The sequence below is a fragment of the Zea mays genome, chromosome 1 (genome assembly GCF_902167145.1).
Source record: "Zea mays cultivar B73 chromosome 1, Zm-B73-REFERENCE-NAM-5.0, whole genome shotgun sequence".
NCBI lineage: Eukaryota > Viridiplantae > Streptophyta > Magnoliopsida > Poales > Poaceae > Zea > Zea mays.
Genome location: NC_050096.1, coordinates 15,048,657 through 15,120,389, shown reverse-complemented (window position 1 = coordinate 15,120,389; position 71,733 = coordinate 15,048,657). Strand labels below are relative to the sequence as shown.

Genomic DNA, 71,733 nt, shown 5'->3' with positions numbered 1-71,733 from the left:
GCAGCTTCTTCTGCAGCCATGTCTTCTAAAATTTTGTCGATATTCTCAATGGTAGTCTCTAAGTTCACATCTTCGGCTGTAGCGGCTTCGGTAGCCGCGACCTCCGAAGGTGCGACTTCGACGTTTGTTGTGTCTTCAGCAGCTGCTGTTTTCTGAATTGATGCTCTCGGTGGCGTCTTGTCAATAACTTCTGTTACGGCAATAATTCTTTGCCTTTTTGCTTTGGTTATCTTCGTTTTTTCCGGCTCCGCCACCTTTTGAAAAAGCTTCGTCAGTCGAGGCCCTAATGGACTTAGCTTCGTGGGCATGGGTTCAGTCATTACCTTTAGAATTTCTTCCACGTCGCTGGTAGAAGGTGGTGTGGGGGTCCCCTCTCCTTCGGATAGTTTTCGCTTTGGAGTTGATATTTTTCTCTTGACAATTTTCTTCTTTTTTGGTGGTTGTTCTTCATCCTTGTTTAAAGCTTCAGCCTCTCTTTTTCTTCTCTGGCCCTCAGCATCCTTGTTCAGCTGCGCATAGTCAGGATATTCGAAGCCCAGTGCATCAAGCACTCGGTTCAGCCTTCGCTTCGGACGGGTACCGAAGGCTGCTGTCATCAGTTGATCTTCTTTTTTCGAATAATTTCCAAGAATTTCATTACACATCACCTCAACTGTGTCCAGCCACTCTTGGCAGGGCTTCTTAAAATATTTCTTGAATTTGAAGTGGTAAGGAAGCCGGACAAGATCCCCTTCTTTCTTCTCCCCCTTTAACTTTGGCATTTCCCATTTTTTCAGAGTAGGGAAAACTTTGAATGCTAAGAATTCTTGAACCAGATCCCTGGTACCAATATGCTCTGCAATGATTCTGAATTCATCCATTGCCCGTTGAGTTTGACCCTCTGGTGTCATGTTGCAGTGGGGTCGGGTTTCTCCGAAAGTTAGCTCGAGTGGACTTTGCACAAGCTTCTCCTTGTCCTCATCAACCTTGACATAGAACCATTCTGATTTCCAGCCTGCCGGCCATTTGCTTCGGTAGCTAATTACAGGAAACTTTGCGGTTTTCCGGTAGGCAAAATTGTAGCAACCGAAGTTTTCATGAAGCCCATCTTTTCTGGCCTTTGTTTGATAATGCAATTCATGAACTCGACAGAAACTGTCAGCAAAAGGCTCCACTGCTTGGCTTCGGAGGGCCCAAATATAAACGCTAAGCCTAACGATAGCGTTAGGAGTTAACTGATGAAGGTAGATGCCAAACCTCTTCAATATCTCCGCAACAATCTCGTGAACAGGGAATCTTAGCCCAGCCTTTAAAAAGCTTTTGAAGATGACAACCTCGTCCTTCTCTGGCTTCGGGGTGGTCTCTTCTCCCCCGAAGCGAAGTAGCTTCTTCTGATCTTCACTGAAAAAACCTGCTTTCACCATCTTGGCGAGATCAACCTTTGAAACAGTCGATTTTCCGAAGTCTAGGTGGCTGGGTTTGCTGGGCATGGCAATACGGTAGTCATCTTCGGAGTCGGTTTCTTCAATGTTCCCTTCTCCTTCGGCAGCTGTCGGGTTTGCTCCGGCAGCAGCCATTTCTTCCGTAGTCACCAGTCCGGAGCGCTGCATCGCTTCGGAGATGGGCACAGTCTCCGAAGCTTCAGTTTCGTCCCCCTCACGCTCAACCCTAGCTGTAGAGCGAACTCTGGCCATTTAATTATGAACTTGTGAAACTTTAATACTTTTTTCTCCGAAGCAGGCTTCAAGATGGAGCTTCGTTCAAACCTGACAAACAAGCTTCGGTGATGGTTAAAAATTTTGGCAGCAAAACAGTGCAAATAGCAGTAAATGCTGTGGTAACTTCACACCTACTCGTCTGTTTATATAGTGCTGCAGGTAAGAAGGCGAAGCGGCAGGGTTTTTACACCAGGCGGGCAGTAACTTGTACTCGCTGCGCAGTGGACCGCAAAGACCAAACAGTGACTCTGCAAGGTGGGACCGACACGATCTCGGGAAATGAATCGTTTCTCGCCAACGAGCTCAGGGAAGGTGTTTTTTGGACCTTCGGCTTCCCGAAGCTTGAGAGGATTTTTTCACGGTTCAAGCTCGTTACGAAAAACGATCTAGCGCCGCGAAAGGGGCTACTGTTGGGCCCATGCTTCGTTGCGCCGAAGGTCTTGCGTGAAGAAGCAGCTTCGGCTGAAATCGTCCCCAGGAAATGGCCGAAGGTTCCTTTTTATAGAGCTTCGGCGTTGCAAACCGACATAAAGATAGAATGACCTTTTTATCCATAGAGGTCTAAGATAATGTTGTAAACTTTTGTAAAGGGCATAATTGTAATTCGTCACAGGCTGCGTCCTGTGTCTATAAATAGATGAACAGTACCCCCGTACTGGACACACGAACCTGTCATTTGCCTTCACATCACACTTGTATTCTTCAAGACCGAAGGTACATTTGTAATTTGGAGTCATTTACATTCGTTTATAATAATAAAAATGGAGATGATTTTATGATAACATTTAAGTATTTTCATATCTCATGGTTTATATGAATGCTTCGTTCCTCATTGTCACGCTTACGAAGCTACGTCCTTCGTAACCTTCGTCCGAGATGCTTTATATTCCAAAGGGATATAATGTTATGGAGGACGAAGGACTTTTACACTTAACATTTTCTATGTTGCCTTGTTCTTAATTCTTAGCATTTGAGAACAAGTCCCCAACACGTTTCATCTCACGTCTCGGCGAAAGAGGTCTACCTCTGTACCGCCTCTTAAGGAAGGCCGAGTGCTTCACTTGGACCCCCGAGGCCGAGGAAGCTCTCGAGAACTTGAAGGCGCTCCTCACAAAGGCGCCTATCTTGGTGCCTCCAGCTGCCGGAGAAGCCCTCTTGGTCTACGTCGCCGCAACCACTTAGGTGGTTAGCGCCGCGATTGTGGTCGAGAGGCAAGAAGAGGGGCATGCATTGCCCGTTCAGAGGCCAGTTAACTTCGTCAGCGAGGTATTGTCTGAAACCAAGGCCCGCTACCCACAAGTTCAGAAGCTGCTGTATGCAGTGATTCTGACACGGCGGAAGTTGCGACACTACTTCGAGTCTCATCCGGTAACTGTGGTGTCATCCTTCCCCCTGGGGGAGATCATCCAGTGCCGAGAGGCCTCGGGTAGGATTGCAAAGTGGGCGGTGGAAATCATGGGCGAGACAATCTCGTTCGCCCCTCGGAAGGCCATCAAGTCCCAGGTGTTGGCGGACTTCGTGGCCGAATGGGTCGACACCCAATTACCGACGGCTCCGATCCAACCGGAGCTCTAGACCATGTTTTTCGACGGGTCGTTGATGAAGACGGGGGCCGACGCAGGCCTGCTCTTCATCTCGCCCCTCGGGAAACACCTACGCTATGCGCTACGCCTCCATTTCCCGGCGTCCAACAATGTGGCTGAGTACGAGGCTCTGGTCAACGGGTTGCGGATCGCCATCGAGCTAGGGGTCCGGCGCCTCGACGCCTGCGGTGACTCGCAGCTCGTCATCGACCAAGTCATGAAGAACTCCCACTGCCGCGACCCGAAGATGGAGGCCTACTGCGATGAGGTTCGGCGCTTGGAGGACAAGTTCTACGGGCTCGAGCTCAACCACATCGCTCGGCGCTACAACGAGACTGCGGATGAACTGGCTAAAATAGCCTCGGGGCGAACAACGGTTCCCCTGGACGTCTTCTCCCGGGATCTGCACCAACCTTCCGTCAAGCTCGACGACACGCCCGAGCCTGAGGTGCCCTCGGACCAGTCCGAGGTACCCTCGGCCCGGCCCGAGGCACCCTCAGCTCGGCCCGAGGCGACCTCGGTTCAGTCTGAGGTACCCTCGGCCCCCGAGGGTGAGGCACTGCACATCGAGGAGGAGCGAAGCGGGGCCACGCCTGATCGAAACTGGCAGACCCCGTACCTGCAATATCTCCACCAAGGAGAGCTACCCCTCGACCGAGCCGAGGCTCGACGGGTGGCGCGGCGCGCCAAGTCGTTCGTCTTGCTGGGCGATGAGAAGGAGCTCTACCACCGCAGCCCCTCAGGCATCCTCCAGCGATGCATCTCCGTCACCGAGGGTCAGGAACTCCTGCGAGAGATACACTCAGGGGCTTGCGGCCATCACGCAGCGCCTCGAGCCCTTGTCGGGAATGCTTTCCGATAAGGCTTCTACTGGCCGACGGCGGTGGCCGACGCCACTAGAATTGTCTGCACCTGCGAAGGGTGTCAATTCTATGCGAAGCAGACCCACCTGCCCGCTCAGGCTCTTCAGACGATACCCATCACCTGTCCCTTTGCTGTGTGGGTCTGGACCTCGTCGGCCCCTTGCAGAAGGCACCCGGAGGCTACACGCACCTGTTGGTCGCCATCGACAAATTCTCCAAGTGGATCGAGGTCCGACCTCTGAACAGCATCAGGTCCGAGCAGGCGGTGGCGTTCTTCACCAACATCATCCATCGCTTCGGGGTCCCGAACTCCATCATCACCGACAACGGCACCCAGTTCACCGGCAGAAAGTTCTTGGACTTCTGCGAGGATCACCACATCCGGGTGGACTGGGCCGTCGTGGCTCATCCCATGTCAAATGGGCAAGTAGAGCGTGCCAACGGCATGATTCTACAAGGGCTCAAGCCTCGGATTTACAACGACCTCAACAAGTTCGGCAAGCGATGGATGAAGGAACTCCCCTAGGTGGTCTGGAGCCTGAGGACAACGCCGAGCCGAGCCACGGGTTTCACGCCGTTCTTCCTAGTCTACGGGGTCGAGGCTGTCTTGCCCACAGACCTGGAATACGGCTCCCCGAGGACGAGGGCCTACAGCGATCAAAGCAACCAAGCTAGCCGAGAAGACTCGCTGGACCAGCTGGAAGAGGCTCGGGACAAGGCCTTACTACACTCGGCGCGGTACCAGCAGTCCCTGCGACGCTACCACGCCCGAGGGGTCCGGTCTCGAGACCTCCAGGTGGGCGACCTGGTGCTTCGGCTACGACAAGACGCCCGAGGGAGGCACAAGCTCATGCCCCCCTGGGAGGGACCGTTCGTCATCGCCAAGATTCTGAAGCCCGGAACGTACAAGCTGGCCAACAGTCAAGGCGAGGTCTACAGCAACGCTTGGAACTGAGAGCACCTAGAGGGGGGGGGGTGAATAGGTGATCCTGTAAAACTTCAAAACTTAAGCCACAAAAACTTGTTAATTGTTAGCACAAGTATGGCCAAGTGGCTAGAGAGAAGTCAAAACACAATAACCACAAGAATCCAATCACAGAGATGACACAGTGGTTATCCCGTGGTTCGGCCAAGTACAAAACTTGCCTACTCCATGTTGTGGCGTCCCAACGGACGAGAGTTGCACTCAACTCCTCTCAAGTGATCCAATGATCAACTTGAATACCACGGTGTTCTTGCTTTTCTTTTCTCAATCCCGTTTGCGAGGAATCTCCACAACTTGGAGCCTCTCGCCCTTACAAAAGATGTTCACAGAGAATCACAGAGCAAGGGAGGGATTAGCAACTCACACACAACACAAAGATCACAGCGAATACGCACACACAAGACCCAGACTTGAGCTCAAAAGACTAGCACACTAGAACGGAGCTCAAATCACTAGAATGTCGAACAAGTGCGCGAGATTGATGTGTGAGTGATCAAGAGTGCTCAAGGAATGCTTGGTATCCTCCTCCATGCGCCTAGGGGTCCCTTTTATAGCCCCAAGGCAGCTAGGAGCCGTTGAGAGCACATCTGGAAGGCTATCCTTGCCTTCTGTCGTCGGGCGCACCGGACAGTCCGGTGCACACCGGACACTGTCCGGTGCCCGATTCCTTTCCTTAAATAGCGAAGCCGACCGTTGCCGACCGTTGCAGATCTGGCGCACCGGACAGTCCGGTGCACACCGGACAGTCCGGTGCTTCCTTCCGACCGTTGGCTCGGCCACGTGTCGCGCGCCGATCGCGCGGCCGACCGTTGGCCCGGCCGACCGTTGGCTCACCGGACAGTCCGGTGCACACCGGACAGTCCGGTGAATTTTAGCCGAAGTCGCCGGAGAAAAACCCGAGAGCAGCCTCTTCGGCCGAGGCAGCCTGGCGCACCGGACACTGTCCGGTGCACCACCGGACAGTCCGGTGCCCCAGACCGAAACAGCCTGTTGGCTGTACACAGCCAACTTTCTTCTCTTCTTCTTCTTCCTGTTTCTAACACTTAGACAAGATGTTAGTACACAAAACTAATGTACTAAGGCTTAGAAACATACCTTTACTTGTGATTTGCACATTGTTCATCTATGGGCATATTTTCACATTTAAGCACTTGTGTTGACACTCAATCACCAAAATACTTAGAAATGGCCCAAGGGCACATTTCCCTTTCAATCTCCCCCTTTTTGGTGATTTATGCCAACACAACATAAAGCAACTAGAACAAGTGCAAAATCACTTCAAGTAAAAACTCAAATTGGTTTTGATTCAATTTTGGCATATATGGATCATCCTTTGCCACCACTTGGTTTGTTTTTGCAAATCAAACTCAAATCTCTATCTCTAAGTCAAACACACATGTTGAAGCATAAAGAGAGTCATTCCAAAAGAGATTGATCAAAGATTTCAAAAACTCCCCCTATTTCCCATAATCAACACTTCTCCCCACAAGAAACCAACTTTTGACAAGAGACAAGAAGCCAACTTTTGACAAGAGACACAATAAAAGAGTTTTGCTAAAACAAAAAGCTCTATTTTACTGTTTTCAAAATCTCTCAAGTGGTAGCTGATCCATTTATCGCTTTGGCCTTTATTTTCTCCCCCTTTGGCATCAAGCACCAAAACGGGATCAATCTTGGCCCTTTAACCCCATTGCCGCACAAAAATCTTCAATTAAGATCAAATGGCAATAAGAGTTCACGAGATGAACTTGGAATTAGTTACCCTCTCATCGGAGTGCAGTGGAAGTCTTTCATGCTCCAAGTCCACCTTTTCCCTTTCAATTCTCCTTCGAGACTAAGTCAAACAAACTCAAGCATATGGTTAGTCTCAAAGGGTCAAGTTGTAACACATCTCCCCCTAAAACTGTGCATCACTTTGCACCGGACTTATGAGGTCCAGGGAGTGTTTGTACAACTTGAGCACCACAATAAACAACAAAATGCAGAATGAACATGATCAAAGGCATAAACACATGTATGCTACAATTCAATCCAAGTTCCGCGAATCTAAGACATTTAGCTCACTACGCAGCCTGCAAAAGGTCTTCTCATCTAGAGGCTTGGTAAAGATATCGGCTAGCTGGTTCTCGGTGCTAACATGAAACACTTCGATATCCCCCTTTTGCTGGTGGTCTCTCAGAAAGTGATGCCGGATGTCTATGTGCTTTGTGCGGCTGTGCTCAACAGGATTCTCCGCCATGCGGATAGCACTCTCATTGTCACATAGGAGTGGGACTTTGCTCAGATTGTAGCCAAAGTCCCGGAGGGTTTGCCTCATCCAAAGTAGTTGCGCGCAACACTGTCCTGCGGCAACATACTCGGCCTCAGCGGTGGATAGGGCAACGGATGTTTGTTTCTTAGAGTTCCATGACACCAGGGACCTTCCTAAGAATTGGCACGTCCCCGATGTACTCTTCCTATCGACCTTACATCCAGCATAGTCGGAGTCTGAGTATCCAACTAAGTCAAAGGTAGACCCCTTTGGATACCAGAGCCCGAAGCAAGGCGTAACAACCAAATATCTAAGAATTCGCTTCACCGCCACTAAGTGACATTCCTTAGGATCGGATTGAAATCTAGCACACATGCATACGCTAAGCATAATATCCGGTCTACTAGCACATAAGTAAAGCAAAGAACCTATCATTGACCGGTATGCTTTTTGATCAACAGACTTACCTCCTTTGTTGAGGTCGGTGTGTCCGTCGGTCCCCATCGGAGTCTTTGCGGGCTTGGCGTCCTTCATCCCAAACCGCTTTAGCAGATCTTGCGTGTACTTCGTTTGGGAGATGAAGGTGCCGTCCTTGAGTTGCTTCACTTGGAACCCAAGGAAGTAGTGCAACTCGCCCATCATCGACATCTCGAATTTTTGCGTCATCACCCTGCTAAACTCTTCACAAGACTTTTGGTTAGTAGAACCAAATATTATGTCATCGACATAAATTTGGCACACAAACAAATCACCATCACATGTCTTGGTAAAAAGAGTTGGATCGGCTTTCCCAACCTTGAAAGCATTAGCAAGTAAAAAGTCTCTAAGGCATTCATACCATGCTCTTGGGGCTTGCTTAAGTCCATAGAGCGCCTTAGAGAGCTTACACACATGGTCGGGGTACCGTTCATCCTCGAAGCCAGGGGGTTGCTCCACGTACACCTCCTCCTTGATTGGCCCGTTGAGGAAAGCGCTCTTCACATCCATTTGGTACAACCTGAAAGAATGGTGAGCGGCATATGCTAGCAAGATTCGAATTGACTCTAGCCTAGCCACAGGAGCAAAGGTCTCCTCGAAATCCAAACCTGCGACTTGGGCATAACCTTTTGCCACAAGTCGAGCCTTGTTCCTCGTCACCACCCCGTGCTCGTCCTGTTTGTTGCGGAACACCCACTTGGTTCCCACAACATTTTGCTTGGGACGAGGCACCAGTGTCCAAACTTCATTGCGCTTGAAGTTGTTTAACTCCTCTTGCATGGCCAACACCCAGTCCGGATCTAGCAAGGCCTCTTCTACCCTGAAAGGCTCAATAGAAGAGGCAAAGGAGTAATGCTCACAAAAATTAACTAATCGAGATCGAGTAGTTACTCCCTTGCTAATGTCACCCAGAATTTGATCAACGGGATGATCCCTTTGAATCATCGCTCGAACTTGGGTTGGAGGTGCCGGTTGTGCTTCTTCCTCCACCACAAGATCATCTTGTGCTCCCCCTTGATCACACGCCTCCTGTTGATGAACCTGTTCATCGTCTTGAGTTGGGGGATTCACCATAGTTGAGGAAGAAGGTTGATCTTGCTCTTCTTGTTCCTGTGGTCGCACATCACCAATCGCCATGGTTCGTATAGCGGCCGTCGGAACATCTTCTTCATCTACATCATCAAGATCAACAACTTGCTCTCTTGGAGAGCCATTAGTCTCATCAAATACAACATCGCTAGAGACTTCAACCAAACCCGATGATTTGTTGAAGACTCTATACGCCTTTGTATTTGAGTCATAACCTAACAAAAACCCTTCTACAGCTTTGGGAGCAAATTTAGAATTTCTACCCTTCTTCACTAGAATGTAGCACTTGCTCCCAAATACACGAAAGTAAGATACATTGGGTTTGTTACCGGTTAGTAGCTCATACGACGTCTTCTTGAGGAGGCGATGAAGGTAGACCCTGTTGATGGCGTGGCAAGCCGTGTTCACGGCTTCCGTCCAAAAGCACTCGGGGGTCTTGAACTCTCCTAGCATCGTCCTCGCCATGTCGATGAGCGTCCTGTTCTTCCTCTCTACCACACCATTTTGCTGTGGTGTGTAGGGAGCGGAGAACTCGTGCTTGATCCCTTCTTCTTCAAGGAACTCCTCCACTTGAAGGTTCTTGAACTCGGATCCGTTGTCGCTCCTTATCTTCTTCACTTTGAGCTCAAACTCGTTTTGAGCCCTCCTGAGGAAGCGCTTGAGGGTCCCTTGGGTTTCAGACTTATCCTGCAAAAAGAACACCCAAGTGAAGCGGGAAAAGTCATCAACAATAACTAAACCATACTTACTTCCTCCTATGCTCAGATAGGCGACGGGTCCAAAAAGGTCCATATGCAGCATCTCCAAGGGTCTTGATGTCGTCATCACATTTTTTGTGTGATGAGAGCCTCCCACCTGTTTCCCTGCTTGACAAGCTGCACAAGGTCTATCTTTTTCGAATTGAACATTAGTTAGTCCTATCACGTGTTCTCCCTTTAGAAGCTTGTGAAGGTTCTTCATCCCCACATGTGCTAAGCGGCGATGCCACAGCCAGCCCATGCTAGTCTTAGCTATTAAGCATGCATCTAGATCGGCCTCTTCTTTTGCAAAATCTACTAAATAAAGTTTGCCGTCTAATACACCCTTAAAAGCTAGTGAACCATCACTTCTTCTAAAGACAGACACATCTACATTAGTGAATAGACAGTTATACCCCATGCTGCACAATTGACTAACAGATAGTAAATTGTAACCAAGAGACTCTACTAAAAACACATTGGAAATAGAATGCTCATTGGAAATTGCAATTTTACCTAACCCTTTTACCTTGCCTTGATTCCCATCACCGAATATGATTGAATCTTGGGAATCTTTATTCTTGACGTAGGAGGTGAACATTTTCTTCTCCCCCGTCATATGGTTTGTGCATCCGCTGTCGATAATCCAGCTTGAACCCCCGGATGCATAAACCTGCAAGGCAAATTTAGGCTTGGGTCTTAGGTACCCAACTCATGTTGGGTCCTACAAGGTTAGCACAAATCTTCTTAGGGACCCAAATGCAAGTTTTATCACCTTTGCATTTAGCCCCTAACTTCCTAGCAATTATCTTTCTATTCTTTCTACAAATTGCAAAGGAAGCATTCAAAGCATGATATATTGTAGAAAATTCATTTACTACTTTCCTAGGAGCATTATGAACTACATTTTTCCTAGGTATTTGGTGAACAACATTTCTTCTATCATGCATAACATGAGAACTAGAAGCAGTCATAGCATAAGAGTCATAAGCATGTGAATCAAAAACATCATTTCTAGTATGTCTTCTTTCATGATACAAAAAGGCATGGTTCCTCTTAGCACTAGTAGCCATAGGGGCCTTCCCTTTCTCCTTGGCGGGAATGGGAGCCTTATGGCTTGTTAAGTTCTTGGCTTCCCTCTTGAAGCCAAGTCCATCCTTAATTGAGGGGTGTCTACCAACCGTGTAGGCATCCCTAGCAAATTTTAGTTTTTCAAAATCACTTTTGCTAGTCTTAAGTTGAGCATTAAGACTAGCTACTTCATCACTTAATTTTGAAATGGAAACTAAGTGTTCACTACAAGCATTAACATCAAAATCCTTACACCTAGTGCAAATTGTAATATTTTCAACATACGAGTTACTTGCTACTTCTAGTTTAGTAGTTAAATCTTTAATTTCACCTTTTAAAGAAGAAATGGTTTCATTACAAGTAGAAAGTTCACAAGAAAGTATTCCATTTCTTTTAACTTCTAGAGCAAGTGAATTTTGAGCACTAACAAATTTATCATGTTCTTCATATAAGAGATCTTCTTGTTTCTCTAAGGTTCTATCCTTTTCATTTAAGGCATCAATCAACTTATTAATCTTAGCTATCTTAGTTCTATCCAATCCCTTGAATAAGCTAGAGTAATCAATTTCATCCTCACTAGATTCATCATCACTAGAAGAATCATAAGTATTAGCATTACGAGTGATTACCTTCTTTTCCCTTGCCATGAGGCAAGTGTGATGCTTGTTGGGGAAGAGAGCCGATTTGTTGAAGGCAGTGGCGGCGAGTCCTTCATTGTCGGAGTCGGACGAGGAGCAATCCGAGTCCCACTCCTTGCCTAGATGCGCCTCGCCCTTTGCCTTCTTGTAATGCTTCTTCTTTTCCCTCTTGTTTCCCTTTTCCTGGTCACTATCATTATCGGGACAGTTAGCAATAAAATGACCAAGCTTACCGCATTTGAAGCATGATCGCTTCCCCTTGGTCTTAGTCTTGCTCGGCTGTCCATTGCGACCCTTTAGCACCGTCTTGAATCTCTTGATAATGAGGGCCATTTCTTCTTCATTAAGACCGGCCGCCTCAATTTGCGCCACCTTGCTAGGAAGCGACTCCTTGCTCCTCGTTGCCTTTAGAGCAATGGGTTGAGGCTCGTGGAGTGGACCGTTCAATGCGTCGTCAACGTATCTTACCTCCTTGATCATCATCCGCCCACTCACGAATTTTCCAAGCACTTCCTCGGGCGTCATCATCGTGTACCTGGGATTCTCACGAATATTGTTCACGAGATGAGGATCAAGAACGGTAAAGGACCTGAGCATTAGGCGGACGACGTCGTGATCCGTCCAACGCGTGCTTCCGTAGCTCCTTATTTTGTTGATAAGGGTCTTGAGCCGGTTGTAGGTTTGAGTTGGCTCCTCTCCCCTTATCATGGCAAATCGTCCAAGCTCGCCCTCCACCAACTCCATCTTGGTGAGCATGGTGATGTCGTTCCCCTCGTGAGAGATCTTGAGGGTGTCCCATATCTGCTTGGCATTGTCCAAGCCACTCACCTTATTGTATTCTTCCCTGCACAAAGATGCTAAGAGAACAGTAGTAGCTTGTGCATTTTTATGAATTTGTTCATTTATAAGCATAGGGCTATCCGAGCTATCAAATTTCATTCCATTCTCCACAATCTCCCATATGCTTGGATGGAGAGAGAATAAGTGACTACGCATTTTGTGACTCCAAAATCCGTAGTCCTCCCCATCAAAGTGTGGGGGTTTGCCAAGAGGAATGGAAAGCAAATGCGAATTCGAACTATGTTGAATACGAGAATAATCAAATGAAAAGTTCGAATTAACCGTCTTTTTGTAGTCGTGGTCGTCGTCCTTTTGGGAAGAAGAGGACTCATCGCTGTCGTAGTAGACGATCTCCTTGATGCGTCTTGTCTTCTTCTTCTTCCCATCTTTTCGCTTGTGGCCCGAGCCCGAGTCATTGGACTTGTCATCCCTTGGCTCGTTGACGAAGGACTCCTTCTCCTTGTCGTTGATCACAATTCCCTTCCCCTTAGGATCCATCTCTTCGGGCGGTTAGTCCCTTTCTTGAAGAGAACGGCTCCGATACCAATTGAGAGCACCTAGAGGGGGGGGGTGAATAGGTGATCCTGTAAAACTTCAAACCTTAAGCCACAAAAACTTGTTAATTGTTAGCACAAGTATGGCCAAGTGGCTAGAGAGAAGTCAAAACACAATAACCACAAGAATCCAATCACAGAGATGACACAGTGGTTATCCCGTGGTTCGGCCAAGTACAAAACTTGCCTACTCCACGTTGTGGCGTCCCAACGGACGAGAGTTGCACTCAACTCCTCTCAAGTGATCCAATGATCAACTTGAATACCACGGTGTTCTTGCTTTTCTTTTCTCAATCCCGTTTGCGAGGAATCTCCACAACTTGGAGCCTCTCGCCCTTACAAAAGATGTTCACAGAGAATCACAGAGCAAGGGAGGGATTAGCAACTCACACACAACACAAAGATCACAGCGAATACGCACACACAAGACCCAGACTTGAGCTCAAAAGACTAGCACACTAGAACGGAGCTCAAATCACTAGAATGTCGAACAAGTGCGCGAGATTGATGTGTGAGTGATCAAGAGTGCTCAAGGAATGCTTGGTATCCTCCTCCATGCGCCTAGGGGTCCCTTTTATAGCCCCAAGGCAGCTAGGAGCCGTTGAGAGCACATCTGGAAGGCTATCCTTGCCTTCTGTCGTCGGGCGCACCGGACAGTCCGGTGCACACCGGACACTGTCCGGTGCCCGATTCCTTTCCTTAAATAGCGAAGCCGACCGTTGCCGACCGTTGCAGATCTGGCGCACCGGACAGTCCGGTGCACACCGGACAGTCCGGTGCTTCCTTCCGACCGTTGGCTCGGCCACGTGTCGCGCGCCGATCGCGCGGCCGACCGTTGGCCCGGCCGACCGTTGGCTCACCGGACAGTCCGGTGCACACCGGACAGTCCGGTGAATTTTAGCCGAAGTCGCCGGAGAAAAACCCGAGAGCAGCCTCTTCGGCCGAGGCAGCCTGGCGCACCGGACACTGTCCGGTGCACCACCGGACACTGTCCGGTGCACCACCGGACAGTCCGGTGCCCCAGACCGAAACAGCCTGTTGGCTGTACACAGCCAACTTTCTTCTCTTCTTCTTCTTCCTGTTTCTAACACTTAGACAAGATGTTAGTACACAAAACTAATGTACTAAGGCTTAGAAACATACCTTTACTTGTGATTTGCACATTGTTCATCTATGGGCATATTTTCACATTTAAGCACTTGTGTTGACACTCAATCACCAAAATACTTAGAAATGGCCCAAGGGCACATTTCCCTTTCAGGAACATCCAACAGCTACGTTGCTTCTACCATTAAGATGTTTTCAAGTTGTTCACACCCCTCGCACCCACGCAAAGTTTAGTCATCAAGGAAGGGTCGGCCTCGCCTCGGCAAAGCCCGACCCTCCCTCGGGGGCTAAAAGGGGGGGAACCCCCTCCGCGTTGAAATTTTCCTCGAAAAAAGATCTCTTCTGCCAGAATATCTTTCGTGCTTTTTGACTACTTCGAAAAGTGGATCCTGAAAACGACGGAGTACACGTAAGCAGCCAAGGCTGACCGAGCCGAGGGACTCCTACGCCTCCGGGATACAGATACCTCACTCATCACCTTCTGCGATAAGTAACTCACGTTCAGATAAGTGATTCCGCGGACCGAACAAGTCTTCACGTTCGGAAGTTCTTCTGCCGAAGCGATCCTTCGAGCCTTCTCGACTGAGTCGGTGACAAAGCCTCATGGAAGGGTAAAAGTGCGCGTAAGCGGCAAGGCCGACCGAGCCGAGGGACTCCTACGCCTCCGGGATACGGATACCTCACTCATCACCTTCCGCGAGAAGCAACTCTCGCTCGCATAAACATCCCTGTTACCGACAAAAACGTCCAGATACTCGAAACAAGAGGAAATGAGACGCAGCTTTACAACATAGCGAGGGTGTGTGTTCTGGCCTCGGCGGCCGCAGGAGGCACACGCTACAAGACAATCTGACCCTGCAGGCTCGGGTCTTGACGCTGGAAAGGGGCAGGCAGCCATGCAGGCGGCATGCAACCGCGCTAAGTGGGCGCGCTTCTCCGACTCCTAACACGCCCGGCATGGAGGCCCAGGCCCACGTGTCATGCGACCGGCGCGCCGAACGCTTCGTGCATGCAACTGCACCACCACTTGCGCCACCACCGCGCCTCCTCGATTGCGGAACCAATACCGCGACTCGAGACGACCCAGCGCACGACCCAGCAGCGCCAGCCTGGCGCGGCGGTCAGTGCGGCCAAAAATGGACCGGCAGTAATGGCGGTGGCAGGCGGGCGGGAGCAGCGGTCACGTCGTCAGCCAAGCTCACGTCCCATCCGGGGGCAGCAAGAGAACCCTCTCTCACGGCGTAAAGACAACGCGCCCGTGTTTCGTTCCTCGAACGGCTCGCGCACGCGCAACGGCCGCCCCGCCAACCACTCGCCCCGTCGCATTAACTCCGCGGCGGGACAGGCGGTGCCTCTAGCAGGAGAAGCAGGCGACGCTTCGCCTTCGCCGTAATAACCGCGCCAAAAAAGGTACGCCGCGTCGTTCGATTTCGTATCCTTTTCCTTTTTTCCTCTTTCTCTCTCTTGCAACAGGGACCGGGAAAGGGGATACCCCGAAAAGGATCCTTCCCTGTGAAGGAACCAGGCTCCGAGCCACCCTACTGATCAGAGGTTCGAAGGCTAGCCCCCCGGAAGGGTTCGACAGCCGCCTCAGATCGCGTGGGCCCTACACCCACTACTGGTCAGAGGTTCGAAGGTCGGCCCCTCGGAAGGGTTCCACGGCCGCCTCAGGCTACTCGGGCTCCGCACCCATTACTGATCAGGGGTTCGAAGGCTGGCCCCCGAAGGGTTCACAGCCGCCGAGCGAGGGATGACCATGGGTACGTTCGATACATAACCAAGGCTCGGGCTGCGCTCCCGAGGTACCCTAGGACATTTCCGAGACCAGCGAGAGCAATCTTGTAACGGAATCCCATTAGAGGGAGGCATCGAGCCCTCGGACCCCGTCGCCAGGGGACCGGGTCCGGCAGATCACCCGCAGGTACTTTTGGGCGTGCCTCTGGGCCCCTAGCCGACCCCTAACGAACGGGGCACGGACGTCCACTCGGATTACCCGCTTGCAGCTCACCGGAGACACCATGTTCGGCGCCCATCGAGGGCAACATGGCGCTTCCCCCCCCCTCCTCCTTGCGGAAAGGCGACGCAGGGGCGTATGTAAAAAAGCCGAGTCTGTCGCTGATCGCCCTCTCGCCCTGTGCAGAGGCTCGGGGGCTGCTCTCGCAAACCCGGCTCCGGCCGAACCGTTGACAGCGTCAACATACCAGCCCGAGAACTTGGGACCCGACCGTACACCCGGGCTACGGCCAGCTCGCATGAGGGAACAACCAGACCAACCGAAGCATTACGCAAGGCATTAAGACCTCGAAGGAGTAAAACCACTCCTTCGAGGCCTCGGGGGCTACACCCGGCGGGTGCGCTCACGCTCCCACCGGAACAAAATGCAACCGAGAAATGCTGGTCCCCTTGCAAAAAAGTGCGACGAAAGCCTCCAAGCGAGTGCTAACACTCCCTTCGAGGCTCGGGGGCTACTGTCGGGGACCATAATTAGGGGTACCCTCAAGGCTCCTAATTCTCAGCTGGTAACCCCCATCAGCATAAAGCTGCAAAGACCTGATGGGTGCGACTAAGTCAGGGATCAGTGTCACACCCGAGTTTCGGGGCACCAAGACCCGGGCGCGAACATAATCACCATGTGTGCTGGGACCAAGTCTCACACATATGATGAATCATGGCACAGGATCGAATGTCACGTCTTTACTATATAATAGGATTTCTGTACAAAATAAATAAATAATTACATTATAAGGAGACAACGGTCCAGCAACCCAAAGTTGACTGGGAGACGACGACCTATACCACTCACGAACAGCATCCTCCATGCGCCTCATCTTGCGCTACCTGTTCTTGACGTGTGGGTGGGTGTGAGACAGCAAGAGTGAGCTCACATACGTTCATCGCTCAACAAGTTGTGGGGAATAATGTGCATGAACTCGCCAAAGGTGGGAGCTCACGTGAAGTGTAAGGCTTACCAAAGAGGATGGTTGGAGCTGAGCATTGCTTTTAAAGTTGGTCAAAATTTTATTAGCAATTACTAAGTATAGGTAAATACCAGCCCAATTAAGTAGTAGATCAAAAGTAACAACCTCACCTGCGATGCAATGCATATGACAAATTGAGTTTAGGTTCCATAATTTAATCATGTGAGTGTCCGAGCCGCTCATGACCGTGAGCACGGCTAGTATACCAGTTTTACACTCTGCAGAGGTTGCGCATCTTTACCCACAAGTCGCGTTACCCATTTTCCACGGAGTTGATTAGACTCCATACACCTCTACCGAGGAAGCGAGGTAGGGTACCACTACGAGGCCTTTACAAAGTTCCACTAGCTTCAGACTACCCGCTACAGTTTATAGTAAGCTCCAGTGCAGGGTTCTTGCCTGACCGCCATCGCAGCAAAATCAACCCAAGGACCTCCCTACACTGACCACTCCCCTACTGCCCTTGCCCCTTTCGGGTAAGGTAGCCATCCACTAGCTTTCCTAGTTAATCAGCCAAGGGCGTCCCATTAAACCCTTGTGGTAGCACTGTTTTCCCGGGTGGTTCTCCATGTTCCCATTAACATAATGATCTTATCATGAATAGTAATAATGAACAGATAATAAACAGTATAACAATGAGTATTGAATATCTCTATACCCAAAACCACATAAAGCAATAGCATGTCTACCCAAAAATTTAGTAGTAAAACCGGTGGTGAAACAAGGTATAAAGATAGTCAAAATCTAGGGTAACCTATTGGGTCCCATCAAAATTAACCTATGCAGATCATTATGATTAATAAGAACATGAATGGGTAAAAGAAGTGATCAAGGGCACAACTTGCCTTCCACGAGCTCCTGCTCAGCAGTCTCTACCAGCTGAACTTCAGAATCCTCTGTAGCTTGCTCGTCTACTTGCATCAACACAATACATACATAGCATAGCATAAATTAACATCACACCAAACATGTAAATAAAATACACAGTAATAATCTAGACATTAAAATGAGATCATAGGAACTGGAATCATTAAATTTGGAGGTATAGATTTTAAGTTATGGATTTTCTAATGTTTTATGTGCTTAATACAAGATTAAGTGCTAGATAAATTTTAAATCATCTTTCATGTTAAAACAGAGACACTAATGGTTAGACAATAATATTATAAAAATTTAGGAACTGGAATGGACCAATTTGGAGTTCATATGCATTTTCTATGAATTAAACAAGTTTCTGCCATTAATTTTATATTAAAAATCTATTTATAAATTCATTTCTCTGGTTTTTCTGTTCTCTAGACTAGGCCTCAAATACCAGAAAGAGCAGGGTCCCCGGCGCAAGAAACCAGAGACCCAGCGCACAGAGGAGTGGGATGGCGGGTTGATACTTAAATAACAGAGGGGTTCTTTTACAAACTTGCGGCCGAAGGGGTATCGACATATTTGGGCCGCTCGATCTTACTCCAACGGCCCAGATTAGATCCATGGTTCTATACACTAGCGCGCGATCACAGCCATCGGATGATCGATCAACGGACTGCATTCTACATCACCGAGATCAACGCGCCACCTTCGGATCAGGGATCAATGGTCGCGCGCACTCGGCCGAAACAATGCGCTCGGCTTCTAATCGTTGACGTTGATAATGAATCTAACGGTTGCGAGCACTCTTCCCCAACCCGCGTACTCCGACAACGGCACCGCCCAACAGTCCGCCATTGAGCTCGACGGAGATGGTGGATCCAGTGCATCGGGACCCAATCTTCACGATCGATAGATGCAAAACGATGAGGAGCCCTTGGCGAATACTGTGGTGGCGTCAATTTGGTGCGCCATAGGCGTACCAGGCACAACCACAACAGCGCAAGCACGGACCCACGGCGGCAACTACGGCCAGCGCACTATATCCATGAATCAAGTCCCAAATTCCAAATTCGATCAACGATGCGTCATGCTTAGGGAAGGGCAAGCTGGTTGGTGAGTTTATACCTCAATCTGGGGTTGCAGTACCACAGTCCACGCGGCGGCGCGGCTTTTCAGCGAACCTTCACGACGACGACGAGGTTCGTCCGCCCCGAACCGTCTTCCCAGTACGCCCGCGGCTCCCACACCACAGGCAGGACCGGCGGACACTAGATCCCCCCCCCAATCCGAGCCTAGCTGGCGCCGGCGACGAGCCAACAACTCTGCGGCACCAGCGGATTCCTAGCGGCGAACTTGAGCCTAGGCAAGCTTCGGTGCATGAGAAATTTCAAACGGGGGGAGCTGGGCTAAGGACGGGCGGTTATGGTGATCTTATGCCCCCAATCCCCCGCGAGAATCGGTCCCCCACAACAAATCCCGGCGGGTACGGAGCTCGGCGCGGTCCGCGCGGGTTGTTACAGGGCGCCGCGTCGGGCGGAAGACGACACTGCTCGGACGGGCCCACTGGTCAGGCTGACCCGCGCGCGACACAAGCGGGAGAGCAGCGGGCCACCTGACAGCGAGAAAGGAGAATCGGGCGTGCGCGTGGAGATTGGTTGGACGACTGACGAGTGGGCCAGCACGGCAGAGAAACGCGCGTGTGGTTTGTGGGCGCTGTCGTCGCGGACCCACATGTCAGCGCCGGTTGGCTGTTGGGCTAGTGGGAGAGAAAATGTGGAGGTGGGCCGAATAGAATGGAATCGGCCCATGAAGCCTTTTTATCTTTTCTATTTTATTTTCTTTTCTCCCTTTCCCAATTCAAACTCCAATTTGAATTTGAATTTGATTTCTGTGACAAACTTGTCTCCAAATTAAATATCCCACACTAGAATATGACATGAGATAAATTAATTTATTTCCAAGAAATTTTATTTGGTGATGGCTAATGCTTTTCCCTTTCTCCACATTTCTTTAGAATTTTTTCTTTCCAACAATAGAATTTAAATCCAGGTGTCTATTAACAATACCTTTATTTTATTAGCCACAGATGCACAATCAAGTAAAACTCAGCATGATGCAAGGTTTATTTAGATGTCATTGGTTACTCAATCCCCCTTTTGATGGTGTTTATTCACATGTGATATTAACTAGAGATGGTACACACATATAGATAAAGGAAAAATTCTCTCTTCATATGATTTCCAAATTTAGGTATTACAAATCCTACCCCCCTTAAAAATAATCTCGTCCTCGAGATTTGTAAGAAAAGGGATATAATAGGTTTGGTCTATAATTTTAGTTTCTCATTTGGTTTTGGGAATCAAAGTTTTGTTCAAGTTTTTTTAACAGTTAGTAGATGATATGAATATTGTATGTCTAGATATTCATTAGGTCAGGTACGGTTATGGCAAGTAGAGGTTGTGGCAAGGGTTTAATAAGGAAAGACTTCATCCTAAACTATGGATCTTGATTCCGCTGGCGATTCAACTTGACCTTTGAAGTCTTGAGTTGATGCTTATCCTTCTTTGACATGGTTGGTCTTCTTTGGCCTTTATTTCTTGGAGTTGTCATCCGAGTTAAGGACATATGTCTAGGACATATGTGAGTAGGATGGATTGTATGGTGTAGGTAGGTTAGAATCTCTTGCTAGGTTAAAATTGTGGGGTTATGCAACTATTGGATGGTTAAGGTAGTTGCATATGGCCAAGTCGATCTGTCATTCTTAATTTAGTGCAGGGTGAACTAAGTTAAGACCCGTTCTATAGGAGTAGAGTCTAATCTATTTCATCAGTATTATCTGACATGTTTGATAAGTCACTTTAGATTAGATCAGATCTAGGTTAGATTGGTGTGACTAGTTTGACTAGATAATATCTTATTTATTTTAGGCTAGATCATGGTTGTTACACTAGCGTGGGATAAATATGCTTATTGGGGTAAGGTGAATCCATAAGGATAAGGTAGAATCTTTTGAGGTCAGATAGATCTATTAGGATAAGATAAATCTTTTCAAGATAAGATGAGAATCTATTTTTTAGGATAAGATGGATCTATGAGTGTAGGATAGACTTTTTCAAGATAAGATGGATTTTGCTAGGCTAGATTCTTTGATGAGGGATAACCTAGTTCATTTAGATATTTTTATAACCGTTTTTTTTCTATATGTATATGCAGATGTGATTGTGGACATTACTCCACAACTAATCACACTCAATCAAAGATCCAAATCAAACAAGTATCATAAGAACAAACATTCAAGCATACAAATACCTATAAAAATAGTTTTGTTTTTGTTCCTAAGAGTAGGTCTCCTATTCCTAAAGTCACTTTAGGCACAGGATTTCAAAGTGTGAAATCCACATTTGTCTTTAGAATGAAAAGGTAAGAATAATCAGAGTAAAGCGAAAATAGATGAGAAAAGATTAAGAAAAGTTTAGAAAAGAATCAGAGTAGCAAGGGTAAGTAAAGAATGGTTGTCCAGTTCTATCTAGGTTTCGTCCTACAGTCAACATTCCTCTGATACCACTTCTGTCACACCCGGGTTTCGGGGCACCAAGACCCGGGCGCGAACATAATCACCAGGTGTGCTGGGACCAAGTCTCACACATATGATGAATCATGGCACATGATCGAATGTCACGTCTTTACTATATAATAGGAGTTCTGTACAAAATAAATAAATAATTACATTATAAGGAGACAACGGTCCAGCAACCCAAAGTTGACTGGGAGACGACGACCTATACCACTCACGAACAGCATCCTCCATGCGCCTCATCTTGCGCTACCTGTTCTTGACCTGTGGGTGGGTGTGAGACAGCAAGAGTGAGCTCACATACGTTCATCGCTCAACAAGTTGTGGGGAATAATGTGCATGAACTCGCCAAAGGTGGGAGCTCACGTGAAGTGTAAGGCTTACCAAAGAGGATGGTTGGAGCTGAGCATTGCTTTTAAAGTTGGTCAAAATTTTATTAGCAATTACTAAGTATAGGTAAATACCAGCCCAATTAAGTAGTAGATCAAAAGTAACAACCTCACCTGCGATGCAATGCATATGACAAATTGAGTTTAGGTTCCATAATTTAATCATGTGAGTGTCCGAGTCGCTCATGACCGTGAGCACGGCTAGTATACCAGTTTTACACTCTACAGAGGTTGCGCATCTTTACCCACAAGTCGTGTTACCCATTTGCCACGGAGTTGATCAGACTCCATACACCTCTACCGAGGAAGCGAGGCAGGGTACCACTACGAGGCCTTTACAAAGTTCCACTAGCTTCAGACTACCCGCTACAGTTTATAGGAAGCTCCAGTGCAGGGTTCTTGCCTGACCGCCATCGCAGCAAAATCAACCCAAGGACCTCCCTACACTGACCACTCCCCTACTGCCCTTGCCCCTTTCGGGTAAGGTAGCCGTCCACTAGCTTTCCTAGTTAATCAGCCAAGGGCGTCCCATTAAACCCTTGTGGTAGCACTGTTTTCCCGGGTGGTTCTCCATGTTCCCATTAACATAATGATCTTATCATGAATAGTAATAATGAACAGATAATAAACAGTATAACAATGAGTATTGAATATCTCTATACCCAAAACCACATAAAGCAATAGCATGTCTACCCAAAAATTTAGTAGTAAAACCGGTGGTAAAACAAGGTATAAAGATAGTCAAAATCTAGGGTAACCTATTGGGTCCCATCAAAATTAACCTATGCAGATCATTATGATTAATAAGAACATGAATGGGTAAAAGAAGTGATCAAGGGCACAACTTGCCTTCCACGAGCTCCTGCTCAGCAGTCTCTACCAGCTGAACTTCAGAATCCTCTGTAGCTTGCTCGTCTACTCGCATCAACACAATACATACATAGCATAGCATAAATTAACATCACACCAAACATGTAAATAAAATACACAGTAATAATCTAGACATTAAAATGAGATCATAGGAACTGGAATCATTAAATTTGGAGGTATAGATTTTAAGTTATGGATTTTCTAATGTTTTATGTGCTTAATACAAGATTAAGTGCTAGATAAATTTTAAATCATCTTTAATGTTAAAACAGAGACACTAATGGTTAGACAATAATATTATAAAAATTTAGGAACTGGAATGGACCAATTTGGAGTTCATATGCATTTTCTATGAATTAAACAAGTTTCTGCCATTAATTTTATATTAAAAATCTATTTATAAATTCATTTCTTTGGTTTTTCTGTTCTCTAGACTAGGCCTCAAATACCAGAAAGAGCAGGGTCCCCGGCGCAAGAAACCAGAGACCCAGCGCACAGAGGATTGGGATGGCGGGTTGATACTTAAATAACAGAGGGGTTCTTTTACAAACTTGCGGCCGAAGGGGTATCGACATATTTGGGCCGCTCGATCTTACTCCTATGGCCCAGATTAGATCCATGGTTCTATACACTAGCGCGCGATCACAGCCATCGGATGATCGATCAACGGACTGCATTCTACATCACCGAGATCAACGCGCCACCTTCGGATCAGGGATCAATGGTCGCGCGCACTCGGCCGAAACGATGCGCTCGACTTCTAATCGTTGACGTTGATAATGAATCTAACGGTTGCGAGCACTCTTCCCCAACCCGCGTACTCCGGCAACGGCGCCACCCAACAGTCCGCCGTTGAGCTCGCCGGAGATGGTGGATCCAGTGCATCGGGACCCAATCTTCACGACCGATAGATGCAAAACGATGAGGAGCCCATGGCGAATACTGTGGTGGCGTAAATTTGGTGCGCCATAGGCGTACCAGGCACAACCACGGCAGCGCAAGCATGGACCCACGGCGGCAACTATGGCCAGCGCACTATATCCATGAATCAAGTCCCAAATTCCAAATTCGATCAACGCTGCGTCATGCTTAGGGAAGGGCAAGCTGGTTGGTGAGTTTATACCTCAATCTGGGGTTGCAGTACCACAGTCCACGCGGCGGCGCGGCTTTTCGGCGAACCTTCACGACGACGACGAGGTTCGTCCGCCCCGAACCGTCTTCCCAGTACGCCCGCGGCTCCCACACCACAGGCAGGACCGACGGACACCAGATCCCCCCCAATCCGAGCCTAGCTGGCGCCGGCGACGAGCCAACAACTCTGCGGCACCAGCGGCGAACTTGAGCCTAGGCAAGCTTCGGTGCATGAGAAATTTCAAACGGGGGGAGCTGGGCTGAGGACGGGCGTTTATGGTGATCTTATGCCCCCAATCCCCCGCGAGAATCGGTCCCCCACAACAAATCCCGGAGGGTACGGAGCTCGGCGCGGTCCGCGCGGGTTGTTACAGGGCGCCGCGTCGGGTGGAAGACGGCACTGCTCGGACGGGCCCACTGGTCAGGCTGACCCGTGCGCGGCACAAGCGGGAGAGCAACGGGCCACCTGACAGCGAGAAAGGAGAATCGGGCGTGCGCGTGGAGATTGGTTGGACGACTGACGAGTGGGCCAGCACGGCAGAGAAACGCGCGTGTGGTTTGTGGGCGCTGTCGTCGCGGACCCACATGTCAGCGCCGGTTGGCTGTTGGGCTAGTGGGAGAGAAAATGTGGAGGTGGGCCGAATAGAATGGAATCGGCCCATGAAGCCTTTTTATCTTTTCTATTTTATTTTCTTTTCTCCCTTTCCCAATTCAAACTCCAATTTGAATTTGAATTTGATTTCTGTGACAAACTTGTCTCCAAATTAAATATCCCACACTAGAATATGACATGAGATAAATTAATTTATTTCCAAGAAATTTTATTTGGTGATGGCTAATGCTTTTCCCTTTCTCCACATTTCTTTAGAATTTTTTCTTTCCAACAATAGAATTTAAATCCAGGTGTCTATTAACAATACCTTTATTTTATTAGCCACAGATGCACAATCAAGTAAAACTCAGCATGATGCAAGGTTTATTTAGATGTCATTGGTTACTCAATCCCCCTTTTGATGGTGTTTATTCACATGTGATATTAACTAGAGATGGTACACACATATAGATAAAGGAAAAATTCTCTCTTCATACGATTTCCAAATTTAGGTATTACAATCAGTCCGTTCGAGCGACTCGATCACGCCTCGCCCGGGCATGGCCTCGAACAAGGGCAGCCGACCCCGGAGGATTTCCGTCTCGCCCGAGGCTCCCCTCCAACGGCGAACGTATTTCCGGCTCGCCCGAGGCCCTGCCTTCGCTAAGAAGCAACCCTGACCAAATCGCCGCCCCAACCGACCAAATCACAGGGGCATTTAATGCAAAGGTGGCCTGACACCTTTATCCTGACGCACGCCCCCCAGCCGGCAGAGCCGAAGTGACCGCCGTCACTTCGCCGCTCCACTGACCGACCTGACAGAAGGACAGCGCCGCCTGCGCCACTCCGACTGCGGTGCCACTTGACAGAGTGAAACTGACAGGCAGTCAGGCCCTGCCGAAGGCATCATAGGAAGCTCCGCTCCGCCCGACCCAGGGCTCGGACTCGGGCTAAGTCCTAGAAGACGGCGAACTCCGCTCCGCCCGACCCAGGGCTCGGACTCGGGCTAAGTCCCGGAAGACGGCGAACTCCGCTTCGCCCGACCCAGGGCTCGGACTCGGGCTAAGTCCCGGAAGACGGCGAACTCCGCTCCGCCCGACCCAGGGCTCGGACTCGGGCTAAGCCCCGAAAGACGGCGAACTCCGCTCCGCCCGACCCAAGGCTCGGACTCGGGCTCAGCCCCAGAAGACGACGAACTCCGCTCCGCCCGACCCAGGGCTCGGACTCGGGCTCAGCCCCAGAAGACGACGAACTCCGCTTCGCCCGACCCCAGGGCTCGGACTCCGCCCTGGCCTCAGCCGACGGCCTCCGCCTCGCCCGACCCAGGGGCTCGGACTCGACCTCGGCCACGGAAGACAGACTCGACCTCGGCTTCGGAGGAGCTTCCACATCGCCCAACCTAGGGCGCAGACCAGCCACGTCAACAGGAGGCGCCATCATCGCCCTACCCCGAGCTGACTCGGGCCGCAGGAAACAAGACCGGTGTCCCATCTGGCTCGCTCCGCCAGATAGGCAATGATGGCGCCCCGCATACTCTGTGACGACGGCGGCTCTCAGCCCCCTTACGGAAGCAAGAGGACGTCAACAAGGACTCAACCGCTCCAACAGCTGTCCCTCCGCCAGGCTCCATCGCTCCTCCGACGGCCACGACATCACGCCAGCTGGGTGCCAAAATCTCTCCGGCTGCCACAACGGCATGTACTTAGGGCGGTAGCTCTCCTCCGCTAGACACGTAGCACTCTGCTACACCCCCCATTGTACACCTGGATCCTCTCCTTACGCCTATAAAAGGAAGGACCAGGGCCCTCTTAGAGAGGGTTGGCCGCGCGAGGACGAGGACGAGACAGGCGCTCGCTTGGGGCCGCTCGCTCCCTCTCCCGCGTGGACGCTTGTAACCCCCTACTGCAAGCGCACCCGACCTGGGCACGGGACGAACACGAAGGCCGCGGGATTCCCACCTCTCTCACGCCGGTCTCCGGCCGCCTCGCTCTCCCCCCTTCGCGCTCGCCCTCGCGCTCGACCCATCTGGGCTAGGGCACGCGACGACATTCACTCGTCGGCACAGGGACCCCCCGGTCTCGAAACGCCGACAACTACTACACCAATTATGTCTATATTACGTTTTCATTCCTCGTGTACTATAACAAACCGAGAGTAATTTGATTATTTAAGGCACTAAATAAGTTTATTTGAAAATGTGACTAACTATAAAGTTGCATAACTTTTTAAGATCTACAAGTTTTATTTTAATAGTTTCTACATCCGAGACCGTTTACAACTTTTGTATTTTAAATTTGAAAACTTCACACGAATTATTCAATGATAAGATTATTTCAAATCCAAAATTTGTCAATTACAAAATTTCATTACATTTCAAGACCCACAACTTTTATTTTGGTGGTTTTTCCATCCGAGATAGTTTGAAAAATTCAAACATAGTTTTGCATAACAAGATGATTTCAAACCAAAACATTGTCAACTACAAAGTTTCATAACTCTTCAATACCTACAACTTTTATGTTGGTGGTTTTTTCTTTCGAGGTCATTTTCAAAATTCAAATTTTAAATTTTTTAAATTGAGACGTAGTTTTCGTTGATAATATGACTTTAAATGAAAAGTTTGTCAACTACAAACTTCTATAACTTCTCAAGATCTACAAAATTTATTTTGGTTGTTTGGTCATTTGTTCATCTCACATGACGGTTACAACAATATGCACAAATTCTATACATCTCTCTCGTATCGTAGTTTTATAAACTACGAGAGAGATATAGGTTTTATGAACAAATTTATTTTTATTTTGTCATATGAATAAATGTTCAATATATAAATTGTACTTCATGATGAGTTATACAAATTTATAGTTGAAAACCTTTTCATTTGAATTAATTTACTGCTTTAAAATGCGATTTTGAAATTGTCTTTGCCTAGTGTTGGAAAAAAAACACTCGACAAAGAGTTCTTTGCCGAGTGTTGTATTTGTAACACTCGACAAAGAACTTTTTCGCCGAGTGTTTTCTTTTACCGAGAGTTTTTTGCGTGGCACTCGGCAAAGAGCCCTTTGCCGAATGTCCGACAAAAAACACTCGGCAAAGAGCCAAATTCCGATAGTGACTTTGAGATAGTGTTCAGAAAATAGCACTCATTTTCAATCAATTCAACGAACACCATCAGTTTCATCGAATGGATTCAAAGAACAACACTCCATCTATATTTTTTCATTCTTTAATTTCTCAGCTCACAAGAAAAGGGACCAAATTGCTCCTATCATTTCCTAGCCTTATTTTTTATCTATTCAGTCCATAAGAACAACATAAATGCATACAAATATATAAGCAATATTTTTATATTATTAAGAATAGTGTTAAACATACAAATAAACACATATGTTTTATAACCGTTGCGGACTAGGAATGTTTTGGATAGGCCTTCGACTACCCTAGAATTTGGTCCAAATAAACACATATGACATTTTTGTTATTTTCTAATCAGGTATCAACCATATAGAAATTAGATATATGCGGTACCGAATTATATACGATATTACATGTCAACTTTTTTATCCTTGACTACCCTAGATTCAAATCCTGGGTCCGCCACTGTTAGGTAAAGAAGGAGGTTTATATTTAACAATTGAACTTCAAAATTATATTCTCGGATGGTGGAAGTAATTTTTATAGAACATATTTTTAATAAGACAAACGATTGAAGTTTTTGAAAAATCAACAACCACGTCAAATAAAAAGGAACAGAGGAAGTACATTCGAAGACCTTTTGGTGAAAAGTTTGTCTAAATTTTAATAGCTCGATGTCGAAGATGCCTAGGTTTGAAGTTCAACAGTTAAATCTAAACTTCTTCCTTTGTAAAAAAAATATATGTGCATATTTATATGTTTAACACTATAAAAATAGAGCTTGTATGATTTATCTATTTATGTTTTTCTTATGGATAGAAGAGATAAAAATGGGTTGTGAAATAAATAGGGGTAATTTGGTCTATCTATATGTGGTGTAAGCTATAAAATAATGAAAAATATAGATGGAATGTTGTTTTTCGAATTAATTTGGTGAAACCGACGTTGTTCTACGAATTGCTTGAAAACATATGTTATTTCTCCTGCAAAGTTTTCGGTCACTACGGTTTGAAATACTATGTTTACATTTAAACATGACAAAAACTAGGGTTTTAAAAAAACTACAGTAATAAACCCACGATTTTACAAAATACTGAGTACTGTTTGGGACGAGGGCAACACAACATTACAATGAGCACAACCCCCCTCATCCTGTTGGGAAGCCACGTTCTACTCTATACATCAGTAGTTAGAGCATCTTCAACAAGATGCCTTAAAATAGTGTCTAAAATTACAATATTATATTATTTAAATTGTTTAAGGCACTAAAACCAAATTGTGACCCAAGAGTTAAGCCCTACATCATGTATTTTAATAATTAAATTACATTATCAGGAAAGAAAATATTAATAATGCTAAAACAAGGATAGAGTACTATTGATCTAGGGTGTGATGTATTTTGGTCACTTTTGTAGTGTGCTCTATATTTCTTTGATAATTTTTTGTAAAATAAAGCATTGCTGAAGCAGTTTTTCAAAACCTCATGGTGTGCTCTGTAGTTTTAGGTTGACTATAGTATTTGAAACTGTTTTATCAGTAACAACCAAACATCTTTTGGCTTTCAGGAGCATGGTATCATCAAATACCATAGTATGCTTTAAAACTTAAAAAATAACAAGCTTCTAAACAGGGCCTTTACTAATTTGATGCTGACACGTTTTTTTATAAACTTGGTAGTTTGATCTAGAATAAGATAAAAAAAACTATGATTTTAAACATGGAAAGTAATTTTGTTATTGTAAATTTATAGTTAACTTTGTATCATTTTCTATAGCCGATGTGAATATAATGACGTCGTAAGGGACGCTAGTATTTATTTTGATTTTATTTAATATATATATATATATAATCTCGATTTTATTTTCTTTTTATAACAACCACCACCAGTGCTATAGTTGCATTGCATTTCCTTGCCACTCTCTATTTCCCCCAGTGCTAGCTCTCTCTCTCTCTCTCTCTCTCAAATACTGCCCATGCGGCTTGCCCTCCTCGTTTGATGAGGCCAATGGCCAGCAATGGCATGGCGTCCGCACCCTCGCCCTTCTTCCCTCCAAACTTCCTCCTCCAAATGCAGCAGACACCCTCCGATCATGAGCATCAAGAACAGCATCACCACCACCACCACCACAAGCACCACCTCGCTGCTCCTCCCCTTCATCCTCACCACAACCCCTTCCTCCCCTCTTCTCAATGCCCCTCGCTCCAGGACTTCAGAGGTCACGCGCAGATCGATGGAATCATCACTCGGTTGGTTGATGCATATTATCCGCTGGTGCTGACATGCGCTCCTGCGCTGGCCCTTGGTCGTTGGTTGATGCAGGTATGGCGCCAATAATGCTGGGGAAGCGTCCGATGTACGGGGCGGACGTGCAGGTCGTCGGAGGCGAGGAGGTGAACGGCTGCGGCGGCGTGAACGAGGACGAGCTGTCGGACGACGGGTCCCAGGCCGGCGGGGAGAAGAAGCGGCGGCTGAACGTGGAGCAGGTGCGGACGCTGGAGAAGAACTTCGAGCTCGGGAACAAGCTGGAGCCCGAGCGCAAGCTGCAGCTGGCGCGCGCGCTGGGCCTGCAGCCGCGGCAGGTGGCCATCTGGTTCCAGAACCGGCGGGCGCGGTGGAAGACGAAGCAGCTGGAGAAGGACTACGACGCGCTGAAGCGCCAGCTGGACGCCGTCAAGGCCGACAACGACGCCCTCCTCTCCCACAACAAGAAGCTCCAAGCCGAGGTCTGTGTGTGATAGCGTACACGCATGCGATCCGATCCGATCATCTCTCGTGCTCGATCGTCTCGATCTCTGGCGCGGCGTCCTCCGATCCTCGCCGGCGCCGGGTAGCCACTCGCGGCCGTCCCGGATCTAGGCTAGCTGCGTGCGCTTGCCGGGTGCGTCGCCCCTGCGTGCGCGAACTGTGATCCGCATCCGCATCGCGATGTTGATCTGGGCGTGGGCGTGGGTCGGTCGTCCATGGCTGGCTTCCCAGCTCAATGATTGGTGGGTGGCGGCTCAGCAGCTTAGCCGCACAGCACAGCTCAGCTGGGATCCATGTGGGTTTCAGTGCACGCAGCAGAAAAGGTTGTTGGATGCGTGGCCCTCCCGGCCCTGGGCGCCGCTGCCTTTTTCACCTGCCTTGACTCATTTGCCTGCGCGCGTACACGTACTATACTACCACCGCCTGGCCAGGCCCTGCCCTGCCCTGCCTGCCTTTGTGGAATCTTGCTGCTGGAGCAACTGCAAAGGCAGAGAGAGAGAGAGAGAGAGAGAGAGAGAGAGAGAGAGAGCTTTTGGAAAGGTCAGCAGCAGAATATGCAGGCAGAGCTGAGTGACCTGCGTCGAGTCTTGAACGAGGAAGATGCTGCTGCTGGCGCAGTCAATGGCTTCATCATGCCCGTTCAGATCCCGGTCCTCTCGTCTCGTCTCTGTGCCTCGTCACAGACCATACTACACACTTTCTGTGCGCCTTAGCTTTTAGCTTTTCTCGTCGGATTTGCACTGCAAATGACGTGCGCATTGTACTACGTACGTTGCACAGCTTTTGCCACAGCCAGTACTCGTATGATTGGGATCCGAGTGCTTGCAAATGTACTGCTTCCTTCAGTACTCATTGTTTTGTTTTTTTTTTCTACCCGACGCTACGATACTCAAGCTGGGACTTGGGACCATGCCATGCCGTGCAGCAGTACCATGAATCTCGCATCAAGCCTGTACTAGCAGCTAGTAGCTGCTAGCTAGGCTAGCTGCAGTGAACCAGTGCTCACTGATTAGACGATCATCTCTCCGGAACTCGATTGACATCAACACAGACAATGCCCCATTGATATAATATGCCGCATTGTGTGCATTTACGCTTACAGCCAAAAACTGATCGGTTCCGATGCAGATACTGTCTCTGAAGGGCAGGGAGGCAGGGGGCTCGTCGGAGCTGATCAACCTCAACAAGGAGACGGAGGCGTCCTGCAGCAACCGCAGCGAGAACAGCTCCGAGATCAACCTCGACATCTCGCGCGCGCCGGCGTCCGAGGCCCCCCTGGACCCCACACCGCCGCCCGGCGCCGGCGGCGGCGGCATGATCCCTTTCTACCCGCCTTCCGTCGGCGGCCGTCCTGCTTCTGCTGCTGGCGTGGACATCGACCAGCTCCTGCACACCTCCGCCCCCAAGCTGGAGCAGCACGGCAGCGGCGGCGCCGTCGTCGTCCAGGCCGCGGAAACCGCCAGCTTCGGCAACCTCCTGTGCGGCGTCGACGAGCCGCCGCCGTTCTGGCCGTGGGCCGACCACCAGCACTTCCACTGATAGATCGCCTCCTCTTGTCCCCGCCACAAGAAATAATAATTCTCAATGCCACAATTGCGATCAACGTTCGATGCAGCCAGATGGAACAGCGGAGGATCGATTCTTGGCGAGTGGAGCAGCGAGGGAGAGAGAGAGAGAGAGAGAGCGAGTAAGCAAGGTTGTGTATGATCTGATCGATCGGCGAGGTCGTAGCTGCGAGATATGCGATGGAGCTAGTAGCTGATCATGGTGGAAAGTGGGGTTTGTAAGCGCAATAAGCGGAGATGCGGTGTAATTTAATTAGGTAGGTTTTGGTTTGAGTTTTGATAGTATCTTTATTTTTGCGTCTTCATTTTTTTTTTGGTCTTCGCGTTTTGTTCGCTTTTTTTTTTGTTCACACATATATAAATTTGTGAATTGTGATGAAGCGGTGTTGCAAGTTTGTTTTTTTTTTCTCTTTTAGCATCAGCAAAGCGTCGTGTTACTCTATTTATTTCTCTAAAAAATTGGAGTGGGTTGTTTCTCGACATGTGACCAATGATGCAGTTTCAGACAATGTCTCCGAATATACTGGGATAATATAATGTTCTAATACAAAGGATCATCAAAGGTTAATGAGGCTATTAGTAGTATATGTACGTCCAATGTACTGCACTTAGCTTGCATGTATAATGAACGCATTGACCAGCAACATTCGATCCATCTAATGCTATTCTTACAAACTTGTGGTGAAATAACCATTGCATATGCATCTTAGAGCATGTACAACTCTGGGCTCCTGTATCGATTTTCAAGCATATATAAAAGACTATATTCATATAAGAAAGTGTCTTTAAATCATAAATATATTAACTATAAAGACAATTTCAAGGGACGGCTATTAACTGGGTTGCACAAATACTAGTCTTTTATACTTATAAAAGGTCATGTACAAGACAAGCTCTTCGCGAAAATACGTTCTCCTGATTTTTTTTCACCTAATCTTATAGAGATCGCTTAAGAGACGAGATATTTAATGGTGTTGTATATGTCCTTAAGGGTATGTACAACATAAAGACCCTAGATCAATTTTTCAAGCATAAGAGACTGCTAAGAGACTTGCTAAGGGCCTGTTTGTTTACCCCCCAGATTATATAATCTGGATTAAATAATCCTAAGAGGCAAACAAACAGTCTAGCTTATTTCCCAGATTATATAATCTAATACCTTGGATTATGATAATCCATAAGCAAGTGAGGAGGTGCTTATTTCAGATTATTTTTTTCCCACTTCCCCACTACCCTTTCAAGTTTCCTAGAAATTACCCACCATTGCCATTATAATCTACCGAATCGTTTTTGCGCCTATCGGATCGGAGAAGCCCGTCGCCCAACAGAAACACGCCAGATAATTTGGGTAAACAAACAGGACTACTCAGATTATATAATCCAAATTATATAATCCAGATTATATAATCCTCCAAAAATAATCCAGATTATATAATCCATTGAGGTAAACAAACAGGCCCTAAGAGACTCTATAGTTAAGAGACAATATATATATGGAGAATCGTGTAGAGATGAGCTTTTGTTATTTTTATTTTAATTAATCATTAGAAACCCTCGAGATATCACATATTAAATGTGTTTATATGTACTCTAATAGTATTCCGGTGCAATTAAGGATACTTAATACGAGGGAACATTAAAGGTATGAGCAACAGCAACACATTGGGACAGCTATCTATGTTCCCCTGGGCCCTGGGCCCTGCTTTCTACCCCTTTCCCTCAGAGTTCGCTCACCAACCACTTACTACAGCAAAAGGCAACTTGTATTTTTCACAGAGCCCAATCAATCTTATCACATCCTTATCCTATATGGCAATTTGGCGGTCCGTACGACCAGTCAGGCACAACACGTACACGTGTAGTAACAACTACTGTATCTATCTCTCTTATTATTAAACATGAGATGAGAATATACTGTGTACTCATGTGTAGCAGTAACAGCTACTGTATCTATCTATTAAACATGAGAATATACTGTACTACTCCGTCGTCGGTCAGTCCCACAACAAGTGCCGTTATTGTTTTCTGAGACTGAGAAGCTAAATATTTTTTACTTTAACCAAATATATATAAAATAATAGTATTTATAGTATATAAAATATCGTTAGATAGATCATTAAGTCTACTTTTACAATAAAATTACATAGAGATAAAAATATTGTTGATATATTTATAGATGTACTAAAAAAATAAAAGTGATCGACACAAATACCATGAGGCATGAGGTGGAGTGAGTAATGCAGATTCCTAGCTTGCATAGTTTTCTTACACCTGATTAATAAATAGTATAATACATTAAGTATTTTTGTCAGAGCCTCTTAAGTGAAAAAAAATCTGGTAGCTCTGTCTCCGAGACGTGCTTAAAAAGAGTTTTATGCGAGTGCATCATCAAGTAATCGAAAGGAAAAAAAGAAAAACAAAGGCACACACGTCGATTTGCATTCTGGAGGTCGCAGTGCATTAGAAGAAGACTGAGGGACAGCGATAACAAGAAAATACGTTTTTTTAATAGGAAAGGAAAAAAAAGCTAGTGAGCGGCTGAGCGTACATGGCGTGAAGTCACGTCATGGTCAGGTCCACAAGTCGTGGAACAATCCCTTGTGGGTGGTGGATGGATCAGCATCGGCTAGGCTAGCAGCGCGGTGGGGGGCGGGGCCGCTCGCTACAGGCAGAAGAAACCAAAGGACCGTGTCTGGAGCCCCCGTACCCCTCGGCCGAGAGATGGGGCTCCCTCTCGTGGCCCGCGCGCTCTGCGGAGACCACCCACAGCTTTTTCTCACAACGTCACTGACTGCAAGTACAGGGCGGCACAAGAGGGTCTTGGACGGTTGGACCTCTGCCTTGACAACGTCACAGATTGGATGCGTGGCCATACATACATTTTGTATCCATGCCATGCCATGGACACAGATGAGAACAGAACAACGAGCAATAAAGCACATCTTATAAATTACCATGGCAGATTATGTCGTAGACTATAAAGTACAATATATATATAAAAAGGTATTTGAGATGGAAGCGTACAGCCGCACATGTTATAAATTACAATGCATGGCGGCTCGGCTCATCAGTGATCAGCTGGTGGAGTATATTAGTTCGTACGTACGTAACGTGCAGTACTGGTACATAACGTATGGTCCGTCCGTCCAAACTGTTGCATCAATCCAGGCATCCAACGTTGTTCGGTCGAGCAGCAGGGGGGGCATGCATGCATGCGGCCTGGACACTGGCCGAGGGCCCCCCTATCCCTACCTCATGTGCCAGCACAGTGCCTGACTGGCCAGCATGCATGTGTCCTCCTCTCCCATCCCATGTCCTCCCACAGCTTGCCCGCCTGAGCGTTGAGCCTGACCAGCATGCATGTTCGTCTGGGCGGAGCGAGAGCGAGATCGACCCAGGCAGCGTGCATGCATGGGATCAGATATATTATTTACCGTTCACGTTTCTCTCGATCTCCTTTTGTTCATAATAAAAAAAAAAGATGAAGTCGGTTTGCGTTGCGGTTGGCTACGCTACGCCGCGATGGAATCCGCACATGATCGAGTCAGTGGAGCAAAGTCAGCCCGCGCGGCATGCCCGTGCTGGACCGTAAATTCTGCGTACGTACAGTACGTATTAGCCGGCCCCGAGTTTTTTTAGTCAGGGGATCGAATATAATATGAGAGGCAACGGCAGCAGATTCTCAGGCAGTCATGTGTGTGGCTGCTCTCCCGCCGCCGCCTCCAAGAGCTTATTGGGTTGGAGGTGGATTGAGAAGGATTGAGGCCTTGTTCGTTTGTGTCGAATTGGTGGGTCGGAACGATTCCTATCCGGTTGCTTCTCTAATTTATATAAACTTTGATTAGCTGTAACGATTCCGGGTGCAATCCAACGTAAACGAACAAGCCCTGAAAGAGATTTAATTCCCTTCTATACAAATTTAAATAGGAGGGGATTTAATATCCTCCAATCCTTCTTAAACCCCTTCATGGCTTCAATCCACGGACTGCCGCGCCCGGCGGTACTGTAAAACTCGACCGGCGTACGTCTGCTGTTACCTAACGAAACAGGCGACTGGAGTGGAAGTGGAGGCAGGCGGGCGGCGGCCAGGCAGGTGTGGCGCACATCGGCGGCACATGGCACGCAGGACAGGAGGACGGAGACGCGATGCATGCGCGCGGCAGCGCTGAGAGGCCGCGCGCGTTCCGCTTCCACGCCGCGCCTGAAGAGAGAAAACGACGAGTCCAGCGGGAGTTCGCTGGCCCGGCGCCCGGTGCGACACAGACGCAGACGCAGGGTGCAAGGCTGCAGCCTGCAGCTGCGTTCTGGGCTGTGCTGCTAGCTTCTGGGGTCGGTCGAATGAGCGAGCGAGCGAGGTAGCTCTTGCTCGTCATCAGGGAGAGGAGGAGAACGCGCGCTCCTGCAAGATCTCCAGTCTGCGGATCGCGGTCGGAGTCAGTGACTGTGCTCGGACCCCTCCGCATGCTTTTGTCGCGGAATCATCGGGACTGTGATGGAGAAGAGCCGGAGGAGGGCCAGTACGGCATCTGCTGCATGCGCCTTCTTTTTTCCTGAGGACGTGACCAATCTAGGTACGTCATTCACCGTGTAGCGCGTGTACTACGCCTTCCGTGTGCGGGAACTGTGGGCTGAGTAGCTTTTTCATCCCTCTTTCATACCGGTTTACTTTATAGAGGGAGAGGACTGAGTTTTCTTTAGCTTAGGGATATATATACATTTAGGCTATCCGCAGTCGTTACCTCTAAATTTTTCCTCCTATATCACTTTCCCCCCTATTTTCTCCCATATTTTTTCATCTCCCGCAGCGGTTTCCCCTAAATACTCCACCTATACCCCACTACCACTATAAAATATCATTTTCTATACCAACTATCAATTTTTTATCTACTAACAATTACTCGTGGACCCACAACACAGTGTTTAGGGTGATGAACAGTGACACGCTAGATCTGGTGGGAGAGAGAAGGGGACCGACACGTAGGAGGCGCTGTAGGGGGCACCGCTGCGGCCATAGGATGCCCCCTACGCGCCGCATGCAAGGGGAGGGGGAGGGGCAGCGTCCACCGCTGCAGTTAGCCTTATAGCCCACTTTAAAATGTGAGAATTTTTCTTTTTTCCCATCTTTTTTTATGAAAACGAATTGATTTATGTCAAATTTAGAGATGGCAACGGGATCCGATCTCCCATTTCACGCAGGAAATTTCTCTATTAATCCCCACGGGGATCGAAACAAGATTTTTTTTTCTCCATCAGGTCCTGCGGGGATGAGGATGGGGAACCATTCTCCGTCCCATTCCTCGCATATACTCGCCCCGCGATTGTCTCTCCATCTAAATTAGTCCATAAATATGTTAAAATCTCTACTACTATTAAGGCTGCAAGAGTAGTCGGCCATTCCCGTGTTCTGCCACCATTCACATGTCATGTCTGTCATTCTCATTCTTTATTCTGAATTTCTCATTCCCTCCTCCCGCAAAGCTCATTCCCATTCTCATTCCCCCGTACAGCCCACGTCTAGCTAAAATTAAAAAAACACATGTCCTCAAGGGGATTTGAACTCATGACCTCTTAAGCAAAGGCCAAGAGTAGCTACACTACACCACATATGTGTTTATGTCTATATCTATGACAGGAAACACATCTACTACATCTCTCACCAAGCTCACTTGCTACCCTTGCACAATGTGTAGTAGTAGATAAGTATCACCGAGATTCTTGAATTAGATTTTTGGATGGAGATAATATTATTTAAAGAAGAGCTTTGCATGCAATTTCTTTTGTTTGAATAATGTATTATACTTAAATTCCTTTTTTTGCATGCGTGACATTTTTCTCTGTAATATTTTTTCCATAGATCAGACTTCTGAGTCATTTTCATAAACCAACGCCAAGCATGAATCCATGTTCTTACTTGAAACCCCGAACAAACACCATGAACAGGAGGCACTCACGTTGGCGTCGCTCATCGATGACGAGAAGAAGCTTGACGACTGTCAGTTCGACCTCTAGAAGCAGTCCTATGTGGTCGCATGCGCCGCTGTGTACGACAAGTTCCCGCGAAGCCACCACTTGGACGCGGTCCAGAGCAGCTGCACCGCGCTGTCCATCGTTAAGCAGGGAGGCCTCATGGTTGTCGCCAACATCGACGACTCTTGGGTTGTTCTAGACATCGCATCCGACGACGACGCCATCACGTCGTCTAGCTCATCGTCCACCTGAAGCCCAACCTACCACGTAAGTCGCTACTGACCGGACATGAATTCCTGTGCGCTGGGACGATGGACGTTGCTGACGTTGTGTGAGTGTCCTCGAACATGATGTATGTAGTGGAGTAGCGCATCTGGTGGTGCAACGGTCAGGGTACTACCTCGATGATGAGCCCGAGGTACACTTCGTTTGGCAACCCAACCAAGAGTCATCGGTACTCGTCATGCCGCGCGCGTTCGACGACTACTATATCGAGGATTGTGGCGTCATCTTAGCGTCGGAGGTGACGCAGAGGAGGATCGACAACAGTGACCAGTTCATCATCCTCGCCATCGTCAGGGTAGCTTTTGTGCCGACCTGCCTTTAATTCTCTTCGCAAACACACACATTTACCTTTTTGTTTAAGCAAGAGCGTATGACGGTGCGTGTCTGATGACTAACGATGTACGAGAAAATTTCTTCCAGCATATGTGGAACGTGCTCTCCAATGATGGGACCATTCAAATCGTGGCATATATCGAAGTCTGCATGATACTGATGGTTGCAATGTAGTGGTGAAACAACTAGATTAAAATAACAAAATTTATGTATGACTATGATCACAAGTTGATAATGAAACATTTTCTCATAACAATATAACACACATTTTATATATAAGTTATCGTAGTATACTGGTATTATATATTACCGTTGCAACGCACGGGCACCCAGCTAGTTATACTAAAAATTCAATACAAAGTCTATTACCCCATCTGTTCCAAAATATAATTCGTTTTAGGCTAATCCCATATCCGTTAAATAACGTATGAATGCAGTTTCCATGTATGTCTATATTCATTATCATTTGAATGAATGTGAACGGAAAAAGTGGTCCACAAAGAACTATATTTGGGACGGACTAAGTATAAAATAGCAAACTAAACTATAAAACAGGCGTCTCTTCTAATTCTAAATATTGTTTGTTCAAGTTATATTGCTTTAATATAACCAGTTTAAATGTGCATCTAAATATTGCATTTTCTAACCGGGATAGATTCCCCGCGAGAATAAATTCCACAACGGGGACGAGGATGGGAGAACAAGGTTCCCCATGAGTGTTTGTGGGGATGGAGACGGAGCATTTTTCTCCCCACGGGACGAGGATGGGAGTCATTCCTTAACAGAGAATTCTCCATTGACATCCGTAGTCAAAATTCTGTATAATTCCTCTATAATTTCTACAATCCAAGGGGGTCCTGAGACTAACTCTAGTATATTCCTAGTCCCACTCCCCAATCCCATTTTTGCACGCTTTAATTGTTCACCACCTCAACACCCTCCCCATCTGGCCGTGCAAAACGGAGGCAGCCGCTTCCACTCATTTTTTTCTACAAGTTCTATCTCATCCACCCATAGCAAAATAGGGATGGGGAGCGGGAAGTGAAGGTTGTTGGTGTAATGAACAATTCCTTATAGCGCACAAAATGGGGATAAAGAGCGGGATGGGGAGGCTGCTGGAGGAGACAAGTGCGCGCTAAAAGATAACTATTGCCTAGATGCAGATGCGTGCCACTACTGAAAACATAAACGGATACGCGATACTGAAGAGGTTGTTGGACACGCTATGGAGAGAGAGAGAGAGAGAGAGAGAGAGAGTATGATGGAGTTGGTCTAACCCTAGCGCGTGGCCCTGGATGCTACCGTCGTCCTTCTACGTGCCTAGAAGAACCAAATTGCATGTACTCTCTCTGGCTGAAATACAGTAGATTTTCATTTGTCATTGTTCGAACCCAAAAATGACCGTGCGGACGGTCTGGCCCGGAGGCCGGACGGTCCGCGGTCCGGACCGTCCGCGGTGGTAGCGCGGACGGTCCGCGCGTGCGCAGAGTCAGTTAGGGTTCCTAGTTTCTCGCGGGATTTGTTACCTAAAACCGCGGGATTAACTCGAAAATCAGTTGGAAGCGGATCCAGACCTCCCCCTTTATATAGATGAAGGGCTACGGCCGATTGAACCCCCAACAATCGAACCAATACAACTTCTATCTCGCATTTATTTTCAGCACAATTAGGAGTAGTTCTAGTCTAGTTCTAGTTTAGCCCTAGTTTAGTATTCCAATCCCCAAATTCTCTGCCTCTCCTCGACTCTACGTCGATTAGAGGAGTCTAGGTCGGCCGGCCCGAGCCTAGACAACTCCTAGGATCTCTCCTCCCCGACGGGGTCCCTCCCGGGAGCGAGATCCAGGCGCCGCCGGCGATCTTCCGCCGCCCCTGCGCACGCGCGGACCGTCCGGCCGTCAGGCAGGGAACCCGGGCTCCTGCACCAGGTCGCGGACCGTCCGGCCCTGTGCCGCGGACCGTCCGCGCCTGACCAGAGAGCACCGCCGCCTCGCGCCAGGCCGCGGACCGTCCGGCCCCTGCGTGCGGACCGTCCGCGCCTGACCAGAGGGCACCGCCGCCGGTTCTTCTTGAGTGATTGGCGCCTCCGAAAAGGTGTCAACATACTTTTGGCGACTCCGCTGGGGACTAGGTGTCTAGATCTGCTAAAAATCGGCCCATAAATGGCCGGTTCTAAGGATCCCACCAAGATCTCCACTACCAACATCATCAAGCCGGCCATGGAGGCGCTCCCGGCTGATGACCAAATGCCCTTTGAAGACCTCGTAATGCGCGATGAGAAGGAGGTGATGCGGCAATGGAACGAACAACGCGACAAGGAAGAGGCGGAGCTGCTGCATAAACTCTCCGAACGGCGCAAGGAGGCGGCGGACAAGTACTTGTCACACTTCACGGTAGATCGCCACCAGAAGATCGTCCGTCAAGGGGAGATCGATATGGAATCTCTCCTACCTCCACTTCAGGGTCCCGCTGTAAGTACTCCAGATCTATCTCTTACGACTTTCATGGATCAACGAGGAGATCAGTTAAAGCAATATGTAGATGAATCTATTAAAATGCATTTACGTGCATACGAGAAATCAGCTGCTCCTAACTTTCCATCGCGAGAGTCTAATACAGTGCCACCCGCGTCAAACACATCGGCTATAAATGGGTCACCCTTGACCCAGCCATCATATGGTATGCCGATGCACGCTTTCGCGCCACCACCACAGCCACAACCACTAGGCACGCGGCAAGTACTGGACGCGGCCGGACCGTCCGAACATCATCTCAGACAGTCCGGTTATACCGCGGACCGTCCGACGTATTTCGCCGGATCGTCCGACCAGATGCAGGCCCGCACACAAAACACTCAGGTCGCACCGTACATGGTCGGAACATCAGGATACAACCCTGAACACTTCGGCCCCATCACGGACCGTCCGGTGCATCACGCCGGACCGTCCGGATATGTTGCGGACCGTCCGCCATCTTACGCCGGACCGTCCGGATATGGCATGAACCGGCCGACGTATTACGCTGGACCATCCGACTCTACACGGGTCCATGCGCAGACTGCCCAAGTCACGCCATATATGGCTGATCCATCCGGTTACAGCCCTGGACCATTCGGCCCGATCGCGGACCGTCCAGTTCTTTACGACAGACGGTCTGGGTATGAGACTACCCACGTAGCACCATATACAGCTGGACAATCTGGATATACCTTCAGACCATTTGGCCAGGTCGCGGACCATTCGGCCTCTTACGCCGGACCGTCCGGATATGCATACGCAGAGCCGAGAGCTGCGCAATACGCACAGTTCCCACATTCATCGCATCAACATTATGGTGCCCCACCAACAACACATTATAATCATGCCATACCACCTCATGGACATAGGGCTGAATACTATTCGGCCACAAGAGAGCCTGAGGGGTATAGGGCAGGAGCTGGTGACATTAATAGGACACCTAACACACACCTCAAACATACCTGGGAGGAAAGCCGACAGAGTAATGTCAGGCAACCTGAAATCTCCACCCACAAACTCAATGGATGGTCGCCAGACATGGCAGAGAGGGTCAGAGACGAGGTAGCCGGGATGTTCAGGGACAAACTCGGTGTTAGTGTGTCAGGTACAGGGCAATCGTATCGGAAGCCTTATAGCCACCGATTCGACACCGTGCCATACCCACAGGGAACTAGAATACCAGACTTCTCTAAGTTTTCTGGTGAAAGTGGGAAAAGCACACACGAACATATAAGCCAATTCATAGCACACTTGGGAGAATTGGCTGATGGGGAAGCCTACCGCGTTCGTTTATTCTCGTTGTCCCTTACTGATACTGCATTTGCATGGTACGCTGCTTTGCCACCAAATTCTATTAACTCTTGGGAAGAATTAGAGCAGAAATTTCATGAGCACTTCTTCTCAGGAGAACATGAGTTAGAATTGGCTGACTTAGCTTCAGTCCGACAGGGGCCTGAAGAATCGGTTAATGACTATATCCGGAGATTCCGGGACACTAGAAACCGATGCTTTCAGATTCATGTCGCGGAAAAACAACTAACAGGGCTAGCTTTCAATGGGTTGCGACCCTACTTAAAAGAAAAATTAGATGGCACTCAATTCTTTTCGCTAGTGCACTTGCACCAGCGGGCTATGACATGTGAAAGCCGAAGTAAGGAAACATCAAAATCGGCTAGCCATAAGATGCATCTAGTGGGATACGATAACTCGGACGATGAATCCACGGATGTATACACCGCCGAACTGGTTTGGCCAGGGCAGGCTAAACCTTCACCATGTTCTGCTTTACAGTCGATTCGAAAGAATCGACAAGAAGAAGTTAAGTTTACGTTTAATGTTGCCAAATGCGATAAAATATTTGACGAGTTACTGAAAAACGGCAACATTAAATTAACTCATACTATTCCTCCTCCTGATGAATTAAAGAGGCGTGCTTATTGTAAGTGGCATAATTCCTTTTCTCATGCCACCAATGATTGTAATGTTTTTCGTCGACAGATACAATCGGCCATAAATGAGGGTCGATTGGCTTTTCAGGAGATGCAAGTAGACACACAACCCTTTCCTGTTAATACAATAGAACTCACATGCAAAAAGGTCTTGGTTCGGCCCGAAATGGCCGATAAAGGCAAAGGCAAGGGTATCGTCATTGGCGATCCCCGCATGTCAGATATATCACAAAAGGAGATTGCTCGAAAGGCTTCGGACGAGAAGGCTAAAAAGTCCGAAGACACTGGGGGGCAGGCACAGTTAATGAACCAAACACATCAGCCTAGCCCGAACATCGTAGATGGTCCGGCACCTACGTGCGGACGATCCGGTGCTCAGACAAACGGTCCGGCTAACTCAGCCGGACAGTCCCCCTATGACCAAAGGCGTCAACCTCTACATAAAGCAAGAAAAAAGACGCAAGGTCAAAGCACATATAATCGGCTGATCAAAGCCGATCCTACTTTTGATCAGTTGCTCTCCAAAAATGCTAGCAAAAAGACTGTTCCACGTGATTGGTCAACAAAGAAACCCTGGCCACCTGCTAAAACAAAACGGTTAAACAAAACGGCCCAAAAGGCGACACAACAAGCATCGCCTATTCATTCTATGAGACCAGGGTACTTTCCACCTATTTACTCATCGTCGGTATATTATCCTGTTCAAACATGGAATGGCACGATGATGAATCCATGGTACATGTATAATCCCTTCGTCTATCCAGACTGGGGGGCACCTCCATTCTATTCCTTTTGATCCATTGATCAAATGGTCATGGCCGAGAAAGATACAATCCGAAACGGCCTTTATATTGGTGCTTTATTGAATAAATCTCCATATCGAAAAGCCGGTGACTTACATCAGGTTTAGTTCATATGTTTTTGGTTCGTCAACCTTCACCAAAAGGCAGGGGGGCATATGTTCGAACCCAAAAATGACCGGGCGGACGGTCCGGCCCGGAGGCCGGACGGTCCGCGGTCCGGACCGTCCGCGGTGGTGGCGCGGACGGTCCGCGCGTGCGCAGAGTCAGTTAGGGTTCCTAGTTTCTCGCGGGATTTGTTACCTAAAACCGCGGGATTAACTCGGAAATCAGTTGGAAGCGGATCCAGACCTCCCCCTTTATATAGATGAAGGGCTACGGCCGATTGAACCCCCAACAATCGAACCAATACAACTTCTATCTCGCATTTATTTTCAGCACAATTAGGAGTAGTTCTAGTCTAGTTCTAGTTTAGCCCTAGTTTAGTATTCCAATCCCCAAATTCTCTGCCTCTCCTCGACTCTACGTCGATTAGAGGAGTCTAGGTCGGCCGGCCCGAGCCTAGACAACTCCTAGGATCTCTCCTCCCCGACGGGGTCCCTCCCGGGAGCGAGATCCAGGCGCCGCCGGCGATCTTCCGCCGCCCCTGCGCACGCGCGGACCGTCCGGCCCTAGAGCGCGGACCGTCCGGCCGTCAGGCAGGGAACCCGGGCTCCTGCACCAGGTCGCGGACCGTCCGGCCCTGTGCCGCGGACCGTCCGCGCCTGACCAGAGAGCACCGCCGCCTCGCGCCAGGCCGCGGACCGTCCGGCCCCTGCGCGCGGACCGTCCGCGCCTGACCAGAGGGCACCGCCGCCGGTTCTTCTTGAGTGATTGGCGCCTCCGAAAAGGTGTCAACAGTCATATATAAGTCAACCCACTTCATGTTTGACTAAAATTATAAAGAAACATATTAACTTGTACCACAGCAAAAAAGTAATTTATAAAAATACATTCTATGATGTTTATAATAGAACTTATATGATGTCAAAATATTTTTTTTCTATAAATTTGATCAAATTTAAGATAGATTGAGTTGCGAGTACGTTATCTTTTAGGACGAGAGAGAAGATACTGTATCATCAACTTGATGGACAAAAGGAGTGGAAGGTATTTCAATGAATCGTCTCTATCCTACATTAGGTTTATAAATAATTGCAAAAGTTTTCCTAAAACTTGAGCTAACGCAACCACCAGATGGATACTCGAGAGAAGGGCATATACCACTCAAAAGAAAAAGAGACACAAGGAAACAACCCATCTACTGAAAATGCCCCGGATCATGGAAAATAATGACTACTAATTGGATCTAGATGGTAAAGTGAAACGACCTAGAGTAAGCTCCTTAACTGCATTCGGTTCATAACAAAAATCTCGTCTTCTGAACTGAACCTGATTCTGGCGATATAGACAAAGCCCATGTTTGGAGAGCAGGCCGAAATGGGTGTAAAAGAAAACAATTATAGGCCCAGACAGTACGTAGGCCCCTAGCAGACAAACTCATGGGCATAAGGAGGTCCACTTGTAGCAATTCCGCTAGGAGCGTGCCCAGGTTCCGCGAGGTCGCTGGCCGCTGCCGCTCCGTGGCCGCCGCCGCCCGCCGAGGGCTCCCTCGTCAGCTAGCACCAGCCGGTGAGGGTCTAGCTGAGGGCGACGATCGCGGCTGAAAACCTGTTGGGTTTAAAAGTCTTGTTCTGTTTCTTATGCAACGTACGACATCATCTGCAAACGGGCAAACGATACATCTCTCCCAGTTCCATGGCAATCGTTAGCCAAAATCTCCGTTCACAAATATACAACACCATTTACTTTTTTTCGAAAACTTTAATCACTCGTCTTATTCAAAATATCATTATTTATGCTATTTGGTCGTACTTGAAAAGGTTGAAATAAATTATAAATTGAGACGGGCTGAGTATGAACGAAAGAAAAGGAGGTACAGAAGTCGGGTGCCATTGGAACCGAAAGTCCGACATGTAAAGTCCACTACGTGCATATGCTTCGATCACAGTCATAGATTGAGATGGTAATACTTTAGATTTTACGCTATAAAATTTAATGGTAGAATCAAATTAAGATCGAGTTTTATTTCTATTTATTTTTAAATCAAAATTAGTTTAGAGCCTAAATTTATTGTAAAAAAATATTTAGATCATGATTAATTATCACCTCTAGTCAGAGGCGAACACAAAGAGTGGTCCATCGCCCCATCTTAATTTTTATAATCTCTTGTACTTAGGATTATATATACATCAAAATAAAACTTTTGTATAGTAGTAGATGTAGCTAAATCTAGTGAAAACTTAGTTTGATCTAACTTTTTCTCAGCGCTCCTCTGTTCAGTCCACTCCACGCTCTAGTCATTCGATTCCCTCCCCTAGCAGCTAGCCCACTCACGACTCGCTCGCTCCTTTAGTCACTGATTGATCGGTTAGTGGATGACCTAACTCGTCTGCTGCCAATGCCACCTTGCCTCCTCTTCACTCGTCAAACTCGTCGCGTCGTCGTAGTTCCACACATAGCACCGCTACTTTGCCTCCTAGTCCACACCGACGCTCGGGCAAGCTGTCGGTAGAATCCTGCCTTGGCACCATGGCGTCATCTGCCCTTGCTATCTCACTAGGATCCTACCACGTCATCCAATACGGTAATGGTTGTCACTTGCCGCCACCTACCCTCGCTACCCTCTGATGCCGCCTCATCATCACCATCTCGCGCGAACTCGTTAACTCGCCATAACGACATGTCGATGTGAGTATGTGACCACTCCGTCCTATCCCCCTCGCTGGTTTGCCCCTTTCCCTTCTCCGGCTCTCCTGCTAGGACAACTTAAAAGGTTTTTAGGTATTCATATCATCTTGGAATATTCCTATTCCTAGTATTACCTTACCTTCATATTATTGTCACGAAGCTATTTTTTAACTGGTCTAGTGATTTATCCTTTGTGGTGTCGCTCCATCTATAATTTTGTCATGCGTTCGGCACTACATCTAGTCACCTGTGTCCACCCCTCTTGCACGCCTGACTAGCTTCAAAATACACAGCTTGTTCGCTGCGACTTGCTGCGGCTGCAATCCGGCTGCGGCTGCGGCTTCTACAGTATTTTTCTCTCTATGGATTGCAGCTGCAGTAATCCAAACAGCTGCAACAGTGTCGGCTTGTAGCCAGCCGAACACGCCCACACATACCCCGTATGCATATCCGGGAAGTTAATACGACGAGAACCTTCGCCAACGCGTCCAGCCGCTAATAACGCTGTCACGAAGGAGTTCATGAGTGAATGAACGCATATACTGTATCATGATATGATGGGAACGCCGGTAGTTATTGGCGGCAACAACACGCTGGCCGGATTGGAGGCTCTGAGAACTTCGGCAGCCGTCTGAACCTCTGGAACCCCTGCGTACGTCAGCGTCGCCATGGTCACTTCTTCGTCTCTCGCCCTACATGACATGATTCACGGGAAGGTGGACAGGTCGCCTGCAAAGTGAAGAGGATGAGCGAGCTTGTTGCCACTTGCCAGTCGCATCCGATTTTGGCAATGGCAAGGACGTTTAGGCCGGGCACCGAATTGTGCTTGTGCTTCTCCTTTTCGGGGGCACGGCCGAGCTGGCCACACGGAGTCGCGGATTATTTTTCCTCCCTGCCGACTAGTCACCATCCTGTCCTCCCTGAAAGGTATTCGCGTAGTAGTAGTAGAGGAGGCAAAAGCCGTGTGAAGCCATGGCCACAGCACGGACCGGGTGAAGTCACGGGTCTGTGGGCCCAGATTGGCAGGCAATCCTCAATGCTAGCTCCACGGCTCCACTCCACCACACCACACAGCACAGCAGTCACCAGCTGTGGCCGCCCGCCTCCGCCCTCCGCGCCGCGGACGCGTGGTGTTGGCGTGGTATGCAACGGGCAGTCAGCGCAACGGATCGAAGAGAGAGCTTTGCAGGAAGATTATAAAGCTGCAGTGGGCACCCACTGGTGGCTCGAAACCAGCTGGATTTTCTTTCCACTTCGGTGTGCTGGTCGACGTGGTCCTTCTCTCCTCTCGTCTCCACAGTCCACACACACCGTGTGCGGCGGTAGCTGCTGCTGCCCGTGCCTACCGAAGAAGACAAGTCCAACACTGTTGTTCTGTTCCGTGATTGCGGAATTTGCTTCACCACACCTTCATCAGAGAGCCGAGACGACACGCTCGAGACCCAGCAAGGCAAGAAGAACACGAGAGAGACAGCAGGCACCAGGCAGGGATCAATCATCCGTCCATGGAGAACCTAAAGGAGGTAAGTAAACCTAGTGATCTCTGCCTCCCTGGACCCTCTCTCTCTTGATTCCTTTCCCGAGGAGCTCAGCTCGCTCGGCTAGCTAGGCACCGGGTTCCTGTTCCTGCCGCGAGGCGCGTCTCACACGCGGCGGTCGGTGCGCGCATGCAGCAGCGGGGCCACGACGCGGCGGGCGCCAACGCCTGGATGACGGTGCCGGCGTTCGGGGACTGGGACACGAAGAACGGCGCGCTGCCGGACTACTCCATGGACTTCTCCAAGATCCGCGAGATGCGCAAGCAGAACAAGAAGGAGCTCTCCCGCGCCAGCCTCGGCGGCGACGACGACCTCCTCGCCCACGCCCAGAAGCCGCAGCCCAGTATCGCCCCGCCCAAGCTCGGCCGCCCCCGCCCCGGCCCCGCCGACGACCACTCCCCAACGGTAAACTTTTTCGTTTCGTGCCCCGTTCCCCGTCCCAGCATCATTAAACCAACCTGAGGCATCTTTTCTTTCCCTTTTTTTAACTGGATTTCGATTCGTCTAGTTTTAACTGGAATTTATAAGCGCGGGTAGTAATTAGCTAGTGTCGAGGATTGACCTTGCTATTTGTGAATGACTGGAGTACAAGCTAGGTACAAAATGAATGAATTAAACTAAACTAGTCTCCGGACGAGCCAGATTAGCAACGCTGACAGTGGACTAAAAAGCTGCAGCTGGCGAAAGCAGTTCTTTTGGAATTACGAAATACGTAGTAAAGTCACCTCACCACTTCAATAGGCAGCATCGCTGCAGTCTGTAGGAGCTCGATATCCTGCCGCGGCAGATTTCTGAAATGTCATAATAGTTCCCCCCAACATGTCAATGTTGGAAGAGTACAGCAACTCGCATCTACATGTGGCAGAGCTTCGAACTGGTAATACTAGCTAATTGATGTCTTAACCAAATGTTCCCCTACAGGGATAACATTTCGTTCCATAATCTTGAGGACAGAATAAGAAGATCATGGAGAACCACGGGTTTACTGCATATGCTGTAGATTATAATAAGATGTAGACACACAAGAGCAGTTTGCGCTCAAAATCTGGATCAAGGTATTAATAAGAGTTCTACTGAATAATATATTTGAATGGTGCAAAATCCCCCTCTCATTTAGAATCAACTATTAATAAGAGTTCTACTGAAATATGATTCAACGAGTTAGATGATAGTTTCATCATGAGTCCTTTCTGCTACCCGAATTGGGACCAAGATTAGGTCGTCCCAACAACTGTAGATCGGTTGTGGTGACTGTTAGGTAAGGACGAATCTTCTTATTTTCTTAATCATATATTGTCCATATCTACATGCCTTTAGAAAAGCCGCCCAGATGTATTGATGTGTCATTGTCCGTAGGGGAATCTTAGGGAAACTAATGATGGGTTTAGCTTTTAGCCAGTTGAGGGGATAAGCAACTCTCGGGTTGTAGCTGTGACAAGTAGCAAATTGGTTGAAGAAGTGGCAAACCGAGACTTAGAGCTAGGGGTGGTAATGGGCCATTTAATTTAGCCTAGCAAATTTAAGGATCAAGTCAAGTTAGGGCCGGATCATAAAACAATACAATTTTGAACTAACAAAATTAAGGGCCTTGTTGGTTTGTGAAGCAAGTATTAGGGTCATGATCCATTACCACCTCTACTTAGAGCATGTTTGTTTGAGATTATAATTTGCATAGGTTATATAATCTAACTTATTTTGAACTAAACGTTCCTTCAAAATAAGTCAGATTATATAATATTATAATCCCAAACAAACATGCCTTTAATTGACAACAACCTAGAACATTTTGCAAGAGTTTATTGGCATATCTTCATAATGCTTTTCTTTGCATCGTTGTTTGCGATGACAGAGAATCACAATGCAATTTCTGCCACACCTTACCATTATGCACCAGACATTTTGTTTGCGTAACCTTGATCCACGCATGCCGTTACTAATCTGAAATATGTTGATGCAGGGAGGGAAGAAGTTCCTGAGCTACTTCCGGTGTTGTATCAAGGCCTGAAGAGGTGCTGCTCTAGTGCCTGCAGTCCCTGTGTTTTTTTTTCGCAGCAGAACACTTGTGAGCAATCAGGCCTCGGTTTTGTTAAGTACCCCGTGTCCAAAAACGTGTAATATATTTGTCCTTATGGATCAGTCGTTGGGCCTGTATGAAGAACAGACCAGTTTATGGGGTAAGCAACGTTCTTTTTGTACACATACATCACCATCGATTTGTCCTTGATACGATCAAGGGGCATGGTTCGAATGAATTGGTTTTGTAATTATGATGGGAAAATACGTACGGAAAGCACAAATGACTCCTGGCACCTTTTTCTATAGGAGCACACAATTTTTTATATATAGAAGTGTGGAGACTTCTCAGCGAACCTGAATCCCTGGTATTAAGACTCATTAGGTTGTCTCCAACAGATTATATATATATATATATATATATATATATATATATATATAATGAGAAAAAAGAGTTCCCCACCTTGGGCCTGACGGCTTACGGCAAGGTCGCAAAAACAACAACGACATAGACAAAAGCAGTATCACAAAAGCCACATGCGGCAAATCAAGCCCAAACGTAGTTGAAAAAATATCAACATAAAGTTAAAGGATCCTGTAGGGAACTTGTTCTCAAATGCTATGAATTAAGAACAAGACAACATAAAATGTTAAATGTTAATGTTCTTCGTCCAACGAAGCATTATTCCCTTGGGGATTAATGGACCTTGGACGAAGGTTGATGACAATACGACTACGAGGGTTAAATCTTCGTAATTGAATTTTAATAGATTGTATAAGATAACATAAAATATAGAGTATCAAAGGTAAATGAATCATAAACGAACCATATTATATCTACTCAGTATATTTAATCATTAAATACAGTTATACCTCTGCCTTGGCAAAGATTGGTTCCCGAATGATGCGATTGCAAATACAGGAATGCGTGAACAGTAAAGGAATATTGTTCACTATTTATAGGCACAGGACACAGCCTGTGGGGAATTACAACTATGCCCCTTATAAGGGATTACAACAGCGACCCAAACATTTATGGACTAAAAGGTCATTCTACTTTTAAGTCGGTTTGTAATTCCGAAGCTTCATGAAGAGGATCCTTCGGTCATCTCATGCGGACAGCTTCAGCCGAAGCTGCTTCTTCCTACAAGACCTTCGGCGACGAAGCATAGTCCCAACAGTAGCCCCTTTCGCGGCGCTAGATCGTTTTTCGTAACGAGCTTGATCCGTGAAAAAAGTCTCTTAAGCTTCGGGAAGCCGAAGGTCCAAAAAACACCTTCCCTGAGCTCGTTGTCGAGAAACGATTCAGTTTCCGAGCGCGTAGCGGTCCCACCTTGCAGAGCTATTGTTTGGTCTCTGCGGTCCACCGCGCAGCGAGTGCAAGCGGCTGTCCGCCTGGTGTAAAAATCCTGGCGATTCACCTTCTTACCTACATCACTATATAAACAGACGAGTAGGTGTGAAGTTACCACAGCATTCATTGCTATTTGCACTGTTTTGCTGCAAAAATTTTTAACCATAGCCGAAGCTTGACTCTCAGAATCAGACGAAGCTCCAGTTTGAAGCCTACTTCGTCAGAAGAAAAAGCTTCGGAAGAAAAAGCATTTAGTTCCCAAAAAAAATTTCAGAGTTAAATGGCCAGAGTGCGTTCTACCGCTAGGGTTGAGCGTGAGGGAGGCGAAGCTGAAGGATCGGAGACTGTTCCCATCTCCGAAGCGATGCAACGATCCGGACTGGTAACCCCGGAAGAAATCCCCACTGCTGAGACAGAACAGGCGACTGCCGAAGCGGAAGAAGGAAACATTGAGGAAACTGATTCCGAAGATGATTATCGTATTGCCATGTCAAGTAAGCCCAGCCACTTGGACTTCGGAAAGTCGACTGTTTCGAAGGCTGATCTCTCCAAGATGGTGAAGTCGGGTTATTTCAGTGAAAGTCAGAAGAAGCTACTACGCTTCGGGGGGAAGAAACTACCCCGAAGCCAGAGAAGGATGAAATAGTCATTTTCAAGAGCTTTCTAAAGGCTGGGTTGAGATTCCCCCTGCATGGGATTATTGCAGATGTATTGAAGAGGTTTGAGATCTACTTTCATCAGCTGACTCCTAACGCTATTGTTAGGCTTAGCGTCTATATCTGGGCCCTCCGAAGCCAGGCGGTGGAGCCGTTTGCCGACAGCTTTTGTCGAGTTCATGAGCTGCATTATCAGACGAAGGCTAGAAAAGATGGATTGCATGATAACTTTGGTTGCTATAATTTTGCCTATCGGAAAACCACAAAGTTTCCTGTCATCAGCTATCGAAGCAAGTGGCCGGCAGGCTGGAAATCGGAATGGTTCTACGTCAAGGTTGATGACGACAAGGAGAAGCTTGTGCAGAGTCCGCTTGAACTAATCTTCGGAGAAACCCGACCTCATTGCAACATGACACCAGAAGGTCCAACCCAAAAAGCGTTGGCTGAGTTTAAAATTATTTCAGAGCATATCAGCACAAGAGACCTGGTTCAAGAGTTTTTGGCTTTCAGGGTTTTTCCTACCTTAAAAGAATGGGAAATGCCGAAGCTAGAGGGGGAGAAGAAAGAAGGGGAACTTGTGCGGTTACCTTACTATTACAAGTTTAAGAAATATTTTAAAACACCTTGCCAAGAGTGGCTGGACACAATTGAAATAATGTGCAATGAAATACTCGGTAATTACTCAAAAAAGAGGATCAGTTGATGACTGCGGCCTTCGGTACCCGTCCGAAGCGAAGACTGAATCGAGTGCTGGACGCCCTGGGTTTTGAATACCCTGACTACGAAAATCTGAATAAAGGTGTCGAAGGCCGGAAAAGGAAAAGGGTAGCCGAAGCTTTAAATGAAGATGAGAAAGAACCACCAAAAAAGAAGAATATTCCGAAGAAGAGGAAAGTATCATCTCCGAAGCAAAAAGTATCCGACGAAGAGGAGACTCCCGCATCACGCTCTGCCACTGACGTGGAAGAGATTTTGAAGGTAATGACTGAATCCCTGCCTGCGAAGCTAAGTCCATTGGGGCCTCAACTGACAAAGTTTTTTCAGAAGGAAAAGGAGCCCGAAAAAACGAAGAAAACAACTAAAACAAAGAGACAAAGAATCATCGCAGTGACAGAAGTCATTGACAAGACACCACCGAGAGCTTCAGCTCAGAAGATACCAGCGGCTGAGGAAATAACAAATATTGAAGTCACACCTTCGGAGGTCGCGGCTATCAAAGCTACCTCAACTGAAGATTTGAATTTGGCAAGCACAATCGAACACATCGACAAAATGCTGCTAAACATGGCCACAGAAGAAGCCACTACTGCCGCCGAAGAGGCCATGGCTGCAGTGTCTGAGAAAGAAAAGGAAATTTCTGACGAAGCTTCAGAGGACGAAGCCTTCATGTTTCAAAATTTAGTTGGACAAGAATTGTCAAAAACCGAAATAGAAGAGCTTAAAGAATATGCCAAATCTTGCGGATATAAACCAGGAGCACTCCTCTTCGGGGGTATTGACGATGAAAAATTAGACTGTATCCGGGATCAAACTGGAGCTAAGGTTATCGGTACTCTATCAAAGAGTATCGGTTTTCCGAAGCTGGAAACGGACATTAGCCGCTACCGACGACAACATATCGTTGGTAGTTTATTTTATTCCAATTTCAAGGTGAACTACTTTTCCCTTGACTTTTATTGTTTTTAATAATGAAGACATGTCTAACGAAGGTTGTTTACGTGCAGAGTATGCTGTTGAGCAAGGCTTTGAAAATGCAGCAAGATCTAGAAGACAAAAAACACGAGGTTATAATTGAAAATTTAGAGAGCAAAATAAAAGAGCAATCAGCTATTATTGAAAAGAAAAACTTCGAGCTTCAGACAACTGAAAGCTTATTGGCAGAAGCCGAAGCTAAAGTAGCAGAATTGAATACGAAGCTTCTCTGCCAATCTGAACAGTTTGAAAAAGAAAAGCAAGAACTTAATACGAAACTTGAAGCCGAAGTCCAACAAAATTCAGATTTGAAAAAATTATTGGCAAGCCTTCAAGACAAATGTTTGGAGTTTAGCAATAAATGTATTCAACGACTGAGAAAAATCTTCCACTCAGTCGGGGCCAGCAGTGGGAAGTTCACCCCGTCAACTGAAGATTTACCAAAGACCTTCGAACATATTGAGGGTGAAATTGATGAGCTTGACGAAGTTATAGCCTGGCACGGTGACTTCTGTGCCTGGGTAGCTTCTCGGGGCACTGCTGCAGCTTTTCTGAAAGCTGGCTGCGACCATGAAAAAATTGTTAATAGGCCCAATTTCACTCTATCACCATCAATTTTAGATGATATTCCTGACCTCGCCCGAAGCATTTCTAATAGATTTGTAAAGATGATATGGACAAAAGGCGGGCGAAAAAAGGCTGGAGACGAAGCTCGGAGTCATCTTGAACCAGTAAGAAATCATACCTTGTGCTTACCTTTTCCTTCAAGCTTGGTTTTGACCCACAACAACTTAATTCATGTAGGATGACGAAGCCGAGACCGATGCTTAAAGAGTATGACGCCAAAGCTGAGGCCTCATGAAGATCAGTAGGAGTAGACTGTAGACAAACTCAAGAAACTTTTGAAATAACTTTTGTAAATATGACTAAACTGTTCTTAATGAATTCTGTTCATACCTTGTAATATGCTCTTACCCTTCCATTAATGTATGAAAGACGCTTTGATGTGGACGAAATTATCTTTTTGAGTCGAAGGCGAAAAACACCTTCCCTTCTTTTCGTACACAGCGAAGCATAAAAAACAACTTTTCCTTTTTTCCGAAGCTCTTCTTCTCGTACACGACGAAGTACAAAAGACAGTTTTTTCCTTTTTGCCGAAGCAACCACTTATGCTATGATGATGGTTATCCTACATATGCCTGGATGAATGTTTATGAATGCAAATGTTATGATGTAATGTGATGTGCAAATGAATGTCCAAACACATATCCGAAGCCATAATCACAATCGTTATTTCCTTAGAAACAATCACATATCAGCGCTGACTTTTCGTTGTAAGCCTCCCTTAGGAGCTTCTTCGTCTTTTACTTCAGCGGAATCAGCGTTGACTTTTCGCTGTAAGCTCTGCATTCCCTTAGGAACGTCTTTGGAGCTTCTTCGCCTTTTACTTTCGGCGGAATCAGCGTTTATTTTTCGCTGTAAGCTCTGCATTCCCTTAGGAACGACTTTGGAGCTTCTTCCCTGTTTCTTTCCGGCACTCGATGGTGCGTTCTCAGCTTTTACATTTACATCTTTGGGGGATTTTGCTCTTATAGAGCTAAAAAAGGAAATTACATGTGATGGCCCCATTAAAAACATTTCTCCCCCTTCAGAAAGGAAAAGGGTGCCATGAAAGAAAAAAATAAAAAAAATATAAAAAATTACATCAAGTTATACATAATATCGCCGAAGCTCATCCGCATTCCAAGATCTAGGAATGTCGTTGCCGTCCATATCCTTCAATCTGTATGAACCGGGTCTTGACGAAGATACTACCAAAAAAGGTCCCTCCCATTTCAACTGCAACTTGCCCACTGTATCTGGGTTAGCCACTCTCCGAAGCACCAAATGTCCTGGCTCAATATTCTTTAGCCGAACCTTTCTATCACGCCATTTGATTGTTTCGGCTTGATATTTATTGATGTTCTCCACATCTTGAAGCCTGATCCCTTCTATAACATCTTTTTCCACAGAATGATCAGCTTCAGGATCTGATTCTACCGAAGCTACTACTCTTATTGATCCAGTTTTAGCTTCTTCCGGGGTTATTGCTTCGTCACCAAACAATAATTTGAATGGAGTAAAGCCTGTTGACCTTGATGTTGTTGTGTTGTGGCTCCATACCACTTTGATTAATTGGTCTGGCCACTTTCCCCTGGGTTGATTGAAGATTAACTTCATTATTCCTGTCATTATGATGCCATTGGCTCTTTCAACGAGTCCATTTGACTCCGGATGCCTCACTGATGCAAAATGGATCTTCGTGCCAATTTGATCGCAGAATTCTCTGAAAGCTTCGGAGTCGAACTGTGTTCCATTATCTACAGTGATGGCCTTTGGTACTCCGAAATGACAAACAATATTCTGCCAGAAAAACTTTTGAATGGTGGCCGAAGTTATTGTGGCTAAAGGCTTTGCCTCAATCCATTTAGAAAAATATTCCACAGCCACTACAACATATCTTAAGTTTCCTTGGGCCGGTGGTAACGGACCTAACAAGTCAAGGCCCCACCTTTGCAATGGCCAGATGGGTTGTATCAGCTGAGTTAGGGACGAAGGTTGTTTTTGATCTCTTGCACATTTCTGACAACCTTCGCACTTTTGAACTAATTCCGCTGCATCCAAAGCTGCCTTCGGCCAATAAAACCCTTGACGGAAAACTTTTCCAAGTAACGGCCTAGATCCAATGTGAGATCCACACATGCCTGCATGTATTTCTTTCATCAATTCTATGCCTTCGGCTCTAGATAAACACTTGAGTAATGGAGCACAAACTCCATGCTTGTACAACTCCCCTTCTATCATGACATATGGACGAGCTCTTGCCTCTATCCTCCTGTTGTAAGTTTCGTCATCTGAAAGGAAATTACCCTGAAGGTAAGAAATAATCTCAGTTCTCCAGTCTTCACTATAAACAGGAGATATATTGAGGACTGCTCTTTCAAGAAGTTCCACTGAAGGTGCTTTTATTGTTTCAAAGAACACATCCGAAGGTAAGGGCAGCCCCTGTGCTGCTGACTTAGCTAGCAAATCAGCATGCTCATTTTGTCCTCGAGGGATATTTTTGACAGAAAATCCTTCGAAGGAAGCTTCAATCCTTCGGACCGTGTCTAGATATTTTTCAAGCTTCGGATCTTTAGCCTTACAACTCTTGTCGATATGACCCGAAACAACCTGGGAATCAGTTTTAAGAATGGCCCTTCTGACTCCCATTGCTTTTAACTTCCGAAGGCCCAAAAGCAGGGCTTCGTACTCAGTAATATTGTTAGTACAACTAAAATCGAGTCTTGCTGCATAAAAAGTTTTAACCTTGGATGGTGAGACCAACACAGCGGCTGCTCCTGCTCCGAAGGTTCCCCAAGACCCATCGCAAAACACTGTCCATACTTCGGCATCTTTATTTGTTTCTTCATCCTGAGCCCCTGGCGTCCAGTCAGCAATGAAATCTGCCAACGCTTGAGACTGGATCGAAGATCTATGCACATAATCAATGCAAAATTCATTGAGCTCTGCAGCCCATTTTCCAATCCGTCCAGTAGCTTCTCTATTCCTCATAATATCCTTCAACGGTTGTGAAGAAGGAACAACAATATTGTATGCTTGAAAGTAATGCCGAAGCTTCCTGGATGCCATCAAAACAGCATATAACACCTTCTCCAATTCTGTATAGTTTTTCTTTGATATACTAAGAACTTCAGATACAAAATACACTGGGACCTGCTTCTTGACTTGGCCATCAAGCTTCTCCTGGACAAGTGCTGCACTTACCGCTGAATGCGAAGCTGCCACATATAATAATAAAGGAGCCCCTGGCGTTGGTGGAGTTAATGTTGTTAAATCTATCAAATATTGCTTCAGTTCCTCGAAGGCTTTTTGTTGGCTTGGTCCCCATTGAAAGACTTCGGCTGATTTCAGCACTTCGAAGAATGGTAAATTTCTCTCTGCTGATCTGGATATGAATCTATTGAGAGATGCCAGCCTCCCTGTCAATCTTTGAGCCCCCTTTTTTGTAGTTGGTGGCTCCATTCGAAGTATAGCTTCAATTTTACTTGGATTAGCTTCAATTCCCTTTGTTGAAACCAAGCATCCAAGAAATTTCCCCTTCTTTACTCCGAAGACACATTTTTCTGGATTCAACTTTAGACCAGCTTGTCTAAAACTGGCGAAGGTCTCCTGCAAATCAGCAATGTGATTTTCCTGTTTCGTGCTTTTTACAATGATATCATCAACATAAGTTAGCACATTTCTGCCTATCTGAGACTGGAGAACCTTCGCAGTCATTCTGCTGAAACTTCCTCCAGCGTTCTTGAGCCCCTCAGGCATCCGAAGGTAACAATATGTTCCACTAGGGGTTATGAAACTGGTCTTCGGCTCATCCTCCTTCTTCATCCAAATTTGATGATAGCCTGAATAACAATCGAGAAGACTCATAAGCTCTGACGAAGCTGCTGCATCAACTAAGGAGTCTATCCTTGGCAATGGGAATTCGTCCTTCGGACAGGCCTTGTTAAGATCCGTAAAATCGATACACATTCGCCATTTGCCATTGGCCTTTTTTACCATAACAGTGTTAGCTAGCCATTCTGGGTACTTTACTTCTCTGATAAATCCTACACTGAGGAGTCTTTTGACTTCATTCCGAGCGCCTTCGGCCTTGTCATCAGACATTTTCCGAAGTCTCTGCTTTCTGGGTCTGAAAGATGGGTCAACATTGAGCGAGTGTTCAATAACATCCCTGTTAACTCCGCAAAGATCATTGGCTGACCATGCAAAAACATCTTTGTTGTTGAACAAAAACCTTATCAAGGTTTTCTCCTGTTCTTCGGATAATTGAGAGCCCAACAGCACCTTCTGCTCTGCTATGTCCTCACATAAGAGCATGGGCTTCGGCTGATCTGCTGAAGTTGCTTTCTCCCTTCTGAATTTGTACTGTTCACAAGCTTCAGCTCCATCTATGTTATGGATTGCTTTTGAATCAGTCCAGTTTCCCTCGGCCCTTCTGGCAGCTTCCTGACTTCCATGAATAGCAATGGGTCCTTGATCCGAAGGTATCTTCATGCAAAGGTAAGCATGATGAAGAATTGCTTCGAAAGCATTGAGGGTGCCACGACCAATAATTGCATTGTAAGGGTATTCCATGTCAACAATGTCAAACACAACTTGCTCGGTTCTGGTGTTGTTGATGAAGCCGAAGGTCACTGGCATGGTGATCTTGCCCAGTGCTACAATCTGTCTTCCTCCGAAGCCACAGAGAGGGTGTGTAGCATCATGAATCTTGTCTTCTGGCTCTTGCATTTGTCTGAAGGCCTTAGCAAATATAATATCAGCTGCACTGCCTGTATCAACCAAAACATTGTGGACCAGAAATCCTTTGATAACGCAAGAAATAACCATAGCATTGTTATGAGGAAAATCCTTGAGCTGAAGATCCTCTTGGGAGAAGGTGATTGGAATGTGTGACCATCTTGACTTGATGAAGGGTCCCTGCACTCCAACATGTTGTACCCTTCTCTGCGCCTCTTTCTTCTGCTTTTTGTTGGCTGGTTCTGAGCACGAACCACCTGTTATCGGGAACACCAGCTTCGGGGCCGAAGCAGCTCCAGCTTGATCGTTAATCGAAGCCATCAGCTCAAAAAGTGGAAGTGAGTTGACCGGAGGTGGGCGCCAATGTTGGGGACTTGTTCTCAAATGCTATGAATTAAGAACAAGGCAACATAAAATGTTAAATGTTAATGTCCTTCGTCCAACGAAGCATTATTCCCTTGGGGGTTAATGGACCTTGGACGAAGGTTGATGACAATACGATTACGAGGGTTAAATCTTCGTAATTGAATTTTAATAGATTGTATAAGATAACATAAAATATAGAGTATCAAAGGTAAATGAATCATAAACGAACCATATTATATCTACTCAGTATATTTAATCATTGAATACAGTTATACCTCTGCCTTGGCAAAGATTGGTTCCCGAATGATGCGATTGCAAATACAGGAATGTGTGAACAGTAAAGGAATATTGTTCACTATTTATAGGCACAGGACACAGCCTGTGGGGAATTACAATTATGCCCCTTATAAGGGATTACAACAGCGACCCAAACATTTATGGACTAAAAGGTCATTCTACTTTTAAGTCGGTTTGTAATTCTGAAGCTTCATGAAGAGGATCATTCGGTCATCTCATGCGGACAGCTTCATCCGAAGCTGCTTCTTCCTACAAGACCTTCGGCGACGAAGCATAGTCCCAACAGATCCGATTGCTAAAGCGCCAATCGAACGAGGTAAAGATCTGCATCACTGTAGACTCCAATCTTGTAGACTCCAATCTTCTGTAGACATCTTTGATCCAGGCTCTATCTTCCTCACACCTTTGAAGGAGTGCCCAAATATGACACCAATAGGTTCCTCTGAAAAGCACCTGCATATATGTTTTTGGTGAACACTTATCGGAAACAGTATCATTTCTACTTAACCAAATTTCCCAACATATAGCAACTGCACCCGTTAACATTTTGGTACGATGAGAGGATTCAATGTTAAGTAACCAGTTATATTGCAAATCACTAACATTAATCGGTTCTCTAATACCAAAGATAACATGGATAGCTCGCCATATGAACTTAACAAAATGACAGTCAAAGAAAAGATGTTGAATAGTTTCCTTCTTGGAGCAAAAACACAATTTTTATTCCTATTTCAATTTTGTTTCGCTAAGTTGTCTTTTGTGAGAGTTACTCCTCTTTTGAGATACCGGAATTTTTTTTGATTTTGAGGGGGATTTTGAGTTTCCAGATGGTAGTATCCTGTCTTACTTGAGTGTTGCCAATCAAAACATTATACATTGATTGAACACTAAACATGTTATTTTGGTGAAGGCTCCACCTGAACTTATCAGCCTCTTCATCTAAGTTGGTGTTTGCCACCAAAGTTACCAGATTGTGCCATCGGACTAGATTTTCCCCGATTAGCCCTCTCCGGAACGAGATATTAAGTGGAATGGTACTAAACACCTCAACCACCGAGGTATGTTTCTTACGTGCCAATCTATAAAGGCTAGGAAATTTATCTCCCAAGGTGTAATCCCCCATCCACTTATCCTCCAAAAGCGTGTATTTCTACCACTATTGACTTTAAAGGTACCGAAGGAGAGAAACAAGTCTTTCACTTTGAGCAGCCCAGCCCAGAAATGTGAATCTCCCGGCTTCTTGGTAACCTGTCCCAAAGTCTTGTTCCAAAGGTATTTTTTCTTAGTATCTGCTGCCATATGCCATCTTCATTAATTAACTTGAACAACCATTTGCTTAGAAGGCACTTGTTCTGTAAATCGATGTTCTTGATACCTAGTCCTCCAACATCTTTTGGTTGGCAGATGATATCCCATTTAACCAACCTGTATTTCTTTTTCCCCATCCGCTTGCCAGAAAAATCTTGATCTGAGATACTCAAGTTTTTCCAAGACCATCCTAGGGACCTCAAAGAAAGACAACATGTATAGCGGAAGACTACTGAGAACGGAGTTAATGAGAACCAATCTCCCTCCAGCCGACAAGTGTTTGCCCTTCCAGCTACTCAGTTTCTTTTCAATCCTCTCTAGGAGAGTATTCCAATCACTATTCCTCAACTTCTTGTAGTGCATTGGAACCCCAAGGTATTTGAAAGGGTATCCACCCATTTGGCAGCCAAAAAGGTGTGAGTATTCTTGCTCACTATTCTTTGCTTCTCCAAAGCAGATGATTTCACTTTTATGGTAGTTGATCTTGAGGCTCGACAACTGCTCAGACGCTCAAAGAATGAGTTTTAAGTTTCGTGCACTTTCTAGATCATGTTCCATAAATATTATCGTGTCATCTGCATATTGAAGAATAGATAGGCAGTCATCAACAAGGTGTGGGATGATACCTTTAATTTGACCCTCCCTTTTAGCACGATTGATGAGGACTAAGAGCATGTCCGCACCAATGTTAAAGAGGATGGGTGAAAGTGGGTCACCTTGTCTAAGGCCCTTTCTTGTTTGAAAATTATCACCTAGTTGATCGTTGATTTTAATATTAACATGACCTCCTTGGGTAAAAGCTTCAATCCAGTTACACCACTTCTCTGAAAACCCTTTCATCTCAAGAGTCTGCCTCACAAAAGACCATCTAGTCTTATCATACGCTTTTTCAAAATCGATCTTAAAAGTTACCCAGTTCTCCTTACGGTGAAGTTCATGCAGAGTTTCATGTAGAACTACCACGCCTTCCATGATGTTCCTACCAGGCAGAAAGGTCGTTTGTGTTGGGCTAATAACCTTTCCAGCCACACTTAGCAGCCTGTTTGTCGCCATTTTTGTGAAGATCTTGAAACTTACGGTTAACAGACAGATCGGTCTGTACTGTTGAATCTTGATCGCTTCGCTCAACTTTGGCAAAAGGATAATTGTGCCAAAGTTCAAGCTATAGAGCAGAAGATTTCCGGAGTTAAAATCCCCAAACAACGCCATAAGATCATCGCAAATCACATCCTAGAAGACCTGGTAGAATTCTGTCGGGAAACATCCGGACCAGGAGCCTTGTTGTGTTCCATTTGAAACACTGCATGCTTAACTTCAGCCATCGTAAAATTCTCTATCAAGCTTTCATTTTCCTCCTGAGAGATACGGGTAATGTCATCCGTTCTAGACTCATCTAGTTTAATAGAAGATTCATCTAAAGGACCGAATATGGATTTATAATAAGAGGTGATATGATTCTTGAGTTCCACATCACCACTAATTACTTTATCCCCATCCTGGAGCTTATAGATTCTTGTGTTCCTATTCTTTCCATTTGCCACTAAATGAAAATATTTAGTGTTTGCATTCCTCTCGAGCAATCCCATCAACACTAGTTCCTCTCTTTTTGCTTATCGTATTAAATTCACGTTCACATCCATTCTCCTGAATCAATTCCCATGTGCTTTGTCGTCTATTAGCTGCTCCTACTGCACAACCTCTAATCTGCACAATACATGCGCTAGCCGGCAATGGTGATGGGGTTTACCACTAGGGGAGTGGTGGCTTGGGGCGATTCGGCCTCGCAGGCTGTCTTCTCGGGCGTGGGGATGGTCTCACTGGTCATCCGCAAAATAGACGAGGCACCATTCGACATCTATACTCGGATCGAAGACCTAGTGGCAAAGCACCAAAAAACTGGCAATTGCAATAAAAACAAGGTTTAAGGCTCAGTCTATTGGAAATTAACATTCAGTTTGGATTCTAAACAATTTAACCGAGTAGCCAAATCAAAATATAGGGCCTCATTATAGGGCTCATGATTGAAGTTGCTATAAGGATACACCGAAGAAACTATGCCTATACTCACTTTGTTCAAGCAATTGGGCCCATATTTATGAGGTGTTTGGTTTTTAGGGACTAAATTTTAATCCCTCTGTTTTATTCTATTTTAATGTTTAAATTATTAAATATAAAAAATAAAATATATATTTAATAATTTAGAGACTAAAATAAAATAAAATGGACACTCTCTAGAAACAAACACCCTGAGATTCACAGGAGAAATGAAGTCATTATTCAGTTTGTTGAAGCAATTGGGCTCAGGTTTAGTTGTGGGAAGAAAAAGGGACCGCGCGGAGTGGCGAAAGGGTAAGCAAAGCGTTATCCATCCCGTCCGGACACGCCAACCGCTCGCTCCCTTGCGCGCGACTGCGCTACCGCCGGCGCCGCCGCGTCGGCATTAGCTTGCCGCGCGATGGACATGTGTGCCCCACGCCGCCTGCTCCTCTTCTCACTCCCCACCCCGAAGCTCTCTCCGGAGCATCCTTTGTTCAGGCAACGGCGCAGGGGCAGGACCTGGCCCGGCATCGCTCGCTGCGCCACTGAGGTTGGCACTGGATGGGGAGGCATCGTCGAGGACGACCTTTCTGAGCTCCTGCAGGTCATCGTCCTGCCTTTTTTCCCTGATCGCACGTACGTTGTATGTTATGCCGTGTGCTGTGCTAGTAGGTGGAGGTCTGGGAGCACTGAAAAACTTGTCCAAATTAGTAGAGAACTTTCGGTATTCTATGAATTTCTATTTGTAGTTAATGTGACTATCTCTGCTTCTGGAGCTACAACTACAAGTATACCAAGATGCAAATTTTCATGTCTCCTTGAGCCTTGCATGCATTGTCCAGAATACAAGTATCTCTAAAAACAGCATCTCTAAAAACCATGTATCAGTTGAAATGACGCCATTTCAATATCAATTGCTACTTGTATTGATGACTAAACTAGCATTTATCAGATTTGTGCTTTGGGCTAATAGTTTTTGGCGTTTTATACTAATAGATCGATTGATAATAGGTATTAATCTTTCTTTTGCAGATTCTCCCGAGAGATTTGCGAGATAATCTACAGAATGAGCCTAGAAAGGACCAACTTCTGGAGGTGAGATAGATGTATCTGACTCCTTCAAGGCTTCAACCATTACAAGCCTCGTCTACTCAGAAATTCATCTTAAATGTCGTGGATGCATATGTGATTCCAACTAATGAGTAATGAGTCATCAATTAGGTCATTCTGGATTTGGGAAGACGACCAGAGGCACGATTCCTTGGTGACTCCGGTGGCCAATATCTACGGGACAGTGAGGTATGTGACAGCCATCAGTCAATGTGTAATATTATATTTGCAGTGATTGTACATACTTTCCTTATCAATATTGTGGAACTGAAATTACCTTGAAAAGAAAAGGTACCGATACAGACGGATCAGAGATGATTACATTGTGGTGTGGTTAGTCTCATCGTATTGTCCATAGTGTAAAATTAAAAATTATGTTAGTCTCAAGTCTTCTGCTGGTTGGCTGCTAATTTCTTTCTGCTCATGGATCTTTACAAATGTTTATACTTCATAACCATAGTAAGCCCATTTTTCTTGATGAGTGCACCACATAATGTTGTGAGTAGATGCAAAACTGCAACTGTAATTTCATGCTCTATGGATCTTTTATATCATAGATCTCACAAAAAGAGTTGGAGGATGCTCAGAAGGCTGTAGGAGAGTTTGGAGGTGACAACCGTGCAGGAATTGAAGGTACTTTACATAGGATATCTGCTATAAGGAGTAGGAAAGGAATGGTTGTTGGTTTGACCTGTCGAGTCGGCCGAGCTGTTACTGGGCATGTTGACATGGTCCGTGATCTCCTAAATTACAAAGAAAGTATCCTATTTTTGGGAAGGTACCTACCCTTGTTCTTTGAATTTTACAATATCGATTCCATCATTCATATATCTTTTTCAAATGGTACTTTATATACATAAGCTGCTAGCTAAGTGTTATATTAATACAGACTATATGGAAAAAGTTCTATTCAGGAATAGGTATGTGATAATAGGGAAACAGGAGTTGAGCATTCCGTTTCCACTTTGTTTTTCAAATAAATTTTCAAAAGTTTATCTGTTCTTCAATATTTTTCCTTTTCTTCAATCAGGCCTGGGGTCGGCAAGACTACTGTTATGCGTGAGATTGCGCGTGTTTTAGCAGATGAATTTCAGAAAAGAGTGGTATGGTAAACAATGCTACTTTCTTATACCTTTCTATTTTCAGTTCAATGTATTTCTTGTATCTTATATATATTCTTTTGGTACTGATGTTTAGGGCAGGTAATTGTGGACACAAGTAATGAGATTGGTGGGGATGGGGATGTTCCTCATGCTGCGATTGGTGGAGCAAGAAGGATGCAAGTACCTGAACCATCAATGCAGCATAGGGTGATGATTGAAGCAGTTGAAAACCATATGCCTGAGGTGGTTATTGTAGATGAGATCGGAACTGAAGCAGAAGCACAAGCTTGTCGATCAATTGCAGAAAGGGGTGTTATGCTTATTGGCACTGCCCATGGAGAACGACTTGCAAACATCATTAAGAACCCAACCTTATCTGACTTGGTAATGCTATCGTTATGACATTATCACAATTTCGCAGATAAACAAAATGAAAAATCCACTATACCTGCATAGTCTAAACATTGGTTAAAAATGGATCATTGAGATGAAAAAGTGCTGTATTCTACAAGGATATCTGAACTTCTTTTGTTACTTTTGCTTATTGAGAAGAGTAGCTGTCGATATAATAGCATGACAGCTCTCATGTAAAATGTCTTGCATCTATACCTAATTAGAGAGTCCATGTGTTAAACATTTACTGAAAGAAGTGGTTAAGCTTAAAAGTAATATTATTCACAGCAGTTCAGTGAAATTTCTCATCTTCTGGAAAACAGATTGGAGGTGTAGAAACTGTTACCCTTGGAGACGATGAGGCTCGTGCTCGACGGAGTCAGAAAAGTATTCTGGAGAGGAAAGCTCCTCCAACATTCCCTTTCCTTATCGAGATGAGGGAGCGGCATTACTGGGTAACACATCGGGTATGTCTATGTTATTTATATGCTAAACAGTCGAAGTATGGTTACGGATATAACTAACAACTTCAACTCAATAAAATGATGAGAATGCGGGGAAGTGTGCAATGATATTGCATTTCTTAAATTTAAGATAGAGGGGGTATGAATCCTTATAGACACACATACCAGAGGTTCTTAGAATACATGCACACCCTTGACTAAATAGAGAAAAAAACAAAATATTAGATAATGGTGAGGATGGTACTTTGGAACTGTACTAAGTGTTTGCGCACGACTTTGATTCCATTGATTTTCTCCACTTTTCCGAAGATCCTTGTATTTTCAGTTAATCGAAATGATTTGCATATTTTGATTGCATTATTTTTCCTTCTTACCTATGCTTACCTGGCCTTTGTGATAAAATGGTTGCTGAATTTAAGATTTTTGTACTGGCCTTTCTTGGCCTCTTTTTACCTCTTCTTAATACATTATGAGGCGCAGTTCTCCTGCGCTTTCGAGAAAAAAAAATTTAAGATTTTTCCCCATCACTGTTGCTATTTTTCCCTTTCACCATCCAATATGAGCTTCAAAGCCTAGGATGCAACCTCAATGGAATCTGGTTTGTATTATTTTACCTGTTGTCCATTTGTGTAGATGCTGACACATAATGGTGATTTTCTTTATGCAGACAGAAAGGAGCGTAGATATGCTACTGCATGGTAAGAAGCCGCTGGTTGAGGTAACATTCTACAAACCATGTATCGAGTTTTTTTTTTATAGGTGACGTATTCATGGATACTTTTGATGGTACAAATAGATAATAATATAAAAAATGGTGTATCCAGTGCCGTAGGCTTCCCACACTGTGCAGGGTTCTAGGTCTGGGGAAGGGTATCTTTAAGCGCAAACCTTACCTGCATAATATGCAGAGGTTGGGGCTCGAACCCAAGACCTTCCGGTTACAGACGGTAGGCTCTACCGCTGCACCAGGAGCAGATAATAATATAATCTATAGAAAAGTTAATTAGGACTGGTCATTTCAGTTCTTTCCGTACCTATATTTCTTGTTTGCTTTACCTGTAAATGACATTTTGAAGCATGACATATTGACATTGTAGGTCTTAACTACTGCACTAGCTGCTATCTTTATCTGAACTGTGTGATATACTATACAATTGTCGGATCTATACTCTATGAGTCTATGTAGTCCAGTGCAGCTTGCTTAGCAAATCTTTAATTTCCAATGATCACAGGTTAGGAAAAGGGATAGCGAGTTTCAGGTTGTAATTGAAAGATGGGCAACATATGATGGCGATGGACTCTGAACTTGAAACCCTGTCGTCATAATTGCTTCTATCAAAGTTCTTAATTTAGTACTTGATGTTTCTGTGGACAAGTGTGATCTACACTACCAAGCCTCTTGTTCTGAGGTCGTACGGTACAGACTTATCCTAATCCAAAAAGTTTACAATGTTGTTGTTTTCCTGGTGAAATTACTTTGCCCATTTTGGTGAGTATGCAATGCCCACCGTGTTGGATCTTCTATGATTGCCAATTTTTTAATACCCCGTTTGGATATAGATCTTGGTGCACGGAATTGGAAATTGGAATCAACTTTCCTAAATTCTGTTGTTTTCTTGCACATAAGGGTGTGTTTGGGAGTGAGGTTTTTTCACAGTTTTAGAAAAATACTACAGTATTCTCAAATACTGCAATATTATATATAGAATGGTGTTTGGCAAGCTAGCTAAAATCTTTGTTTTTTAAAACTGAAGTATTGTAAATAATGTAGTTGTTTTAAGGTATTCTAAGCTTAGGTCTGAACCTTAGTTTCCAAAACTGTAGTATTTTAAACTGTGGTATTGTCATGACTAAAATATACTATATATTGTAGTATTTCAAAAACTGTGGTTTACAAACACTTTGTTCCCAAACAAGGTCTAAAATTGAGATTTAGAATCAGAGACCAAATTCTTTGGTATTGGATTATAACTGGAAGCTTCCTCTCCCAATATAAAGCATCACCCCGCTGTATTGCGTGGAATTAGACGACACAATTCTAAACTCTAATACAGTGACATCCAAACAATAGAATTGGAATTGTATCTAATTTCAATGCTATGACTGATTTGGTATTGAAACTAGTTCAATTGCTGCCCTCCAATATCGACATCCAAACTGAGCATAACTGAATTTGTACTTTTTGTGGTGGAAATAGGTCGTACCTAATGTTTGAAGTTTCACTGTTTTTTATTTTTGGAGGAAATTATTTCTGACATGGATGGAACCTTATTACAGTGGATTGCATGGGCGAACATTCGACTGACAAGTGACAACTATCCGAAGCCTGTTCTTACACTGAAGGCAGCCCACGAAGCAATTTTGACATTTCAGCTACTTTTTAGCGGTCGAAAATTGATGTCAATTCTAATGTATATATATTTTCCTGTAAGAGAAGGAACCTAATGTATGTCAGTGCTTCTAAATTGTATGAGATGTGTACATATGCATATGCATATCCTTATTGTTGTTAATATACTCATTCCCCCTTTTCTTTCTTTTTTATTTTCCCCTTTGATTTTTAAACATTGGTGAACTGAGGTCCTCTATTTTACTATGTATGTGAGTATTCAATGTTTTCTCTAAGTGTTAATGGTGCATGCAATATTCTTAGTTTTACAAACGTTTTTTTTTATAATCCCAAGTTTTTTGCTCTTACTCAACCCCCATTACCCCCAAAGGAAAAAAAAAGTATGTTTGAGATGTCTTGGTTTTGGATTTAATAATTTTTTAGCTCATTGGCCCTGTAATTTTTGTACATTGTCTGACTTGTTTATATGTTCTCTAATTGTTAACTGCACTATTTTTATAAGAGTTCCTACATTATCTAACTTTTACCATTTTTTATTGAAACCATTTATCCTTGAGTTTTATTGACTCCTGAAACGCTCCTAGTTTCTTTAACCCTGCAACTAAGTTTCATGGTATAACCCAAATCTTTTTCGTACATTTTTTAACCCAGAAAATGACCCACAATGTATCCATGGTCGAGCCTTTTGGGCCCTAATATAAGTTTATTATGGTTTATTATGGTTCAGTTCAGGGTTGGATCCACAAGCAAAAATGGGACGGGGAAGGCTTGTAAGTTGTAAGCTTTGGTGCACTTTAGCAAGTTAGACATAGAGGTGTAAGAGCATCTCTAAGAGATACCAAAACTAAGGCCTTGTTTGTTTCGGATTATAATCTCTCTAGATTATATAATCTAGCGCAAATAATCCAACATGTAAACAAACACCTAGATTATGAATTTAGATTATATAATCTAAAGCCTAGATTATGATAATCTCATAATCTCCTCAAGAGTAGCTTATTTGAGATTATTTCGGCAAAAGACCCACTACCCATGGTTATGTAAATAGAAATTACAATATATGTCATCCTTCTTTCCTTACCTCAAATAAATAAACAAGAGTACTACTGTCTTTATGAATAATCTATATTTATATAATCTAGACTACCAAACAACTACATGTAGATTATAATATGTCTAGATTATAATCTAGATTATATAATTTAAATTATAATCTAGATTATATAATCTATAAGCTGAAACAAACAGGCCCTAAATCTCCTAATATATGAGAATTGAGATCTTCTTAAATCTTTTAGTTTCAAAAAAGTGAACAGTCTCCAACAACTCCTAAAATCTCTTGCTTCAGATGTTTCAATTCTATAAACATATGTAAACAATCGTAGGTAGACAGTGCATGTATAAGCTGCCTGAACATCACTAAACATACAATAGAATTTGCAAATTTCTACTCTAAATCCTTGGTCATATTCCGCTATCTAGCTCTGCAGTTGCAGCAGTCAACCCGCTCGCCTCGCAGCTGTAGAGTCCAGCGACGCCCGCTGCCCATAGCCAGCGTTCGGCCAACCCGCTCGCCTTGCAGCCTGTGGCGTCTGGCGAACCCGCTGCCCGCAGCGTCCGATGACGCCGGCAGGCCCAGACGACGGTGGACGCCGATGACCGACTCTGGCTGCTGCACCTTCGATACGACGCTGGCTCTAGCCAACTGCTTCCTATCGATCCGACGGCGGTGAATCCCCTGCGTCTACGATTGGGAGTTTGGGTGGGTGCGGACTTTGCGTCGTGAAGGGGGTGTTTTTCGCCTGCAGAAAATTTGGGACGCGAGATAGGTATCTATTGGAGAAATTTATTTTTCCTCTTTTAACTAAAATAAGAATTGGGATCAAGGTTTTAAGGATCTCTTGGAGATGCTCTAAAAGGGTTGGTTTTCATAGTAATAATGGCATTCCATAAGCTCGTAGCTATTGGTTGATCTCTAAATGATAGTGCGTTGTGTCATCATATTAGCTGGGGCATCAGAGTATAGGCTACAACACCTTTTGTCGTAGAGTTTAATTCGATGGGTAAGATTCGATGGTCATTAGAGGATTTGATGACTCTGAAATCTGCCCAGTGAAAGCAGGCAACAACTCTACTCCAAGGGGTGCTTATAATAGGTGTTGATCACTCTTGGTGAGCCTCCTTAAAATTCTAAGCAATCCAACACTTGTGAGCATCCAAAAACACATCCCTCTCACATCGACTTGTGCTTGACCCAACTTGAGTTGGAGAGAGATCTAGTGTGTTTGCTTTGTCTTCTCATATCTAGTATCATAACCCCAATAGTAGACAAGAGCTAGCGTCGACACAATAGCCATTGAGATGCATCTAGTATCACAACCCCAACAGTAGACAACAGCTAGCGCTGCCACAATAGCCATTGAGATGCATTGGACCATGTGTAATGTTTAGGGATGACAACATGTACAAAACCCATAGACAGAGGGTTTGTAAACCCGCACTTGGTGCTAGAAACCTACGGGGGGCATCCGCGTGCCTGCCATATGCGGCGAGTATAATATGCTATTGAAAGGGAAATGTGGTTTAATCCATTTCTAGATTTGTTTTGGTGCTTAGATAACCATCACAATCATATGGACTAACTAGTTTGCTAAGTATATGACTGTATATGTCTATATGACCGACAATTGAGATTCTAAGTCAGAAACAACTCAAACCCAGCAAAAAAGGAGTATATTTTGGAAAAGATGAACTAATGGTAGTTCAACATCTTGGATAAGTTCTAAACATCTCTAAGAACATATTTGAGCTAATTAGAGAAGCTAGAAAGCTTAGGTTTAAGTTTTAGTACTTTTTGAACTAAGTTTGAGCTGGAATGCGAATATGAGTTTTAGAGTAATTAAAGTGATCAAGTTCCATGACTTAGACTAGTTGGATAGTATCTAAATATGTTTATATAAGTCATATAACACCCCCAAACACAACCAAATAAAATTGAATTTTTTTTGCCCAAAATAGAGTTAAGTAACTCTACATATCCGCGGCACACCGGACCGGTTCGATGGTGCACCGGACCAAGTGTGTAGGGAGCACTGTAAATGGGCATTGGTCGGCTAGTGCACTTGACCGGTGCGGTGGTGCGCCGGTCCACTTATGCAGAGAGGGTGTTTTAAAGAGCTGAAGAAGCTGGCGCATCGAACTAGTCCAGTGGCGTACCAGAACCTTCAAAGGTTCAATTATCGAAGTTCCAAATCCAACGACTAGCTAACATGGCGGTTGATGTGGCAGGGTCTAGTGGTGCACCGAACTGATCTAGTGAATCCGACAAGACTGCTC

At 45.9% G+C, this 71,733-nt stretch overlaps 3 protein-coding genes across 5 annotated transcripts; all 3 read left to right on the top strand.

Moving 5' to 3' along the window:
• Positions 1-29,334: 29,334 nt before the first annotated feature.
• LOC100283939 (homeobox-leucine zipper protein HAT7) lies at positions 29,335-32,128 on the top strand. Its single transcript, NM_001366607.1, has 3 exons — positions 29,335-29,641; positions 29,746-30,149; positions 31,300-32,128. The coding sequence occupies exons 1-3, from the start codon at positions 29,422-29,424 to the stop codon at positions 31,708-31,710; spliced, it is 1,035 nt and encodes a 344-aa protein (NP_001353536.1). The 5' UTR covers positions 29,335-29,421; the 3' UTR covers positions 31,711-32,128.
• A 15,474-nt stretch (positions 32,129-47,602) lies between these two features.
• On the top strand, positions 47,603-50,280 carry LOC100274922 (uncharacterized). Of its 2 annotated transcripts, none has more exons than NM_001149170.2 (3): positions 47,603-47,896; positions 48,047-48,316; positions 49,869-50,280. In NM_001149170.2, the coding sequence occupies exons 1-3, from the start codon at positions 47,879-47,881 to the stop codon at positions 49,914-49,916; spliced, it is 336 nt and encodes a 111-aa protein (NP_001142642.1). In that variant the 5' UTR covers positions 47,603-47,878; the 3' UTR covers positions 49,917-50,280. The 2 variants fall into 2 exon arrangements, with proteins under 2 accessions (NP_001142642.1, NP_001316320.1); NM_001329391.1 differs by having other exon boundaries at positions 47,685-47,896; positions 48,050-48,316; positions 49,869-50,208.
• A 12,952-nt stretch (positions 50,281-63,232) lies between these two features.
• Positions 63,233-68,672, top strand: LOC100277737 (uncharacterized). 2 transcript variants are annotated; one of them, XM_008673340.4, is made up of 10 exons: positions 63,233-63,581; positions 64,010-64,072; positions 64,199-64,276; positions 64,645-64,865; positions 65,118-65,190; positions 65,290-65,574; positions 65,907-66,050; positions 66,715-66,765; positions 67,280-67,456; positions 68,325-68,672. In XM_008673340.4, exons 1-9 carry the CDS (start codon positions 63,396-63,398, stop codon positions 67,349-67,351), a joined length of 1,173 nt encoding a protein of 390 aa, XP_008671562.1. In that variant the 5' UTR covers positions 63,233-63,395; the 3' UTR covers positions 67,352-67,456; positions 68,325-68,672. The 2 variants fall into 2 exon arrangements, with proteins under 2 accessions (XP_008671562.1, NP_001144701.1); NM_001151229.2 differs by having other exon boundaries at positions 63,306-63,581; positions 67,280-67,464; positions 68,325-68,515.
• Positions 68,673-71,733: the final 3,061 nt, after the last annotated feature.

Excerpts from the sequence above, each read along its gene's own strand:
- LOC100283939 (NM_001366607.1), top strand. The coding sequence starts at position 29,422 with ATGAGGCCAATGGCCAGCAATGGCATGGCGTCCGCACCCTCGCCCTTC. Across the intron at positions 29,642-29,745 it reads CTCGCTCCAGGACTTCAGAG|GTATGGCGCCAATAATGCTG; the intron begins GTCACGCGCAGA and ends TGGTTGATGCAG. Across the intron at positions 30,150-31,299 it reads ACAAGAAGCTCCAAGCCGAG|ATACTGTCTCTGAAGGGCAG; the intron begins GTCTGTGTGTGA and ends GTTCCGATGCAG.
- LOC100274922 (NM_001149170.2), top strand. Across the intron at positions 48,317-49,868 it reads CCGACGACCACTCCCCAACG|GGAGGGAAGAAGTTCCTGAG; the intron begins GTAAACTTTTTC and ends ATGTTGATGCAG.
- LOC100277737 (XM_008673340.4), top strand. The coding sequence starts at position 63,396 with ATGGACATGTGTGCCCCACGCCGCCTGCTCCTCTTCTCACTCCCCACC. Across the intron at positions 64,277-64,644 it reads AATATCTACGGGACAGTGAG|ATCTCACAAAAAGAGTTGGA; the intron begins GTATGTGACAGC and ends TTTATATCATAG. Across the intron at positions 65,575-65,906 it reads ACCCAACCTTATCTGACTTG|ATTGGAGGTGTAGAAACTGT; the intron begins GTAATGCTATCG and ends TCTGGAAAACAG.